This window comes from Rhododendron vialii, chromosome 2a (genome assembly GCF_030253575.1).
Source record: "Rhododendron vialii isolate Sample 1 chromosome 2a, ASM3025357v1".
Lineage (NCBI taxonomy): Eukaryota > Viridiplantae > Streptophyta > Magnoliopsida > Ericales > Ericaceae > Rhododendron > Rhododendron vialii.
The window spans coordinates 41322817-41394905 of NC_080558.1; the positions used below are offsets into that span (position 1 = coordinate 41322817).

The 72089-nt window shown below is 37.6% G+C and overlaps 1 protein-coding gene and 1 pseudogene across 8 annotated transcripts; one reads left to right on the forward strand and one right to left on the reverse strand.

Annotated features, from left to right (window-relative positions):
* Window positions 1–10530: 10530 nt before the first annotated feature.
* On the reverse strand, window positions 10531–30080 carry LOC131317782 (ABC transporter G family member 39-like). Of its 8 annotated transcripts, none has more exons than XM_058347411.1 (21): window positions 29929–30080; window positions 28810–29181; window positions 24988–25108; window positions 23462–23550; window positions 22819–22903; window positions 22433–22723; window positions 22223–22313; window positions 20225–21125; window positions 19801–19961; window positions 19498–19601; window positions 19219–19384; window positions 19041–19121; window positions 18553–18677; window positions 17563–17895; window positions 16953–17243; window positions 16380–16463; window positions 15837–15970; window positions 14550–14777; window positions 13825–13996; window positions 12501–12755; window positions 10531–11363 (listed from the first exon to the last, which is right to left on the reverse strand). In XM_058347411.1, exons 2-21 carry the CDS (start codon window positions 29172–29174, stop codon window positions 11094–11096), a joined length of 4347 nt encoding a protein of 1448 aa, XP_058203394.1. In that variant the 5' UTR covers window positions 29175–29181; window positions 29929–30080; the 3' UTR covers window positions 10531–11093. The 8 variants fall into 8 exon arrangements, with proteins under 8 accessions (XP_058203394.1, XP_058203395.1, XP_058203396.1 ...); XM_058347412.1 differs by lacking the exon at window positions 29929–30080 and adding an exon at window positions 29294–29348; XM_058347414.1 differs by lacking the exon at window positions 10531–11363 and adding an exon at window positions 11386–12253 and having other exon boundaries at window positions 12465–12755.
* Window positions 30081–57501: 27421 nt separating this feature from the next.
* The window catches only part of LOC131317542 (dammarenediol II synthase-like), an 18876-nt pseudogene continuing 4288 nt past the window's right edge, over window positions 57502–72089 (forward strand).

Genomic DNA, 72089 nt, shown 5'->3' on the forward strand with positions numbered 1-72089 from the left:
GTCTATAAAGCAAAGAATGCGCAGCTACCACAAAGATATAAGAAGGCGCAAATAGCTCCAAACGCTATCAAGTCAAGAAATAAACCATGGCACCTAGGTTTAGCATGCGTGTGTGACATGGTCCTCAACTAAAAGTGTGCAATGACTGACTGCTCTCTCCGGACCGAGTCTCGACTTCAATTCTTACAGTGTCATCCACTCACAATTAAAATCACTCGAAACAAGGTGCATAATATGCACTCTCAAGTGTGCGGTTAGAAGTTATATATATGAAATCAAAATACTCGCACACTATGACACGAAAAGAACGCTTTATATAGTGGTCACACAGTCTCAAGAACAAACAACAAAGCAGTGGAACTCTATCTCACATCCTTCAATCCACTTCCCATCACCCCAAGGATCAAATACGACTTTAATTTCGGTTGTAACGTTGGGTAATTGAAAGTGTGTAAAGGCCAGGATAAAACATCACGTGTCTGAGAATAGACAAACAACTTGGAGCTAATTTAACAATGTGTGCCCATTTTTTTCACTTTTTTCAACTCCACCTTATCTCTCATTCTAACCTTTTAACATTTTTCAACAATAAAGCACGATTTCTCATTTTCATCTATATCGGTGCCCCTTTTATTTTTCTCTTTCTTTTGTTTTTTTTTTCTATTTTGTTTTCTTTTTTTTAAAAGAGCACCACCAATACAAGCACAAAAATTCACAATCCATCCAAAAATTACACATTTATACTTTTGCCTTTCTCCAAAACAATATGGAAGGTGAAGCTAATCAAGAAAAGACTAAATATATAATGCTCAAAGTGGCTCGCAAGGGATAAATGGAAAAACAAAGGAACGAACTAGCTCAAACATCAAGAAAATGTCTATAATCCTCTCCAAGAGGTGTAACATCCATGTGACGAACCGAAATCCAAGGGATATTATTATGCATTCAAATTCCAACACTCAACAATCAAGAATAATGAGACCACAACAAATAGACTCTTTCCATGACAAACTAAGAGTTAAAGTGACACCACTCCAATAAAAGATAGGGCCCAAAAGCTCACTAGGGCATAAGTCTCTACTAATCTAGCCATCAAGATTGGTTAAGTCACAACTCACAAGTGGTCAAGGCCCAAATAAACATGACGTGCAATAGTGCTATACAAGAGTGTCATGATCAACTTCTTAAGAAAAGCTAGCAAGTAGAACTACCAAGCCAAAAACAGATATCACTATGGTAAGCAACACACCTCAACTCAATTATCCAACAAGTAATCACAACAAGTGCCAAATCGCATGCAAAAAGAGTCCCACTATTTTTAAAAAATTTCTTTTTTTTAGAATTTTAATTAATAGTCTAAGAAAAAAAATAAACTACCAAAGTAATTCCTCCCCCCAACTTGAACCATTCGATATCCTCATTGAATGCAAGAACAAAAATAGGACATAAAAGAAAAAGAATGGAAAGGTATCATCTCGCAACGGAAAACTATGAAAGAAATACTATTGTGGGAAGAAGACCCCCCAATTTTTTTTTTCTTTTTTTTTTTTTACTAGGGAAGACCCCCCAACTTAAACGAAGTATCCTGCAATGTTAGTACTCACAAAATAATAATAATAATAATAATAACTTATAAAATAAAAGTAGCTAAACTAAGAAAGATAAAAGGAAAAAAAACTATACAAAAAGTTAATAACATTCACCCCCATCACGTGAAATCTAACCATTCATCACACTACGAAGAACAATCAAAATCAACATCTCACCCTACTTCAAGCACTCCATTAAAAATTGTACGCAACCATACCACAAAACCAAATACTTAGAATATCTTAATTATCTTAGCCGCGTTTGAAATTTGAATTCTACCAATTGCATATTCCCAACCAAATTAACTTTCAAATTGTTGATGAGTTTTAAGAAAAATAGATAGTAAACCACATTGAAATTATCAACACCAAGAAAATCAATTTATTCTAACTTAACAATCTTTTACAATGGTGGATGCTCAATAGAAGTGATGACATCAACATCTATGGCTGGGGATATTTGATCATCAAGAACAAGTGGACTTTGAATAATTATTGGCAATGGCTCCTTAGGAGTCGCGTCATAAAAATCCATTTCAAGTGTACTAGAATGCTCTCGAGAAGACTGTTGCACTTTAGGTGAACTAACTATTTCGTTAGATACAAGTGACTTTGGTTGCGAGTTTAGTTTTGGTAGTGGATGGAGAGAGAAATATGGTAATGACTGAAGAGAATGGTAATGATTAAAGAGAGATGAGAAAGTAATAATTGGAGAAATAGGGTAATGATTGGAGAAAGAAATAGGGTAATGATTAAAATCTAAACTAAAACTAAAAACGAAATGGCAACTGGACACTGCCTCTATTGTTTCATCTTCCAATACACAAGAATTAATCACTTGAAAATTTTCAATTTAATTGCAAGAAAGAGAATCAGCTAATTGATCAAAATAAGGCGGCTATATTTCCTCTTTTTCCCTCCCATCAGAACTGGTATCCTCAGAACTTTTAGTCAACTCTCAAAATTGAAATTTTTGGGTTAATTCATCTAGGTAATCCCAAGTCTCTTCAGCGTTTTTATCCAGTAATTCATCAGTGGACGTAAAATTCACCTAGCATGTCTTAGGATTTAAACCATGGGTAAAAATAATCAGAAGACTGCCAAGCTCACAATTAAAATTCGACCAAGAGAATACGGAATTTTTAAATCGCTCTCAACACTGTGACAAAGACTCGTCATCTTGTTGATAGAAATCTAATAGTTCTTGTAAAAGCATATGAGTCTCATATGATGGATTGAAAGTTTTGAAAAATTGTATTATTATCTCACTCCATGTCAATTTTGGACTCAAAAAATTAAACCAATCTTGAGCACTATCACGCAAATATGCTGGGAATACACGTAAAAGAGCCACTTCATCACTAGCAAAAGCTTTCTCAAGGCCATGAACATGCGAAAAAGGATTTTCTAACGCCAAACCATAAAATATAGGAATTGACACTGAACAATCAAATTGGTTTGCATAACCTCCATAGCACATTGCAAAATAAGCCTTTTTTTTTTTCCTTTTCAACGATAAAAAAAATTAAGAAAATAAAGAACTAAAAAGAAAATAAATAAAAAATAAGTACCCGAATTCTTAACATACATTTCCTTTCCCGGTAACAGCGCCAAAAATGCTTGACGATTTCTTAGTCCTAAATTAATGGGTTGCCCCAAGCGTAGGGCAGTGACCGACTTAGCACAATATCCGATAAGTCCGGAGTCGAATCCACAGAAACAGTGATGTGTGTTGACTAAAAATTCTGGTTGTTACTGATTAAACTGGCTCTTAAGTAGCCACCCAATGACAATCGATTGGGATTAACTAAAATCTAGAAATTGATTGTACTTTCAAATAATTGAAAGAAAGGTACGGTCGTAGAGTTCAAAGTCTTCGCAACCAGTTCAAATTAACTTGCTCTATTCGATGTTCTTTAAAACATTTGATTTTAGGCTGAAAAATATCCCCGAAAGACGCGAACCCCTTATTTGCTCCATAACTGTGATTTTCTTTTTACCCATCGATTAGGTGACAGGTGGCAAGGGTAAGATTGGAAAGATGAAAGGTGATCTTGGTCTGCCTTAATAAAGTAGGCTTAAGTTAGTCAAACCTGCATTGATTTCAGAAATTTGAATACAGCATCACCTAAGGACTAAGGATGAGTATCATATGCCTATTGTAGACCATTTGGTTGATGCAACTGCAGGTCATAAATTTCTTTCTTTTATGGATGGATATTCTGGTTATAATCAGATATTCATTGCTGAAGAAAACACACACAAAACTACTTTCAGATGTCTAGGATATATTGGACTATTTGAATGGATTGTTGTGGGCAGCGTGTTCGAAAAAAGGGACGGATCGATGAGCGCAATTTTTTGGCAGATGAGCGCTCAATTCAGAGTCGCCACTTGGGTTTGAAGGTCTGACACCCAAGGAACCGAACTTGAAACGCTCGTTGCGCTATTTGATTTGAAAAAGGTGAAGACACCAGTCCGTCATAACCATATCTGGGTTCGGGAGCCATGTTACGAGAGGGGAAGGGTTTTCAGGCACCTCTCTCGCCCAATCCGGAGATCGGTCTCTACTTATGCATCTGTGAAAATATTTGCGATTTTGTTTAATTAATCAATTCCTTTAGCCATTTAGGGCGAGAGAACAGTTAACCGGAGTTAAAACTGTAACAATTTGCAAGGTGAGATAAAATGGCATGGATGAGTGATGTACTAGAAAGTAAATGAGATAAAACCTAACACTGTGACTGGATATCAAAACAGTGCGTTGATATGAATTTGAAACAAACAATGGCCAACTTACATGCATGGATTTGCCAACATGCAAGTCCACCATCACGTGTCAGACTCACTCCATCGCGCGAGGGTCAATATCCTCCCAGCAGGTTAAGTTTTGCCTCTCTCTGGGCTCTAGAAGGACCAGTGCACAACCAGGGCAAACCAAGCAGTTATGAGCAATTCATATACAATTTAAAGGCTGAAAAAGCCCTACAAATTAACAAAACACCCCATAAACAGTGTGGGGACAAAATAATGGCCTAAAGCCAAGTTACCCGTGTAAGGCCAGCCACTGGTCAGAGGCGCTCTGGCGCGCAAGTGTGGCGCTCCGGCGCGCGATGGAGTCAGTCTGGTGCGCGATGGTGCGCCCCGGGGTGAATTGGACTGAACTAGACCAGTGCTTGGTTTACATGTTTCTGGGTTCTGGAACAGGTCCAGAATAATTTCAGGGGTACTCCATAGCAGCAGATATGCATATTGAACTACAACTAACATTTCTAACAAAGGAAAGCAGTAAACTGGTTGTTATCATGCTTACAGTGATCTATATGTAAGTAAATACATAAAACAGTAGGAAACCAATCCCCACGCGGACCATCGCGCGCAGCCACAGAGTGTCGCGCGTGTAGATGGGTCCATCGCGCGCTGGTTCCTACCACAACGGTTTTCGAACCCTGTCAGCTTTAGGACCAGGACTGGTATTGATTACCAGCCTTGGTCCTGCCAGCCCCTCTCAGGGATCAGAACAGAAAACAGTAGGTATGCTATACCTAAATTGAGTTTGAACGGATGATTGAGGTTTAAGGTTTGAGGAGTGATTGAGGTGTTTGAAAAGATTGAGATGGAAGAACAAGCTTTGTTATTGAATGTTTGTTGCTTGGCTTTGGAACCCAAGGTGTATGGGTATTCTAACCCTTCAATTTTTGGAACCCTTTTAAAACCTTTGAATTTCGTTAACCTTTGAAAAACTTGAACCCTTTAAATGGATAAGCAAATGGGGTATTTATAAGGAGAGAGGAAGGTAGATCTAGTTGGTGTAAGAAGTTGAGTTCAGCCAGTCCACGAGGCTGGCTGAAGTTACTTGGTGATTAAGCTTACCAACCAATAAAGGTGATGGGGACAGGCTTGGTCCGTCGGGCGCGAGAGTCAGTCTGGCGCGTGATGGTTGCGCCTTGGCGCGCAATGGTCAACGGTCAAGCTTTGACCATTGACCACCACCTGGCAGTTTGACCGGCGCACGTGAGAGTAAGTCTGGCGCACGACGGTGCGCCCCGGCGCGCATCAGTACGGTTTTTAGCTTTTGAAGTGGTTTAAGCTAGGTTAAGTTCAAGGGTTTTGAAAACACTCAAAACTCAAACACTCGACATGCCTGGGGTGTTCTTGATCCAATTCATCATCGGGAAATCAAAAACCGAAAGTAACTAATCTGGAAGCCCAAATTGGGGTGTCTACAATTGTAATGGCATTTGGACTAAAGAATACAAATTAGGTAACACCCCTATGGTCGCCGTTTACCCATGCGTAGCGGAGAATGAGTTTTGGACCCCCATTCCTCTGTTCACATGGGCTTCGACAATACCCAGGTTCATCTACGGGAAGTATTTTACCAATCTAAAATTGTCTTTTTTCATTGTTTGAAAATAGGAGCAGTACCCAAACTGGTCACGGCGTACTAATCACCCCGCGACCCTACCTATACGACTATTCACTATGCATAGAATAAAAAACACGAGAAACCCTAATTTGAAACATATTTCTATTGCTCGATACAGAAAATAAATAAGAGATTCAAACCAAACAAAAACAAATGAACAACTTTTATTAAGAACAAAAATTAAAACGAAATACCGGAGTGCGAGTAATTGAACAAAGCATAAAAAAAACTTGGTGGAAAGAAAAACTCTGAACAAAAACAATATTCACGGCAGCAGCCTCCGTTCGTCACTTCCTTCACGGCCAAACTGTGTTTTCCAGCAAAAACCCTTCTGTCCACTTATAAGCATTGCCGTGCAAAAGTTTCCTAAATGAACAATGATTCTATGTGAACCAAAACTCTCCAATTCCTTACTATACTTGGCCCACTAATGAATGCTTGAAGGAATTAACTGCAATTGAGAACATCAGACCCAATTTTACCGTGCACAATTAGCCATTACCCCAATGCCAATTAACTTGGTCAATGTCTAGGCTTAATTGAGACGTACACGCACAGGTTGTAGACGATCAATTCCAATATTTGCGGCAACACTCGGTAAGACCATCGAAATTGCTTGTTTTTGCACCCATTAGTCTCTAAGGCCTACAAACACCACAATTGCTTGTTTTTGCACCCATCAGTCTCTAAGGCCTACAAACACCACAAAACGCTAAAATATACCAATTAACAATGTAAACGGACTGACAAAGCGTAGATTAAGTTGATTAAATGGGCGCTTTTCGGCACCTATCAAATATAGTCTAATGGGGGCACCTGTTAATTATAATAGAGAAAATTCATTTTTTAGTCAATTACAGTAAGATGTACAAAATTAAGTCATACATTACTAACTACAAAAGTTTATAACGCATGCATTAAGTTAAATTAGGTAGCGGATCAAAAAAAAATTAAATTAGGTAAAAATGAGCACAAAATCTCAGACAAAATTTTAAAGTATGATTTAAATGAACATTGACAAGTTTTAGAATGATTGAGCTAGTTTTGTTAATGACTTTATTTTGAAATATTTCTCCTAGATGGTTAAAAATAAAGAGAATTAAGAAAAAAATAGCTTCAAATAGACAAACAACACGTAAATGAACGTGAGAATGTAAGGGCGAAAGTTATGTTTTATGTTCATATTAAAAACTCACATACTAGATTTTAGGGAACAAAGATGGAGGGGAAATAAAAAAAGGACCTCCAGAATTTTATGTTTCTAAAAATAGTGAAAGTGATTACCAAAATTTAGAAGTGGAAGTAGTGCACCAAACAACTTTCAAAGTTACTTTTTGAAAATTCTGAAACATCTAGATTTCAAAGTTACTCAGTTCTCCCCTCCATCTTTATTCTCTCAAATCTAGTATGTGACTTTTTAATATGAACGTAAGAGTCTTGGGCAAAATGTAAGGGTGTTTTATTTGTGGAGCTTTGGGTTCTCCTACTTGTGCAGAGTAGGTCCGAACCAGATGATAAATTATCAGGCTGTTTTATCCTGGAGGGAACAAGTCAGGATTTTTCTACTGCACTGGTGTGTTACCGTAAAGGGCTTGAATCTCTTTAAAGCGAGCGAGATTTCCATGACTCCATCCTGTTAATTTGTCCATTGTATTTTTTTTTTTTTGATTGTAAATTATTCAGATATCACCAACATTTTTCAAGGTGTATTTGTTGTCAAAGCAATGTATCCAAGTTACCAGCAAGTTCTATGTAATCTCTCTCTCTCTCTCTCTCTCTCTCTCTCTCTCTCTCTCTCTCTCTCTCTCTCTCTCTCTCTCTCTCCAAGGACCTGCAGACACGGGGTATAGGGACCTGGAAAGCAACATTTTGAACATCATCCGGGCCAAAAAGACTGGTAAACGTAGGAAACAAATGATGAACTTAATGATTTCTAAACTAGTAGAAAAAAATTAGTTACCAAATGCATAAACAGAACAAGACATTAAGAATGTCAGTCACGGTTTGAGCAATAAAACTAACCAAAAAATCCTAAATACCTGAAAAATAGTACTCCATCTGTCTCTTTTTTAGAGTCCAGTTTCCATTTGGGTTGTCCTTTAATAAATGTCCATTTTGTAAAGTTAGTGGGTAAAAAATGATACATTTTTCATTTTGCTCCCAAAAGTAAATTCCATTTTGAAAAGTTACTGAGTAAAAGTGTAATGATAATGTCTCCATCGAGGGTAAGTAAGGAAAATGGAGGTAAAAGTTGATATAAAATGTGTAATAATGATGTTTCCTTAATAAGTTGGAGTTACGAAGCTGGACACTTAAAAAAGGACGGAGAGAGTATTTAAGAAGGGAAAATGACAGCCCAATACGTGTTTTGATAATTAATACACGGCAAGGACATGCTAAGAACATTTTTTTAATGCTGAAAATGTCCTTGGATGGTATTAATTATCAAACACGTCATTGGCCGTCATTTTCCCATTTAAGAATGTCCGGCCCTAAGGCCTAACTCTTTTTAGAGGCCTCTGAACCAAAAAAAAAAAAATTACTTGATACAATCCATGAAAGATAAATGGATGGTTCAGAGTCACTTCAGCGCCGCCTCTCACTGTGAATATGAGCGTGGAGGGTTTCATGGATCCAATTCATGGACCTTAACATTTTCCAAAAATAATAATAATACTGGGAGAACACATTGATCGAGTATAATAAATCTTTAGATGGTAAGAGCATCCACATTGGTATAATCAAAACTAGAAGGTTGCTAAGATTAGCAATATTTACTCAAAAAAAAGCTCACATTAGCATAATCAAACTTAGCAACATATTAACAACTCATCAAATTTTGACTCTTGGATAATCAAAATTAGCATTCTTTTGCCAATAACCAAATTTAGTTGTCCCCACATTTTCTTAATCAAGTACACCAGCATTATACAAAAACATTCACTCTCTTCCAATTTCAACATGTTTATAAGAAAAATAGTTTTAAAAACTGTTTTTATTTTTTTTGCAAGAACAATTTTTTTCGAAACTGTTTTTTTTTTTTTGGTTGTGAAAACTGTTTTTTTTTTTTTATTAAAAATATTTTTCCCTTTTTTTTTTTTTGCAAAAACAGTTTATTTCAAAACAGTTTTTTTATTAAAACTGTTTTTTTTTTAACTTTTTCCTGAAAACTGTTTTTTTTTTAAATCAAAGTTTTCAAAAAACAGTTTATTAGTTTGAAAATTATTTTTAAAAAAATATTTTCTAAGTCACAATTTTTAGATTTTTATAAGTTGAAAAGGTGATGTGGCAAGTTTTGACTATTCAATTTTGATTGTACCATTGTGGACCTCTACATTGCTAACCTTAGCAATCTCTTAAATGGATAACCAAAAGATGATGTGGCAACTTTTGATAACCTTTTGGTCTCGGGCCAACGCTTGGGTATCAGGTAGTCTTGGAATTTAAGTAATTTTAAGTTCCATTTGCATTTGTCCTTTTAATCTTTGTAATCTTGTGGAGATTAATAAAATTTTATTTTGCCGATCAAAAAAAACTTTTGATTATTGATTTTTGGGTATTCCACTATGGATGCTCTAATGTAACATCATTAATTATTTAATTTTTTTCCAAATATTTCTAGGAGTACCCATGTCTGATCGAAACACTTTCTAAGATAAGAAAGTAGAGCACCAGTATCGAAAGGACAGATCAAGTATACAACTTTATTTGCTTTCATGTATCTTTCAATATTTCCAGGAGTTCTGATGAAGTGTCCATCTTTGACATGGATACTGCTCCTACCTAAGGAGAGTTGGTAGGAAACATGAACATTTACCATAAAAGTGAACAAAAAACTGGGATCAACGGCTGAGATTCAACAAGAAATTGGAATGAACGGCTGAGATTCACACTTGAATCTCAGCCGTGTATCCAAGTTTCTTGTTCACTTTCATGGAAAATGTTAATGTATCTCAACCGTTCATCCCAATTTCTTGTTGAATCTCTACCGTTCATCCCAATTTCTTATTTACTTTCATGGAAAATGTTCATGTTTCCTATCATTTTCCCCTACCTAAGAGGTCATGCATATACAAGCATTACTTAGCTAGGACAGTCAAGTACACAGCGTGTGCATGGCAGTTTAGAACTTCAAATTTTGGGCTCTTGCGTGTAATAATTATTCCCTCCATCCTTTTTTTAGAGTCAAGTATTCAATTTGAAGTTGTCCCTTAATAAATGTCTATTTTGTAAATTTGGTAAGTAAAAGTTAATACATTTTTCATATTACCACTAAAATTAGATTCTATTTTAAAAAGTTTAGTCAGTTAAATTGTAATATTAATGTCTCCATAGAAGGTTAGTAAGAAAAGTGGATGTGAAAATTTTAATAATGATGTCTCATTGATAAGTTAGAACTATGCAACTAAACACTTAAAAAAGAACAGAGAGAAAAAATTCAACAAGTTGCATGAAAATAAATACCGAACGATTCCCATAGCTAAACTCCCAAATAAAATTAAGCCAAACACATAGCATAACTTAAGTGCCAGAATGTATTGCCAACATGGCAGGAAATTGTTTTGGTTCAAATAGAATTAGTAACCGGCAACCCACACAACATGAAAAAAAAAAAAGAAAAAAATAGTATCTTTTTTTTTTTGCATCCAGACATTGGTGCTCATCAATTTTCCATTTTGCTGCATTACAAAAGCAGCTGCATGGTATAAAAATGTAATCCACTGGGGTAATAATAATATATATTACTAAGAGATTAGGCAAATAAGGAACAAAAAAGAGAGGAGGATATTCTTTTGAGACCTCCATATCCCATAATCAACTTGAATCAATGCAATAAGTGTAGCTGCATGATTTCGTATATTGGTCTTCAGAATAACATTGGCCAACCATTTCTTGCTCACAAATGTGACAACCACGTGGCTACGGTAATTGCATCATTTCCAACTTTTTCCGTAGGTGATCGAAACACAATAGAAAACGACCAGCTTAATGATGAATACTAGTCTCAAGTAGTGGAACAAAATGAGCCGAACAATACTGTCCAGCTTGGAGAGAAGCTAGACTCACCTAAATTGTTATCTTTTTTGGAAGTTGAAACACTTGATGCCATAAGCAAAGACGAAGAAGAAGACTATGACCCAACAAACATGGGCCACTGCAACTGCAGGTAGGAAGTCATACTCAAAACCCCAATAATACTTGAGAAATAGCTTCAATTGCACATCACCCGCTCCAGGGACCTCAAGCAAAACGTCCTTATCACCCACCTGAGAAGTCACTAGTCCATAGAGTGTCCATGCCATCGGAGAAGCCCAGTAGTACCACCTCCACCAGATCGGGATTTGCTGCAACAGTCCGTTAAGGAAATATTGGATAACACATCAAAGGTATAGTACAAATTTACAATGATATTACAGATAAAGCTCTTCCAGAATCCACTTACAATGGTTTGTTTTTGTTTTGTGAAAATGGTCCACATCAGAATCTTTAAACAAGAACTTGCTCAAGAATGAAGAATGATTTAGTATTGTATTTGTAGAAAAAATACTGGCATAGGAAGAACACAATTTTGCATTTACTCACAGAATTTTTTTTGTACTTTCGGTTTTGTAGACCTTTTTCTCAAAATGAAACACCCTAAATTTGTCTTCAACGGTCTTTATGGAGGACAATATGCTCATCAAGAATGAAGTGACAACAACATTTCTTGAATTACGAGCCACCATAGTAGATGTTGTGTGATAAGCGGAAGACACAACGTATCTATCACGCAAAATCAATCTAGAACAAGAACAATAAGATGAACGAAAGGAAAGCAAGAAACCAAGCACACAAGAACACGAGAGATTTACGTGGTTTGATACATAGGCTGTGTATCTACTCCACGGAGGAAAGGGACGAATCAATCCACTATACTCAATAAGGATTACAAGTTACGATCTCCTCACAAGTGTATCTCTCCGTCTCTCTTGGTTTTTCTCATTAAAACAAGATTCTACCAACCTTTTTTCTCTTAACCCCTAGAGACTGCTGAGAACACATATTTATAGAGCAACTCACAGGCCCAACTGACCCAATGGGCCTCTTCATTAAATTGAAGCCACACACGACAGTAGATGCTTTGGTTTCCAACCTTTCAATTTCGAAATAAGTAACTGTAGTTCAATCACATCATTCTGAACAAATGTTTTGCAATATATTCTATGAAATAAATGACAGTTTCCACATTTAGGAACTTAGGCTCTGTTTGGAACCTAAGGAAAGGAATGGAAAAGAAAGGAAAATTAAAAGATTCTCCCTTCTATTGTTTGGTTGGAAGAGAAAAAGAAGAAAATAACAATTTCAAGTTTTGTGAATAGTAAATTTTTCCTCCCATTTTCTTCTCATTTCCCTCCTATTTTCTTTTCTTTTCCTTTCTCTCATTTTCTCCAAGTTCCAAACAGAGCCTAAAGCTTGAGGAGGTCTTAAGTCGACGTACATACCGGCCTGGGAATGAGGAAACCACAGAATAAGTTCCACAAGCTAAGGAAGAAGATCATAACAATGGCAGCAATTTGGACGTTAGGTGTCAGTGCGGCAACCATCATGCCATACATTGTGAAGTAGATGAAGCACATTAATAGGTAATAGGAGAACCACAAGACTTTTCCAACCTTCCACTCGAACCCAATCATGGAGTAGAGTATAAGAGAGTATACCAATGTTTGGATTGTAACATAAACTACCTCTATGGCTACCTGCATAATTTTATAACAAGAAAACGTAAGAAAAATTAAAGATCCATGTTTTATTAATATTTTCTGCTTTCAGTTCCAGAAAACGCAAAAAACCATTTGGTGAACTATTCCAAAAGTGTTCCAGGGAAGAGGAACACCACAATAACGTTTTTGAAAAAAAATGAATACAGTATTAAAGTTTCAGTTTCCGTTGCAAAAAACAAGGAAACACAAAAGGAGAGACAAAACCTTGATTCCAAAACAAGCGAGCTGCCCGAAGAAAGGTCAATGGTGCCAGAGTGGTGGGAGTTTGGGATGGAATTTTCTTTTACTTATTTCTCCATGAAAACTTGTTTGGAGAAACACTATTTTCTGTTTAGAAAGTAGGACTGCTCCCGGTCTGGATCGGATTGAATCCAATCCTAATCTGCGAGTCACGGTTTTTAGAAAATACAATCCCTGTACGAACCAAAAGTCTCACTGTCTGGTTCCAATTCAATCCGTGTACGAATATAGACTATATCACATCAAGGTAGATACTAAATAGTTAAAATATATTTATAATAGTGGTAAGATTATTCGTATAAGCCTATATGTATGTTTATATATACTAAATATCTCACGGTCCAGTTCGGTTAATCCATGGTTTCAAAATGAAAATCCATGTCTGGATTGCGAGTCACAGTTTTTTAATTTTTATTTTTTGTATCCGTGTCTGGACCATTAATTCACAGTTCCAATTCAAAACATATGGATCGGTTTGGGACCGGTTTCACGGTTCAGCAGATTTTTCGAGCAACCCTATTTAGAAGTATAACCAATATTTGGGAAATGAAAAAACAGTTTCCAAACACGTTTTTTTCTTAGGTTTCAAATACTCAGAATATACAAACAAAGAACATGGCAAAACAAAAAACCTTTAGCAAACTATATCTGCCTGTTTCAAAAGTATACAATGGTTGGTCTGGAAACACGTAAACAAGAACATACAAATTTTCCAGATGGAGATTTACAGTCCGCATACAGATTTTAAGACCTCATTTGAGGCAGGAACGAAGGTAACTGATTGAGGTGAGATGAGTTGTGCTACCTGAGAAAATGCGTAAGGCAACGCTGAATACATCCCGGCTGCTCTTTCACGGTAAAATACGGTTCTCTCAATATTAACAATAGCCTGGACTGAAGAAGCATTAGTGGCTCCAAGGAAGAGAAGAGCAGCATACATAGCTCCCATAAGATTTATCAGATCCTGTGCCTTTGTCCTGTTAACGAAGTTCATGTTTTGTAATCTACATGTTCCATATTAAAATCAAAAAACAAATTGCAGTCTAAAATTTTCAATTTTTCATCAAACAGGAACACCAAACACCCAAAAAAATACGAGGAATAAGGCACTATGCAAACTATGTAATGCTCGCTATTTCCTTCACCCTGGTACAATACCCAGTTACGAAAGGGCATTGCGGTATTGTTTTTTAACGTCTTTTACTTTCCCTTCACAAAAATGCATTTGTCAATGTTTCTAGTAATGTTTTCGAAAAGACATGATTTTTTTTAAGAAGCAGTTCAAAGTAGTTTCAGACCTTTTCGCTGAAACAACCAACATGAAAGGTATAGGTGCTTTGAACTCCTCATTATTTTTCTTTTCAAAAGCACAGAACAATGAAAGCCAAAGAAATGAAAACAATAACTTTGATCTCCCAAAGTGTTCTTGACTATAGTACATCTTCTTTCATGTTTTCAGGAAAGAAGGTAATTCCAATAGTTACTGCAGCCATTGAATGCAAATGAAATTTGAAGACTTCGAAGACTTACATCTGCTGCCCTTTTTTCCATAAAATAAACCCGAATATTGCACCAATAACAATGGTGATGAAGAACCGGATGGCATTATACTGGGGGTTCCTCCAGTAAGACCAGTGTTGTTTCCAGAAACAAGCTTTGCACTGTGTAACAAATGATTGAGAGTACTTGGTCGAAAAGTATAGATCCTCCGATCCCGGAGCCGGAGTACCGAGTTCTTTAATGAGCTCCTGATTTCTCCTGAACCAAGAAAAGAAAAGGACAGTTGAAATAAATATGCAACTATATAACTGTTGCATGGATGCATGTGTGAAATCATTTGCAGGTGTATTTCAAGACTGTTGAACTGAAGAATGGTTCCTACATCAATACATATCACAAGCCCAAGACTGGTTTTCCTTGGAAAATGTACTCTCTCCCTGTCGGTATTAATGTTAATCTATGAGATGCATTTTACCTTTCAGTTGTTTTCCAAAGTGGGAAAAAAACATATGTAATCCTATGTTACATGGATCCTGAAAAAAAACATATGCAATCCTATGTTACATGGATCCTTCATTTTGGCTCAAGTACCCGTGTAGATGTCCCGTATTCTTTTGGACACTCGGATCCTCTAATTGTTAAGATACTAACAAAAAGGGAATATCAAATTAGCTAGAAAAGCGATATTTACCGTTGGTATTAATGTTAATATATGAGATGTATTTTACCTTTCAGTTGTTTTTCAAAGTGGAATTATGTAATATTGTAATCCACTTTGGTCCTTTTTTTTAGTGCAATATGGAAATGTACTTCTTGAAATTAATTTTGTTACTTTTTAGCTTGCATATCTCTGTTATTATCTATTAAAGTATAAGGTTGAGAATTTGTTACCATGTTGTTGAGTGAGGGGGGGAAGGGGAAGTGTTTAGGATGTTAATCTAACCCTAACACACATGTACATATAAGTAATATATAGTGAAGAGCAATATGATACAAAGACCTCACTACCCCTCACTTTATTCTAACGATACCAAACATTATTTTTACCAAAGAAAGAGGAAACAGAAAACATAAAGATGTTAAGATCATGAAGATGCAAATCCACAATAACTAAATGAGTATCATGAAGTAAGCATCCATGCCAATATAGGCTCGTCCCCAACATTTCCAACTAGATGAAGTATAATAAAAGAGTCACACACATATTTATATGGATTTGCCACAAGTACAAGAAGGAAATTAAAGACTCCATCTAATGCCGTGCAAGTACATGAAAGCTACATATTCATTATAACTCAAAAATCAAATTCTGCTTACTGATAAAGGGAGGAGTTGGCATATATCTCAGCAAAATCAACATTCAGTTGAGTCTCAACCGTAGGAGCACTAATCTCTAACATCCATGTAGCAGGATTGTAACCATCCTTAATCTTGGGCACACCTGGGACAGCCTGTGACAGTTTACAATGTCAATCTATCCTAAGTTGTTAAGTAGTAGAAAATTTGCTATTCTGGTAGTTTTAATTTGCAAGCTTTGACTATCTCTATATAAATTTATTTCTCCTTTTGTTGGGCACAACCGCACAAGCTTCGACGTCAAAAGAGGAGAAAGAGGAAATAATTTGCAAAGGTTCACTTCATGATAGTTTAGCAATAAAAGGTAATTATGGTATACAGAATGTAGTTTAGCAATATAAGGTAAAACTATAAAACCATACATTTTGTGTACAGAACTATGTGGGCTTTTGTTGTTCAACACCACAGCCACTTTCATGTCGGATGACTTTTACGCATGAAATTTCTGTGTTATCCTTTCTCATAACAAAGGCAAACACTAGCATTAGGAAAAGATTTACTCACTTCAAAATATTCTATAAGCTCTTGGGATTGGCGACCTAGAGGTCCAGCATAAATGACTTGGCCTCCTCTCCTCATCAAAAGTAACTGCAAGCAAGCACTATCATTAGTTGCAATTTAAGCTGCACAGATATGACAAAGATGCTGGCACGGAGATGGATACAACCATGGGACACAATGCCGCCCTAAAGGTGTGGACACAAACACAACGGGGAACACAACAAAATAGTTAAGGGAAAATTTTTACATATCTATAATTGCTATTCATATGAAGATTGTCTAGAAACAACCAAACGACATATCATAATTTGCTATTCGTACCTACTTTTATTATTCCATAATTGTACTCGGGAAATTAATTCTTAAAATTATGACAACTCTGCCATGTTCCCATCTGTGCCTTAACTTGGGAGTTGGGACACATAAACACGTGGCATGTCCTCAACATGTCCGATGCATACGGCAACCCCTTCTGCGTTTTGGTACTTCATAGGCTGTTATTTTGCTCCATAAATGGCCAAAAATCATGATCTAAACTAGTTTCACGAATATTATTTAGTAGGAAATTTTGTAAACCTCATCAAAAGCTTCAAAAATGTCTATGCTTGGTTGGTGAATTGTGCACACTACAGTTCTTCCCGTGTCCACCGTATTTCTCACAGTTCGCATAACAATGGCTGCAGCTCTAGCATCAAGGCCCGATGTAGGTTCATCCATGAAGATGATAGATGGGTTAGCAACCAGTTCTACAGCTATCGTCAACCTCTTTCTTTGTTCTGTCAAAAGACCGTCTACTCCCGGAAGCCCAACTAAGAAATTCCTTATCAGGTCAAGCTCAACCAACTCCATCACTTCTTCAACAAACATCTGTCACAAAAAAAGGGGGGAAAAGTCATTTAAATAGATGAACAAACTTCTGCTTAGCAACATTCACGTTTCTTTTTTTTGTAAAACAGAAATATTTGTATGGTGAACCGTTTTTGAAAATGGTTTCGGAGGGATTCCTTTTATTTTTTGAAAACAACTCTGTTTCCATCCAAAAACCACCAAAAAGGGAAATGAGTGTTTTCAATCTTTTATTGTTTTTGGTTTCCATTTACACAAAAAAGGGTAATGGAAACAAAAGACTATGTTAATGAAGGCAATTCCATATACAAATTCTAGGGATGTTTATCAAGTGGCATACCTTCCGTGTTTTTGTGTTCACATCTGAGGAAAGACGGAGCCAAGCAGAGTATAGAAGAGACTCATAAACAGTAACATAAGGTGAGTGAATGTCATTCTGTTCACAGTACCCGCTAACCCTAGCAAATGTTGCTTGGTTCTTCGCGTAACCTGAAATGCTGATAGTTCCTTCAATATACCTACCAGTCTTCCTTCCGGCCAACACATCCATCAATGTGGTCTTTCCAGCACCACTAACACCCACAAGTGCAGTCAATATCCCTGGTCTGAAAGCACCACTAACATCTCGCAACAGTTGAAGACGATCCTCCTCAATCCCTTGCTTTTTCATTTCCTTGTTTAAGAGAAGTAAAATTTTCAACTCAATTAAAGAATCAAGTAAAACTTATCATCAAAGTGAGAAAACATCCAACATAAAACCAACTGACAATGACTTTAGAGGCTGTTCATACTCATATACTAGTATTCGGGGAGATAATTTACTGAGGTGTGACAGCTCTAACATTCTTCTGCATGAGCAGTCCCGCGACTCGCACGTGAAGAGGTAACTAAAGGAACCATAACATAGGATCGCAACAAAACAAAATTCACTTTGGCAACAAAAAGGATGGGTACTCAATATAAAGATTCTTGCCCACACACAAAGCCTTTGAAAGCCTAGCGCAGCAGCGCTGACACTAATTTTTTAGCACATAACACAAACTCAACAAGCAATGGGTGGAAAGGCCACAAAAGTTCATATATAAGTTCTAGAGGTGATTATAAATTTATGTGGGACAAGCTATACATAAAATCATATGTCAATGAGATTGATAACGAAGGCAAAATTCCATTTCTAGACTAGCTAAGCTATGTGCTAGATAAACATGATAAAACAGATAGATGAGAAAATCCTCAAAAAACAGAATAAAAATAAAAAAACCCAAACGATAAACCAAAAAGATGTGAATTTAAGCACATCATGACAAGCCGGATTGAACGAGCGACTTACAACGGGCATATCCACATAGTAGTTGACATGATTGAATGCTAGTGAAAGGGGTCGAAAGGGCAAAACCATTCCTTTTCTAGGTGCATGATTACTCTGTAAAGTATTTCTTACTGCCATATCAACACCTGTAACCATTCAAAAGGTTTCAGAATTTAGACCATTAGAACATTGTTTACTATAACAAGGAAATAGCCATACCATAGCCTAGGACATTTGGCATCCTAAATTTATTTCTCATTACACATGCAACGCAACTGAAATCAGCATGAGCTTCAAAATGAAAAGGAAAATGGACACAAAGTCTTTCAAAAACATACAAGTTGAACTTCTAGTCTATGTTATTTTGTTTGGATCATCTGAGTGACATAACTAAGAACTCCGGTGGTACAACCAGTAACTAGTGATCTACATCTTAACTTGAAAAGTATTATGAGGAATAACTAGGTTATAAAGTAAAGATATTAAGGGGCAAACGCAAAGGCTCAAACCTTCAGATGCCATTTGTCCATATAGTGACTTCTTTTTTTCATCATCTTCCTCCAACACTGCAGCTCTTGAATCACCCAGAGCTGAAGTAGAGTATACAAAAACAGGGCCGTCAAGAATGCAGTTCTTTCACAATGAAATGATAACTTCAAACAAAAAAAGAGAACCAAAACAACTTACGATTCAAGTAAGTCAATGCTGCAATAAACAAAACGTTGAAGAGAATAGAAAACGCAACCAGTGCTCCAATGCAAACCCAAAACATGTAATCATCCGTGAAGAAGCCTCTCGACATGAGGAGGACTTTCCCAACCGTAGGTGCATTAATTCGGGGGTCCGTGTTATTCTGCATTCAAAAATATGTTCCAACATTTTGTTGAGGCGACTACATAAAATTACGCAACATTTCAAATATAAATGAAAACGCAGACTTCAAGACAAACATAAAAGAGAACTTACGGCACTCCATCTCTTGTCAAGAAATTCATTCATGACTAATGCATTCTGTCCATACATCATTGGAGAAATATAATAGCCCCATATCATAAATGGCTCAATGTCGTCTGCAAGCACGAAAGGAAATGAATGGTTGTAATGCTTTAATCATCTATGTAGAAACACTCACATGCAAGAATACAAAACTTTTTAGCCAAATGCCAAGAATTAATCAGAAAAGTAATGTACCACATTGGACTATTACTAAACTAACCAAAAGCTTGGTGTGGTTTTAGGAAACAGTTGAAAAGGAAATCAGCAGCTTACTTTTGGCAACAATAAATCCTCCAAGAACAACAATCAGTACCAAGGTGAAGGTGCCTAAAGTGCTAGCAACAACCTGTGTTCTTCCCACCGCCGCAATAAAGCGAAAGAGAGACAGACCCATCTGATGTATACTGAAGAATGCCAAGAACTGACGGAAAAATCTGAATGAGATTGGAGAGTATTTGTAAGTGAAACAAACTCTAATAACATGAAATCATTATAAGGTTCCCTTTCTCAATAAAGGTAGTATAGAAAATTCTAGGTACACAAATTGGAACACAGAGAAGGGCAAACCAATTTCCCTTTGGATGAACCTCAGGCACAAAGTGAACTTCTCATTGCTTAATCTCTGAATTTAGACATTCTGATGCCGAATGTGAAGTGTACATTTCTAATGCAGAATTGAAGTTGGTAGCACTCTTACCTACTCGCAGCAGGAGCAAACCCAATTGTGTAATACGTAAGACCAACCAATATTGCTGATTCCAGGAGGGAGATGGGTATCCGAAGGACCCAAATCGGCAAGGCAAAAGCCCACGGAGGATAGAACAAGGCATCCCTCTGTTTATAGAAGACAGGAAGCTTCAACATAGTCATTGCGAGCTCCGCCATCCCATTAAACATCACAGAGATCAAACTGAAGAATAGAGCTCCAAAAAACTTCCCTCCATCTAGCAAAGTGCCATACGGCATTGTTGTCCTCAAGAAAACAGTCAAGGCTATCAATGCCATGATTGTTATTTGGGTGATTTTGAATATGTGAACAAAAATGTCCCGCTTCATTAAGAGCCACTCTCTATCAAAGCACGCCCTAAAGAGTTCCCGGTTGGAGATCCCATACTTTTCTGTCACCAAAGCAGCCGGGTGGGTTTTTGTTGTATCGTAAGGAACACTGAGATCTGCCGCTAGTTGTTGGCCTATAGGGAATGAGTAGAAGGCCTGTGAGAATTCGGCAACTGAGACATATCTATAAAGTTCGTTCTTTTTGAACCAGTATTGTTCTTGATCTTTCTTCGAAGTTACTTCTTGAAGAAAGTCAGCAACTCCTTTCCTCTCAGGGCATTTGAAACCCATGAACTCAAAGAACTCGAGGATATTATCACGCGGACCTTGATAGACAATTTGACCTTCTGAAAGTAAGATGATGTCGTCAAATAAATCATAAGTTTCTGGGGCTGGCTGAAGAAGAGAGACGATCATCGTCACGTCCATTATATGGACCATTTGCTTCATGCAATTGACAATCTGAAAAGTTGTGGAACTGTCCAACCCGTTCGATATCTCATCCATGAAAAGAGCTTTTGCTGGTCCCACCAACATCTCTCCTGCAACCAGTTAAGAAAAAGTTTATCGGAGGACTTATCACTGACAACTCATTTTGAAACCAAACTAATGAGGAATCAACGATCGAAACTCTTTGGTGTGTTGTTTTGGAAAGCATAGGAAGGGAAACTTTTTGTAAATGTATCGCAAACGAATTCGGAAATTTCAAGAGAGACAAAAGAAAATTGAAACAAAAGAAGTTGTTGAGAAGCATCGTCTGCAAGATATCTAAGTACATGAAAGCCTACTAATTGGTTAATAAGACAAATTGAAATTTATAGCTTGATTCAGTATTTTGTGAAAAGGAACAAGTACAAAACAAAATGCAACTGTGCGATAATTGCCAAGTATTGTCAAAACTTGAACTTCGTACTGACACACTTCTTTTTGACGTAGTTTGTTATTCAACCTTTTTTTTCCCATTCCCACATGCGAATAAGGAAACAAAAAAAGTTCGGCCATTCAATGGAAACAAATGGAAATTTTGTTCCTTGTAGGGAACAAAAACTATATAAATCAAATGGGCATAACAGATACGCGGGAAAGATTTAGGCCTCAAAAAATGTTCAATTAAAATAGCATGGTTCTAAGAATAGCAGCATCTACATCCCAAGTCTCCATATTCAGCGGCATGTAGAAAAACTGAAGTGGTCAAGAGACACTTTATGCAGAAAAGTATTGATAATTACTGCAGCTAAAAACTATTAGGCCTCCAGGAATTAAATAGGACATCAATTAATTTGTCAATATTTAATCGGCTATGTATACCATCCAATGTTAATGCCACCAAAATCATTGACAAATGCTTTGAACCCCTTAGATGATTAATATGTCCGTAATGTTTCAACCACTTTAGCATTTATATGGATCAGAAGCATAGTAAAGGTAAAAGGACAACAACAACGAAGACTGACAGCAGAATATCAACACAAAAACAAATTTGAAGTGTCATGGGTAAAGATTCTTAACAGATGCAATGGGAATCTTCACAATTCACTGGCATGGAAAGGAGAACATATGCAACTGGAAGAAACAAGGAGAAAAAGCTGTGACCAACAAGAACAATATGTGTTTCTTTTTCACAGTGATGGAATCATACCAGTGGTCGCGCGCTTCTTTTCTCCACCAGAAATACCCCTTATCATCTCATCACCAACCAAAATATCCGCACAAATATCCAATCCAAGTATCTGTGATAATTTGTATAATCATAAGTTATGAAATCATTTACTCTAGGGGATTATAAAAGGAGTTCTGCAACAGCAAACTGGATGTAAAAAGACAAATGCTTCAATATTAGAACTGTGACCTTGATAATATAGTCTGTAACCAAACTGGTCTCTTGGCCCGACACTGCTGTGGCCTTCATAAATGCATCAATCTCAGGATCTGGTTTAATTCCTGCATCTTTCTCTCGTCTTGAGAGCTCCACAAGCATTTCATATCTTGTGCCAACCCCAAAACAGCGCCCTGAGAAATCCAATGTCTCTCTCACTGACATTCCCCCATAATGAAGATCCAATTGACTAATGTAAGCACAGGTTCTTTGAGGAACAAACTCATTCAATTCATGACCACAATAAGTGACTTTTCCTGATAACTGCCACATAGAAATGAGTAAAGAGGGGAAATCCTTACACAACAAAAGATACTAACAAACAAACAAAAACATTTAATAGAGAACCATAAACACACCCTTAGGTCCCGATCAAGCTTCCCTGCTAGTGCTAGCAACAATGTTGTTTTGCCTGCGTTTGGTGGACCCAAAAGCAATGTCATCCTGAAATCCTGAAATTAGTACTTTTAAACAACGAGGCAGTACAGTACAGATCAAGTTGCAACCTTCCCAAGATTCCAAAAAAAGAAAGAGAGGTAAAGGAGAATAGTATAAAAACCCAGGATATGCAAAAACAGAACACTATATCCATAAATATTTTCTTTCCAAATACACCACAAAATGAAGCATAAAAAACAAAACATAGATTACTTTTGCATTACTAACCAAAATACAAAACAGAAATAGAACTCACAAAAGAAATTTTCTCGTTATACATAGATTACTTTTGCATTACTAACCAAAATACAAAACGGAAATAGAACTCACAAAAGAAATTTTCTCGTTATACATAGATTACTTTTGCATTACTAACCAAAATACAAAACGGAAATAGAACTCACAATAGAAATTTTCTCGTTATACAAACGACACAAACAACAAAGAATTTTTTTTCCAGGTGGCCACTGGCAATCTCTACATTACCCCCTTTTTTGAGAAACCATTTTTTTCATTACTTCCTTGTCTATCATGAAGAGAAAGTTTCCAACTTGATTTCATTACCGTGATGGTTTCACAATGCCGCTAACATCTTTAAGTATCTGAATTTTTCTCTTCTTAGAAGGGGCAAGCCGAAATAGTCCAAGAACGCTCTTTTGTCCACAACAGCCAAAAATAATAATAATTTGTGTTAGTAATCAGCAAAAAAAGCACAAAAGTTAAGAGATATGCAAGATGTTATATTTATAGTCAATAACATGTTTCACGGAATGCTAAGCAGCACGAAACTGAAATATATAAAAAGAACTTATATTTTTCTCCACAATTAATGAACACCACAATGACTTTTGGGGAGTGATTTTCCCAAAATACAATGCATGTTTTTTCCTTTATTCGGCAGACATATAAGACTTTTGTATATTGCACAGAAGTTTATCGAGAATGAATAAAAATGTAAGGGCAGACTTGTTCTCTTACATAATAAGAGCAAAAAATGAGCACTTGAAAATCATTTGTATAGTTCTTTAATTATTTACTCCTCAATCACAATGAAAATCCATGATTCGTTTTCCAATTAACTCCCATTGTACCCATCCAGAAAATTTAAGAGAAAGAACAAAAATTCTATCATTTTACGAGAGCAGGGAAGCTGCCAAACCACAAGCAAGAATTTTTTCAGTGTCCCTTTCTAACTTATGATGACAAAAAGACTCTCTTCAACTGTTACTATAAGGACTAATCCATTGGTATTTGTTTTTGCAATCAGAAAGAAATTATTTGCAGTTTTGCACATAGTAGAAATTACAAGAAACGGAACAAACGTCAAGAGTGAACGATAGGTTCACAACAACCATTAGGGGTTATAAACAAACTGAATTATTCAAGCCCAAGCCCACGTTTCTTCACTAAAAGCTTATTCAAGAGTGTTTCATTAAAAGCTAATTCAAGAACGGTTCATTATATTAACAAACAAAAAGTGAACATTTTGTTACAGCTCATTAACTTTCAAACAAAGCTCAAATAAGCTACTCCTCGGCACGTTATGCGTAAAAAATACAAGCTACTCAAGATCAGCTGGTGTTCGGCACGATTAGAACTTGTTTGAGATCAATTTGCATCATAAACAAGCAAAAGGTTGCACATTTTCTTTAAGCGTGTTAAATTTTCAAACCAAGCTTGTTTGGCTCATCCATTAGCCCTAACCGCAATAACTAAAGCAAGCCCAAGCTGCTCAACAATGATAAACCAACTCAAGCAAAATTCAAATGGAAAATAAACCTAACAAATAAAGAGTGACTTCAAATTGGGACAAATAATCGATCAATCTTTTTATTAAGAGTGTACAAAACCACTTTGGTTAGCTCATATTCACAGACATCTAACCATCTGTCCAAATTTATCTTTGATATGGATGTGTTATTTGTCTCACTCGTGTACAAGTACAATAGGTCTTTTCCCACTTGTATTAGATGCACACACGGTGGGTTGTAATATAATATTAATATATCTCATGCTATTCCACCTAAAAGTTATGGAAAACGAAGACAAATTAAGTAAAAGTTCATAGAAACATAGAGAAAAGAAAGTACCTCAAGTGCGTTCAAGGTGGCATTAAACAGAGTAGGAAGTGCTCTGCCCCCAACATGTATATCTCCATCAACTGATAAATGCTCAAACCGGACTTCAATCTTCGGAATCTCAATTCCCACCCTGTGTATGTAGGTATCAAACACAACCCCCAAGTGCCCCAACTACTTTAAACTAAAATTTACCCCAAAAATAGTTGACAACTTCTCTCCAAAGTTCCTAACGTATAGGGATGGATAACTCCCAAAAAAATAGTTGACAACTTCCTAACGGATAGGGATGGACTCTCTCCAAAGTTCGACCAACTGTTTTTTCTAGGGTTTCCTGGGGAGGGGGGTGTTCCTCTCCTCCTCCCCCGGGGCGTTTCTGATCTAGTTTAAGGCATTTTCCCCTCTCTCTCTCTCTCTCTCTCTCTCTCTCTCTCTCTCTCTCTCTCTAATAAGTTTGAACCTATACCCTAGACACTCCTTTATTTTGGCCCTGGTTGGTGGTGTTTTTTGAAGGAGGTGGTGGGCTTCCTGCAGATTTTGAACGCGGTAGGGGCGCGGCGGCGGAGTTTGTCGTCGGAAGTGGTAAAGTGAAAGCCCACGGCTTTCCATATGGTGGCGAGCGGCGGTGTTTTGGTTGAAAGGAATCCGCTGGGTAGCGGTTGGAGATGGAGAACCAGTGGAGGCGAAGTGGCAGCGGCGAAGTAGCGAAGGAGTAGCAGCGATGTTGATGCGGAGGAGCAGCGGCAGCTCGTAGCGGAGGAGTGCTGGTGGTCACTGATGGCAAACGGAGAAGCAGAGTTTGGAGACGAGGTGGGGTTCCGATGGGTGGCGTTTGGAGGCGTAGGAGCAGTGGAGACGAAAGGGCAGCGGTGACATAGCGGAGGAGCAGCAGCGGGGTTTGATCCGGTGGAGCAGTGGCGGCATGTCGCGGAGAGGATGCGGAGGAGTTTTGCAGCGGTGATGATGTGGTGCGGTAGCGCCGGCAAGCAGCGGAGGGGTACCAGATGCAGTGCAGAGGCGGAAGAGTTGGGTTTAGGCGTTAGGGTTTCTGGTTGGGTAGGTGGCCGGCCCATTTTAATTAGGGTTCTTGACGGCGGCTTGGTGGATGCTTAGAGGCGGCGGTCGCAAGGTGTGGCGGAAGCACAGAGGAGCAGCAGTAGTTTTGGAGGTAGCGGTCGCAATGTGTGGCGGAAGGACAGAGGAGCAGCAGTAGTTTTGGAGGTAGAGAGGCAGCGGAGCAGTAGCGGTGTTGGAGGCGGAGGGCAGCCGAGCAGATACGGTTTGGAGGCAATGGAGCAGCGGTGTGCAGCGGAGGTTTGGCGGCGTGCAGTGGAGCTATTAGGTCTAGGTTTGGTGTGGGCTGTGTGTTTAGGTGTCGGCAGCCCATTTGAATATGGGCTTGGCCTTTTTGGTTGCATTTGGGTGATTTCTGTGGTTTGGGGTTTTTTTTGGTATTGGGTTCAAACATTAGGTTTAGGTTGGGCCTGGCCCACTGGGGTCTTGCTAGCATCTTGCTAACAGGAATTTTACAAAATTGAGAGGTGAAAAAGTAGGTTTAGATCTCGCGAGATGAAGGTGTTTGACCCGCTTAGGCAAACTTTCACTAATATCTTTTTCGGTCTAGTTAAAGACAGTCATCTATGCCGGAGCTAAGAAATTCACAAAAGATTATTTTTTTGACGCTTGGTCGATTATGAGAGAGCAAAACCACCAACCAACCGAACAACCCGCTTTTTACTCCTGGTCGATTGGCGCATAACTAGCCAAACTTTGCCGGTAACCTTGAGCTTCAAAAGCTTCACAGATCCGGCGCCTCTCTCCTTCCACTGGTTGTTGTCCTTGTTGAATCAGTAAAGTTTGGCTTTCCTCCAAAACAAATATCCACGGCGACAGATCAGTTTAAAAGAGATCACGGGAACCCCAGGTATTCACGAGAGAGAGGGAGGGAGAGAGTTACAGATCGAGGATGGCGTCCCCGTCTTCTTTGCCGGTGGTGGCGTCGACCTCTTCGAGCTTGACGATCGGTGCAACTTGTGCTCTGGTGTCTTCATCTTCACCGGGAGCGGGTTCTTCCGCGTCTGTGCTCTGGATCGGCCATTCGATTAACTGAGACCGGTCACGATATTTGTATTTGTTCAAAGCCAGTTTGAAATTACTACTCCTACTAATGTTTTGTACAGTAAGTTTTTGAATTTGAGTTTTCATTCTCATAAATCCCTTTTGTTTCTTTTTCAAAGCCAGTTTGTTTTTTAATTTGAGTGTGTTTTTTTTTTGCTTGAATTACAAATTTTGTAAGCTGATAAAGTAGGTGTGAATTCTTTATTGGAGATGTGAATTCTGTCTTTTTCAAAAATTTAAATTCTACATTTAGGTGTGAATTGCATTTTTTTTTGAATGTATAAATTCTTAATTTGGAGATGTGAATTGCGCAAATGGGATGTGAATTAGGTAATTTGAGGGTGTGAAAAGTGCAAATGATGTGTAAATTCTACATTTTAGGAGTGTAAAGTGTGTAATTTGGAGTGTGAATTCACACCCTCACAAATTTCGCAAGAGGCAAAATAGTAAAAGTATTTTTAAAGAAACGGTTGCACGGGCCAGCACTTCAAAAAAGGGTTCCCATAGAGTCCTAAACAAAAGATGGAACCGGCTTGAAATTTCCTGTTTGGATTCTTACTAACCGCCCTATTTTGTCACTGTCTACTTGTCCAAGTCCAGGCGCCGGTGATTCCTCTGTTAACTTCCTGCATTTTCTTCTATTGCAAATCGAAATTCAATGAGGTCAGTTCCTCTGTTTCGACTGTGATTCCCAATCAATGAGGTGGATAAAATTTGATTTGGTTGGTTTTAAATAGGGGTGGTTAGGTGGTAGGTGAATTTGAACACGTTTGTGTTGTAAAGGAGATGGATTCTGCATTTAGAGGTGTGATTTGTATAATTTGAAGATGCGAAATGTGCATATAGGTGTGAGTTTTGCATTTAGGGTTGTGAATTGAGTGATTTAAGGTGTAAATTGTGTGAATTCTGCGAAGAAATTTAATGGGGCCGAATTTACACCTCCAAGAATTCACATCCCCGATAATTCACATCTCAAGAATTCCGCAAAATAGCAAAATACTTCTAATAAAAGCATCTTTAAAAGGGAGGTTGCATGGGATAGTGCAGGAATAAGCCCTGAAAAACACCCCCCACCCTTCTCTCTCTCTCCGGACGGGAACTAGCCCCCCAGAGAATAGCCTGAAGGCAGCCCACCCACCCAACCCCCCCCCCCCCACACTCACACACTCTCTCTCTCTCTCTCTCTCTCTCAAGTAGTACTGCGCTTCTCTCCTTGCATCATTTTGTACAAAAACTAAATATTAATAATTTTTACAAAATTTGTGCACAATTTGTTTGTCAGGATCAGTCGACAACATTAATGGTAGCAAATACAAACAAATTATACAATTTAGCAAACTAAGGCCCCGTTTCGGAACGCGAAATAAATACTTATTTTTAAAAAAAACAATTTCAAGCTAAAAAACGAATGACTTATTGAAATATAAAAATATGCAATATAGATCTTGTTTGAAAGATCTCATTGAGATCTTTAATACGGTGCAAAAAAAAATTAAAAGTTATTTTTCATTTACATTATTTTTAAATTTAAAAATATAAAATAAATATTTATTTTTTAAAAATGTGTTCTGGAACGGGCTTTAATACTTCTGTCATGCAGTAGCGTAATTTACATTTTTCAATCCCAACCCCGTAAACGTGTCTTGATTTTAGGTTCCAGCATGCATGGTAGTAGAGAGAGAGAGAGAGAGAGAGAGAGAGAGAGTGTGTGTTTACCTATCAGTCCGGTCCCTCAATCGCTGAAGAAACCTCTCGTTACCTTCTTCCGCAGTCTTGAGTACACTATCCATCAACAGCTTCTTCTCCTGATTTCCTAGCTTAGTTACATCCACCTCACCTTGCACGATTTCCCCGTTGTCCAGCACTCTATTTAGCATCCCCTTCCTCAACCTGTCATACGTCGGGAGCCGCTCGATCGCCGCCCACCGGAGCTTCTCCTCGTCGTCTTCTCGCATGCTTTGGCTCGTCGTGCGGCCGAACACGTCTGGCTGCCCTCGCCATGCTTCCGGGAAACTCGCTGACGCAAAACTCCGGCGACTGCTCGAGGATCGCGTCAGATCATCTTGGGGCAACGCCGCCATAATGATACTGTTTTACAAGAAGTTGTAACCGGACTCAGACACTTCAGTTACTATTAAAATGAAAAATAATCTCAATTCTAACATTCTAAGATTTATAGGATCCTGACATGGGTACATACTTAGCAATATATTCTTCGTACAGAAAAGATCTTGAGCTACATAACCTTGGGTTTCGCTAAAAGGGAATAAGTACGATAAAACAAATAAGTGTTTGTTGTAGGTCTTATATATGTTCAAATTTTATGGAAGCCAAATATTTCAAAACATTAATGGTGTCACTGGAGGGTTTATCCGATCATTAATTTCAGAGAGTCTTGTAATTAGTCGATGTACGCGCAAGCTGACCCAAACCGCTTACAAATAAAAATAAATAAATTAAAGAAAGATCTTTAGCTACATAAATCGTTTACCAAGATGCAGTAGCCAGTAGGTATGCTTCTAACACAATGTTTGGTAGACGTTAAAAGGGAGGGGATATAAGAAGATGCCGGATATGATTTGCAGAAATGATTAGGCCACCGCATGCCATGTGGGGCCCACTTCGGGCTCTGCACAGATGATCCGAGCCGTTTCATAATTTTAAAAACAAAACTCAGTGGACTTTGAGAAAAATTAGCTCAATCCGATATATGTAGACGCTCATCCAATCTTTCCATTTTTTGAAAAAACAGAAAAAATTTAGAGAGAATTCTGGGTTGAGAGAGAGAGAGAGAGAGAGAGAGAGAGAGAGAGAGAGATGGGAATAAAGTGGAACCTGCTGTGTAGTGTAGAAATCTGGACGAGTGAGAGCTGAAATTTAGGAAGTAATTAAATAGAAACCCAAGACCAAGAGATTGCTATTTATAGACTTTGTTTTCCTTACCGGATGGTGGATGACCAATGGGCTCACATGAGCTTTGATTTCTCTCCTTTTTTTTTGTTCAAACGGAAAAGTGAACTTTGACATTTGATAGTTTGTAGTCTCTTTTTTTTCACGGAAAAAACATACTTATTCAATTCATTCAAATAAGTAATACGACATCTACAAATAACCACCCAATTTCTCACACAGACAATTGATAGTTTGTAGTCTTTTTTTTCCCACAGAAAAAGCATATCCATTCAATTCATTCAAACAAACTGTACGGCATCTACAAATAACTATCCAAATACAGATCAAGTCATATAGCAGCTACTAATAACCACCCAAAAATAGAGATACAAAAAAATAGCCAGACCCTAAAAGAGATAAACCTAATGTTGAACTCCTAAGCAGGAGACATTACCCATCCACACCGTAATCTTGAATGGCAAATGTGGAGCTAGTTTCCAAGCACTGGGCCCCTCAAAATGGCGGATGGTACTAGTTATAAAGCAAACTTAGATTTATCAGTATATATGTACCTTATAATTAACTTGTTAATATAGATATATTTTAGATTAATAGCTAGATAGAAAAAATATTTTTGATCCACTAGCCGAAATTCCTGTTGGTAAATAATGGTGGGGTCAGTCCACAGGAGGTTGAAAACTCGTTTGTTTTAACTGATGAGATTAGGTCCTATCTATTTTTGATATATTAGATGCAGTATCATCATCACTTCATGATTACCACATTTCAAAACGCCCTTCTTAAAAGAATATGTGTTTATTTTACATTTTCAAATTTAAAAATAATATAAATAAAAAATAATTTTTTGAACCGTGTAAAAAATCTTACCGAAATTTTTCAAATAAGATCCATATTACATATTTTTATATTTCAATAAACCTATTTTTTTAACTTGAAATTGATTTCTTAAAAAATAAGAACTTATTTTTCATTCTGAAACGGAGCCTAATGCACCATTTTCGAATTTTTTATATGAATAGTGGTATCAGGTCTATTTTAGTAAATAGGTTATTGGAGTGGGTGTAATGAGTGGTTCCACGCTTTTCAATCATTTATTCTGGGTGCTTGAAGAGTACTCTGTTTTTAAATTTACGAGGGTAGGAGGAAGAGGCAGAAGAGTACTCTGTTTTTAAATTTATGTGTGTGCATAGGGCTGTAAATGAGAAGCCGAGCTTTCTCGAGCTCGGACTAAGCTCTTTTACTAAATAAGCTAAAAATTTAAGCTTAAATTTGGCTCGAGTCTTAATGAACCAAGCTCTTAATAATCTGAGCTTAGTCATATAAAATGAGTCTCTTTAATCGAGTTAAGTCTCCCTTAATTAGTTGAGCTTTTGTCGAACAAATCGAGACTCGGCTCGTTTACTAAATAAGCCAAAAACTCAAGCTCAGCTAGTAAACGAGCTCAGCTAAGCCAAGCGTTAACAAGCCGAGCTCGCGAGCTACTCGGTTCATTTGGAATCCTATGTTTGTATATATAGCACAAATTGGAGGGAACCCATTTGGTTTGGCGCCAGATGGCTCGTGAGTGGTGTAATTCCGATTTTGCCCTCACATTGGTGGGGGAAGATGTCATGTGATCACTTTGCCGTCCAAATTGGTGGATGGCAAAAAGAATTGGACAATATAGATTGCAGTGTGATAGTCTGAGGACGAAATATGTAGAATTGATAGTTTCAGGACTAAGGCTCCATTCTTCTAAAGATTTTATTTTTTAAATATTTATTTTATGTCTTACGGGACTGGTCATTCTCTCATAATACATAATTTTTAATTCAAAAAATAAGTATTTATTTGAAAAACTAGAAAATTCTTAATCAAAAAATTTGGTCTGTTTTCCACAATATTGGCCCGTTTATCAAAAAACTAGAAAATATGATCAAATTAAATTAAAAACTACTCATTCAACCCTGTGGGCAAAATAAATATATGTAAAAAACCCTCACCCAACTATCTAGAAGAGCTTCGAGTCTAGATAAAACGATGCTTATGAATTCACGTAGTAATCAAATTAGTACACAATAATCCCAAGCGGTTAGCCAAGTGGTCTTGGTCTGGACTTAGTTGTTTGCTCTATTCTGAGGTCTCAGGTTCGATTCTTATTGCCAACAACTCGATTTTGGGCCACCTCTCCGCACGCTTAAGCGTGTGAAATGGCTGTAGGAAGGGCTATAGGGATTTGTCCGAGGTGCACACAAACTGGCCCGAGACACCCTATATTACCCAAAAGAAAAATTTTATTTGTGCGCAATAAAATTAAATATCATGCTCAACCTTCTCATTAATTGCCTACTTGATACTTTAATCCCTGAGAATTTACATAATTAATGTACCATATATACATGGAAAAACATACTTACATAATGAGAGTGTATAATTATCGATAATAAATTCTATTTGTCTGTTCGCCTTTAAAATAAAGATCCTAGCTCTGCTAGTATTTGATGGTTGGTCGAGAACTTAAATATTTGATTCCTCAGTGAAGATGGACTTAAAAATGGGACGACAATTAATCTAGAAAAAAAATCTCCAAGTAATGTATTCCTTTTTAAGCGATTCATCATTTGTTCAAGTTCAAATTCTCTATGCCCAATTTGTTTTGCGCATCTGTTCTGGTGCATTTTTCTACTGTTAGACGAGTGAAAATTCTTTTAATTTTTTTTAAAATCCACACATGATTCGAGTGTACAAAGACGGATCGAGCGACGGATTGTTATAGAGGGGCAATTTGTTGTTACTTTTGGAGAATCTTTTGTTTAGATCAAAAATAATTGTGGTGGTTGTGATGTAAGCCAAGTGATTTAACCTAAGTTAAAATTGTAGTGGTTGGTAGGCAAGTAGTTTTTTACCACACGTTTTCGTTTACTATTTGAATATTATTTTTGGTACAAACCACACGTTTTCATGTAATACGATAGGGAAGCAAAGCAGACGTACATATATATACTTTTTCCTGGGGTGGAAATATTCTAGATTTCCGACTCAGTTAGGGGGTGTTTTCGGTAGTAAGAAATTTGTAGATTTTTATTTGTAGTTGAGAAGTTGTTAGGTGCGTCCAGTAATGAATAAATTGTTGAGAAATGTTAAGTTATTTTCAGTAGTGAATAAGTTGTTGATGGTTTGTGAGTAGAGTTACTGTAGCAAAATTAGTTTTTGTTGACAAATTTTTTGTTAGTTGAAACAAAATGTGAAAATGCTGAAAGTTTTTTGTTAGTAGAAATGAAATAGAAAAATGCATTAAATTTTTTGTGACTTTTGTCAGTGGAAACATTCCCTTCAACAAAAATAATAATATTTGAACGGTAAAAGAAAGTTTATTTAATCTTTGAATATATAGACTAAAGAAAACAAGTATTATACGGCATTATATCCCTAGACAAGCTAAGAAAAAAGGGTACGAGACCCAATCTGAGATTGGCAAGATATTAACTAAGAAAACACCCAATGAAACTCGATCAGTTAAGCAAAATTGGTCCACTTATTCAACAGAATATAAAATATCATATTTTTTAAAATATTGGTCCACTTATTCAACAGAATATAAAATATCATATTTTTTAAAATATGAAACTGAAGTACAAATAGGCTGCTCCATATATTAGTCGAGAAGAACGAGAGCGCACTGTGGAAAATTAAAATGAAAGGAGCGCATGACATTTTAAAAGATTAGATATTGAGTAATAGGGTCACCACCCTTACCCTTTTCTTTTCTTTTCTTTTGTAAAAATCAGGTATCAAGTTCATCCTTTTTTTTGCGGAATGGGATTGGTCTAACTTATATATTCTAGAATCATTTTTCATTAGTTTTTCGTTTTTTAATTGGTTTAAGTTATTTATTTGTCTCGTTAAGAGAATAAAAGAAAAATATGGATCAAAATCAGTTAGTATCAACAATGCCTAAGCTGATCGACATCAAACATCACCTTTAGTTTACACTACACAAATTGGAAAAAGAAAATTACAATATTGGGCATATATAAAAAAAAAAGGTATATACCGTTAGTCTGTAAATGGTAATTAAGAAGTCCTAGAACATTATTCAGTTCGGTTCGATTAGATTCGGGTAATTCTGCGCTCCAAATCCTAATTGAAATTGCCCTGGTATTTAAATTTTAAACCCAAAATAGACCGGCGAATAGGAAGAACTTAAAAATAATCATCCTTGCAAGGGTGGTCAAATCACGAAGTACAAGTCGGTTTCGAGTGAAATTGTCATTCCCTTTATGCGTCCTAAAAGTGATCTACTTGGAAAGTCAAACTTATGAAATCCAAGAAAAGTTGTAAAGAGATCAGTCGAAGGCGTGCCGACATTTGCAATTTGATGTTCATGATTCATGACAACCACAATAGGGTTCTTGTTTACTGGTTAGGTTTCAATTCGATCTTCAATGGAGTCCCTAATAAGATTTCTTCAAAATGGTTATTTTATTCATGTTCAATGGATTCATTTTTGTCCTAATATATGGAGTGAGACTTTGTTTACAACTCAAAGTTAATGGTCAAACGTCATCGTCAAAAAACGAAAAATTAATAAAAATAGTTTTCCTTGATATTTTAAAAAATACTTGTGTAAAAGTCATAATTTTAAAAAAAAATTCATAATTTTTGTATTTTTTTCGATTTTTCACATCGAGACGAACCAATAATACATAATCATCAATTTTTATCGACCCTAACCACGTGCAACTGCTTTCTCCCCTCCCCTCCCAGGGTTTCTAACCCAGTGGGGCGGGGGAGGGGGGCGGGCCGATTTCCCTCTCTTATTTGATCTGTCTCTCTAACTCTCCTTCTCCTCCCTTCTTTTTTCCTCCCCTTTCTCTTTCTTTGTAGCGTTGTCTTGCTCTTCTTCTCCGTCGTCTCCTTCTCCACGTTGTGCCTCCTTCCTGCCTCTGTTTTGCCGTCGGTTACTATCTTGACAGCCTTCGGTAGTTCTAATGGCTTGGTGGGGCGGAGGCAGGGGAGGTTGGCTGCGAGGATCTCCGGTCGATCTGCTACCGGGCGTGATCGTTATAGGCCTAACGGCATGTTGCAGGTGTATCGTTTTGCTTGTCGTGACCTTGGGCGTTTGCAATTCGGTGGTGTTGGGGTGTTATAGTGTCTTGGGTGGCTATTGGGTGTCGTCAAGGTAGCAGTCAACGATATGGCAAATGGATATGCTCAGGTGCTGCCGCAGGACCGGCTCTGGGCTAAGGCCCAAGAGGCTGCCTTAGGCCCTCCAAAAATGTGTAAAAACTAAGGCCTCCTATTATTTTGGGTACCCATTATATATGTCCAATTTTTTTGGGTATAGCAACACTAGAGGCCCATTTTAATACCCAAACCACCTATTTTACACTTAAGAGACACAGGCTCAATGGTTGGGCCCAACCTGACTTGCTCAATCAAAGGAAACAAAAAAGGAAAAAGAAAATGCAGATCACAGGGGCTGTCTTCATGTAGAGCCCCTTGGAAAATGATCCCATGTGGTGGATTCCTATATAAGTTTTATGCACATTCTACCCTTAACAACTCTAATCTCCTGAACACACAATAAAATGGAAGAAGATGAATTAGAGATCAAAAAAGAGAAAACAGGATCAGAAATTAGTATTTGTATGAGTTTTTTCCTTGTCGAATACATGCATTTGGCTTTAAAAAAATCATTTAATTACTTGTTATTTTATTTGTCATAAATTTTATTAAGGGCCTCATTGTCTATGTCTGTCTTAGGTCCCCAAAATCTCAGAGTCGGCCCTAGGTGCTGGATCTCAATCGTTAGTGAGGGCCGATTTGGCGGTTTCTCGATGGGCTTGACCTGGGGTCCGTCCAACTCCCGAAAATCGCGATAGCACAACCCGCTAATGTCGTCGTCTTGTGGGGCCTGTACACGGTCACAACGAATGTCTTGGGCAGTGGCTGGTTGCCACTGGTGGTTGAGGTGACGGTGGTTGGGCTTTAGGTGTGCGGCAGTGACTGGTTTGCTGTTTTGTTTAGGGTTAGGTTTTGGCTCTTTGGGTTGAGCTTTGCCCTTTGGGTGTCTTTGTGCTTGAATAGCTTATGATTGTCATTGGGTAGGGTGCTAACATAATTGAGAGATTACTCTTATGTTGTGATGCTATCTTTTCTTGCCCTCGATATGTTGTACTCCATTATCTCTATCAATAATATTCCTTTTTTTGCCGTTCAAAGTAAAAAAAGGTGTCTTTGTGCTTTGCCGTTTGGGTGTATTGACCTTGGTTCCATAGGTTGTTTTTTTTTTTTTCTTTTTTCGTCTAACCTTTGATTGGATTCCCCTCATTCTCTCCCAACTTCATGTATCCTTATCAAGTTTTCTTAATAATTTTTTTTTTGCCTATAAAAAAATTTATACTCAAACCCGCAAGAGATCTCAATTTTCAATGGGCACAACATTAGAGTTATGTCAAACCTGCAAGAAATTTCAATTTTTAGTACTTAATTAATAGAGTTATGTCAAAACCCGCAAGAAATCTCAATTTTTAGTACTTTTTATGTCAAAACCCGCAAGAGATCTCAATTTTTAGTACTTAATTAATTGAGTTATGGCAAACACCCAAGAGACCTCAATTTTTATCCGAATCGTACCATACGCCCGACATTAGCAGTTCATTCTTTTTTGATAACCTGACGTTCAGGCCAGCTTGTGCTCACCCCGACCAATTCTGAAGTTCTGAAGTTAACGATCAAAAAAATTCCTCATTGAAGAAATTAACTTTCTCGTGCACACTTAACCAAACCCCATGGGGTTGATATTAATTAGGAGTTCGGTTGATGAACATTTTCAAGAAAAACAATCTTCGTCTGGTATTACCATTTACCGTTCAACATAGTTAAGAAAAAACTCTATGGACCAGCCGGTTATGTAACTTTCAAGACGAAAAAGTAATAAATAAAAACCACCGGAAGAGACGGTGGTGAATCCAAAAATTTGTAGCAGTGTGCTAAAAATTGTCTAAGCTCTACCGGTTTATTTACAAACAATCACTACAAGAAAACGTGTAATCGGTGACGAAAAATTTCGAAGGTTGGTCGCGAAAGAGCCCAGCGGCGAAAAAATAAATTCGTCGCCGATTATTCATTTTGGCGATGAAAAAATTCATCACCAAAAGTTGACCTGGTGACCAAAAGTAGTAATTTGGCAACGAAATTTTTTGTCGCCAATTGCTTTTCGTCGCTAATTCCGTTTCGTATGGTAAAAATTTCCACTTCTTGCGCGTCCTGGGTTTCGAACCTGGGCCTTTCAACTAATCAAACCCTAGCGCACGAGCATTGGCCCATTTGCACTAAACATACTTTTCAAACTATATTAATGGGATAGTCCGGATCCCCTAAGGGATCTTGGACAGTTTTATGGTGCGGACCTCACCTTCCCAATCGAATTTCAATTATCCGAGCCGCTCAAAGTGATCAGAACGTGATTTTATAGGTACCAACGAGAAATCAGCAAAAACAAAAGACCGAGAAAGGCTTGATCGCAGCAATTTTCATTGAACAGTTCAATAAAAAATTGCTCAAATCAAGTCCTTCCCAATCAATTTTTTTGCTAATTTCTTGAGGGTACCCTTAAAATTACATTCTGCACATTTTGAGTGGCTCGAATTATCGAAATTTGCTTGGAAAATGGGAAATCCGCACGGTAGACTAGTAAGGGATCCCTCACTGGATAATTTGTGTATATTGGGAATATCTAATATATAACATATATGTTCAATATTTATTTTTAGTATTTTTTGATTTCATTACTATCATATGTGATTAACTAAGAGGATCGAGCTCTATTATTCTTTTATTTGTTATATTTTTTAACATATATGTTCACGAAGTATCATTATATCACTATGAATAGCGCAACAAAAATTATAAAACTGCATAATACTTACAATTCTCCTCATTTCTCGTTGGGAGAGGGGACAGGGCTCGATATATATACTCATACCTTAAATTAATTAGATCCTCCTCCTCCTTTGGTTTAGAATAATAAACCTCTTAGGTGGTATATATCAACACTTTCGGTATTAGTTCTTTTAAATGAGGTCCCAATAAATATTGACGATTGGATAGGTTTTCCAAGATTAATTAGTCAAGGTGCGTGAAAATTGGTTCGGACATCTATAATTATCAGAAAAAATGTTGACAATGTAGCAGATTGGGTGTACATGTGTTTGTTTCCGAAAAGTAACAATTGGCCTAGGAACAGTGAGTAGTGCAATTCTAGGCCTGATGCGGGCGTACCAGGGCAGGATTGCTGCCCAAATTCGTATCAAGGCCTGGAAGCCTTAATCTGACTTCTAATTGGATGAAAGTGCACGGCCTAAGGGTGGAGACCGTGAGGAGGTTTGTGGTTTGCCTTTGCAGGCTAAGGACTTAAAATTTCCTAATCATGTGAAAAATGGACAGAAAGGTAGAGCAAGGCCTAAAATAGAAATAAATGGACTTTATTAACGGTTTAACAAAGTCTGATTACAAGGAAATGAAATAAAATCTAGGCTTGGCTAGATTGAGTACAAACTATTCTAGAAAGTAAAGGTAATTGAACGATAAGCCGTGGGCTTGTTTGGTCGGGGACCGAAAGATAAAAATAGTTAAAAGATAAATGAAATGAAATTTGGATAAGCCATGGGCTTTGATGGTCGTGGACCTTGGCCAAGGCCTTTAGAATTGTGATTTATAGGAGCTACAGGCCTTGAGCTGCTTCAAAATGCTCCAATGCATGGCTGCCACATGGCCTTCTATCAGAGGCTTGAGCTTGAGCAACTTCGAAATGCTCCAATGAGGGGCTACTCTCTGAACAAAACGTGCCTTTTACTCCAAGAAAAGGGCAAAGGCCTGAAAAAACCTTCTTTTCTGCATATAACTTTGAAAAAGGGCAAAGAAAATTTCAGTTTCTGCAGTATCCAGGCCATTCCGGGCTCACCACAGCTGCAGACCAATACTTCACCAGGCCTTTCTTATCATTTTATTGGACCTTGCATACTTGTGGGCCCTCTAAATCCTCTGAGGTTCATCTTTCACGGAAGAAGGATCCAGAAACAAAGGATTAACCAGACCTGGATGAGCTGCTTGTGAGCAGCTTGCTTAGGTCTGCATGAATCATTCACCAACAGCTCCAAGGGCTGCATGTGCGCCACCTGTCTCTAGCCTTGCTTCATGCTGAAGAATGGGGTCCCACCAGTTCAGACCCTGAGCTGCTTGTGAGCAGCTTACCTAGACCTGCCTATCAGGAATATTCTAGGCCTTTGAGTTGCTTGTGAGCAGCTTAAGGCCTTTGAGCTGCTTGTGAGCAGCGTAAGGCCTTTGAGCTGCTTGTGAGCAGCTTAAGGCCTTTGAGCAGCTTAAGGCCTTTGAGCTACTTGTGAGCTGCTTGTGAGCAGCTTAAGGCCTTTGAGCTGCTTGTGAGCAGCTTAAGGCCCCCTAATTGCTCATTAAAGGCTTTAACGATGCTCTTAAAGCAGTGGGCCTTTCATCAATTGGGCCTGAACTTGTTGGTAAATCATGGGCCTTTGCCCAATGTAAGCCTTCTGAGTCCAAGCCTGGTGAGAAAACGAAGGCTTCTACCAATTTGGGCCCATTTCTTAGGCCTTTGTTACTTCTAGGAATTTGGGTTAGGCCTGGACGAAATACTCAGGCCTGGTGGACTGATTCAAGCCTTAGGCCTTTGACTAATTTAGGCCTATATGGAAGGCCCATCATTTCTTAAGAACCGGCCCTAATTCGTGGGCAACTGGTCGTAAGGTCTTTCAAGGCTAGGGCCTCGACCCTCGAGGCCACCTTTTAACCCGTAAATCCATTTCCTGATTTTTGGCCAAAAATGGGTGTAAACAACATGCAAATGAAATCTCAAATAAAACTACTACTACTTGAAATTCTTGTTTTGCTACCAAGCCAATCATCAAGCAGTAATAGGAACGAAGAATAAAAGATGAACACCGGTTCCAAAAAACGGATAAAAATCACGAGAATGAATCAAATACTATAATTAACTTGTGCGGTTATAAGTAATTTTATCCTGCGATTCTAAATCCCCACAAATCGCCCTAAGAACTCCTTGCTGACTCATCGTTCGCCACACCTAGCATTTAATTACCGCTACCTTGACTCCTCAAGCTTTCCACGAACCTTCGCAAATGAAATAAAGTGGGGTAAAAACTTGTTGAAGTTTGGTTGATGCTTCCACGTTCCACCAATTGCAATAATTAGCAAGTCCAAGATCCAAAGAGCACGTCACATTCTCACAGTCAATTAGCAAACCCAAGATTCAAAGGAGAACGCGTTTAACGATTGTTTTTCTGACACCCACGCAATATCCCTTGACTGCTGGATAACTCGTACCCTAGCAGCTAGAAAAAGACGCCAATTTATATGGGGTCCACCTTAGGTCTCGCGAAAAATTCAGAAAAAACAATTATAAATTTTAAAATATTATTTTACTGAGCCCTGTAAAAAAATCAGCTTAACATGCAAACATTCATAAGTATCATTTCTCAATCCGTAGTGCCGAAACTGCTCAATTGCACAATTTCATTTTATGGAGTCTCGTAAAAAAATCAGCTCAACAATTAATAATTAGCAAGTCCAAGATTCAAAGAGCACATCACATTCTCACACTCGATTAGCAAACCCAAGATTCAAGGAGAATGTGTTTAACAATTGTTTTTTCGACGCCCACGCAAAATCCCTTGACTGACTGCTGGATATAACTCGTAGGGTTAATTACTTGTTGCCTCCTTTATCTATACACATTTTTTATTTTACCTCCTCCTACTATAGAACGCTACAATTTATTCCCTTTATCTTTTAATTCCTAACACATAAGGCCTACCGTTAGTCTGGAATCCAAAAAATCGTCAAAGGGGCATGTGCATGTCACATGATCTGTAAAAAAGAAAAAATTAAGTACTCTAATTTTCAATCCGTTTAAATCGGTGTGAATATTTTATTTTTCTGATCATTTTATCCTAAAGGATCATAATTAAATTAGAGCACTTAATTTTTTTCTTTTTTACAGATCATGTGATATGCACATGCCCCTTTGATGTTTTTTTGGATCCCAGACTAACGACAAGCCTTATGTGTTAGGAATTGGAAGATAAAGGGGGTAAATTGTAGCGTTCTATAGTAGGAGAAGTAAAGTGAAAAATGTGTATAGATAAATGGGGCAACAAGTAATTAACCCTAACTCCGTACCCTAGCAACTAGAAAAAAAAATGCCTATTTATGTGGGGCCCACTCCGGATCTTGCAAAAATAAAAACACCAATAAATTTTAAAATATTATTTCATGAAGTCCTGTAAAAAAAAATCGGCTAAACATGCAAATATCCGTAAGTATCATTTCGCAGTCCATAGTAGCGAAGTTGCTTAACTACACAATTTCGCCTTTACGAATCCAGAAACAATACTTTGTTGGAATTGATTTTTTATGGAACCTATAAAATGATATTTTAAATCTATGAGCATTTTTATAATTTTTATATGTCCCGAAATGGGCCTCATATGAAATGTAGTGTAAGTGAGGGGATTCAACCATGCATAGTCATCTTTCAAAAAAAATACCATGCATAGTCAATTCAACTACATCGTCAATTCAACCGTGCATAGTCAATTCAACTATCACCTGGAATATAAAAAATTAAATCATACAGTACATCTTAAATAGTACGTGCAAGAAGGTGCCACGTGGTAAATGCATGAGCGGCTCAAGAACGCAATAATATTTGGGAAATGATTTTGCCACTTTTTTTTTTGTTAACACCACTCTCTTGCAAATATATTTGCTTATTTTGTCACTTTTTTTGTTAACTTCATTCCCATGTAAATATATTTTTGTGCTAAAAATATATTTACAGGGAAATGACGTTAACAAAAAAAAAGTGACAAAATAAGCAGTCTAATATTTTATACAGTAAAGAGTTTCTTTCTTATATGAACAAAGTTCACAACTCTAGCTAGCCGCCCCTATATCTCTCTCTCTCTCCTCTTCCAATCCTAGCCACTTAACTCCTCTTCTCCCTTCTCTTCCTCCCATGGGTTCCATATCTGTGTGCGGTGATAGGAGGGAAAGACATGTATTATTCCGACTCCCTTTCTTTATTTTTTACCTTTTTTCTGTGCTTGAAGAGAATCTCACTGGAAAACTAAAATTTCTTCATTTTTGTAAGAGCTATATTGCAGAAAAATGTTTCCTAGTAAGAAAATTTGAAGCTCTGGATCTTACAACTTTTTTGATAACTGAACACACATAAAATTATAAAAAAATTGATTTTTCCATTCTTTCCGTGCAACTGAGCGAAATTTTTTAGCACCAGCATTCTCCCTTAAAGACGTGGGACAAACATTCTTTAAATTTTTGAAAAAATATGTCTAAATTTTTGGTAATTATATGGTTTCATACAGCCATGCCTTAGCTTTCTCCCCAATATATTACTATTATTTCTAAATTTTTGGTAATTATACGATACTTTTTGTTTTTCGCGAGCTCGGCTAGCCACTATCATGATTCCCGTGAAAATGTTTGGTAAGGAGAATTTTTGATAGGTCCATTATAGCATATATGTTTTTATCCCCATCCAGTTTACTTCTAAAGTTCCTAACCCGTCTAGTCCACTAATAATTTCAATGATAAAAATACCTATGTAAAAGAAACAAGGGCCTTATTTGGCTAACACAAAATGTATTTTTTAATTTTTTCGATCTTGTTGCAACCACGTAACCACCACCACCACTCCACCTCCATCACCACCACACCAACATATATGGTTATCTGTTACAATCTGTATTATGTATTATGTATTATTTGAATCGCACCACCACCACCACCACCACTTCACCTCCATCACCACCATGCCAACATATATGGTTATCTGTCACAATCAGTACTATGTATTATTCGAATCGATTGGATCTTTTTATAGCGCAAAGACGACCAACATATATGGTTATCTGTCCGAATCAGTACTATGTATTATTCAAATTAATTGAATCTTTTTAGAGCGCAAAGAAAATCAACGTATCTGGTTATCTATCCCAATTTGTACTATGTATTATTCGAATCGATTGGATCTTTTTAGAGCGCAAAGAAGACCAACATATATGGTTATTTGTCCTAATGTGTACTATGTATTATTTAAATCGATTAGATCTTTTTAGAGCGCAAAGAAGACCAACATATATGGTTATATGTCTCAATTTGCGTTCTTATCTTATATTTGGTATTACATCCACAAAAGTACACATATAATCTTATATGTTCCAATCTATTCTCTGTACGTTGTAAAAAACAAAGATAAATATGACGTTATAAAAAATGAAGATAAATCTGAGACATATAAGATTATCTATGGATATCTGAAACGTATTTTGGCCAACAAAATCACAAAGACCAGTTTCTTTAATATAGTTTTAACTAGTATAGTTACTGAAAAGAAAAGCAAGGTTAAGTGTGCGCATGCTGGTGGAACCTAAATCAAATCTCACGGTAGAGCCTCCCCTAAAACCAGCCATGATAATCGGCGATTGAGTCTCAACGGTTTTAATTGCAGATGACCAAAACAAGAGAGACTACAATGGCGGTTCCGTCCACGGCCTCACCGCTGCCATTCGCGAAGCGCAAGCCCTCCTTGGGGGCGGGAGCACGGGCCCGTTGTCGACGAAGATCCCGTCGCCTTCCGCCTTGCCGTTGCCCGGCATACGGGCCGAGGCTCGAATCCGAAGGCATCGGGGCTGTTAACGGAGTGTTTCACGGCGAACTCCTCGTACTCACACTACAACACGAAAGGGCTATAGCGAAGATTTAGTTTCCTCACAAAAGCACCTGATTTCCTCGCAAAATGTATTAGCGAGGAAAAATTTTGTCACCAGTTTTCCTCGCTAAAACACTGTCGCATAAAGTATTAGCGAGGAAAATAAATTCCTCGCCTAATTTGACGTGTTGCGAGGAATTTTTTCCTCGCTAAATGCTTAAATTCCTCGCTAAATGTTTTTCTCGCAAATACCATTTGTCGTCAAATAGGCTACGAATTTATCAATAGGCGAGGAAATTTTTTCCTCGCTAAACAAAAAGAATCCCAAAACTGAAGTTCTCTCCGCGCTTTTTGCAGCTGCTGGTACTCGAACCTTGGACCTCTCCCATAAGACGCGAAGCAACTACCAACCACGCTACACTGTACTTTCTGTGAAATAGGTGAAACTTTATTTATATATTATCTCTTTCACCACTCCAAATTAATTTTTTCAACATTAATTTTGGCCTTTCTACTTTTTGTAGTTTTATAGTGTCTGAACTTTATTTGAACAAGTTAATTTTTTGCTAGCACAACAATTTTATCTAACAACTTTTGAAGAACTAATAATATGTGTTATTATTCTCATTTTTTTATGGGATAATACTAACTTTTATGGAATGAGATTAATTTTGTCGTCATAAGCTTGAGATATATTTCAACGAAAAGTTAGGGACAAAGAAAATTTATCTCAGAGTGCCCCAAAAAGAGCAACTAGTGGTTGAGATTCAGTTTGATATGTGGGACCCTATATATCAAAGTGAATCTCAACCACTAATTGTTATTTTCAGGGTAATTTTTTTTTGTACTTAGTACTAATATTTTAATATCAAATTATGAATAACAAAAAGCATCACCCTCATTTTCTAATTTTAAAAGTGAGTTTGACCTTCTTTTTTGCCAAATACAAAAGGTATTATAGACTTGTAATTTTTTTCATCATCGCTGTAATAATATGAACAAAATTTATAAATATTCATATAAGATCATCCTAAAAGCACTAAAGAACATACTTTTTTAATTTTTTAATCTTTAATAAATTTTTTAAAATTTTAAATTGCCCCTCTCTCTCTCTCTCTCTCTCTCTCTCTCTCTCTCTCACACACACACACACACACACAATATGTATATGTATAAATAAAATTATCCATGATACTTACAAAATTGCATTTGAAATTAATACTTAACATATTTATCTGGTTATAAAGGAATGCCATTACAATCACCTAAGTTGGTTTAAATAAAAATCAACAAACTATTTACAGGGGAAAAAAAAATTACAGCATGAATGCACAATACATATGAAATAGTGTATTTTTTGTGAAATAGTGCATTTTTATGTAGATGTTCTGAAAATAGAATTGTGATGATCCAATTTTGAGATATTTTAAATACAACATCAGTAACTTAAGATATTTTTAACTTTATTTTCTGTTGAGTTTTTCACTATTATGAAAAAAATCATCGATACCTACACTTCAAGATATCTTTCATTGCTAATTAGAATAAGAAAAGTGACAAATACGAGGTTTCTTCACCAATTCAATGCGATTGGTGATGAAAACTATTTGTTCCCCTTTAACACTTTTTTATTTTAATAAATTTCATAATTGTATAGTTTATTATGTCATACCGTCGTGATATTACAAAATACATAGGAATATAATTAATAATAACTTATATATATAAAAAATGAATCCTAAAAAAGGTGACTAAATATTTTCTCATCGAAAAGTTACATTTGGTGAGGAAAAATATTTTCTCGCAAAAAGGTTACATTTGGCGAGGAAAACAGATTTTCCTCGCTAAAAAAGGCTTTTTGGCGAGGAAATTTGTTTCCTCGCTAGAAAGGCGACGAAATTGAATTTCTTCGCAAATAATATACTTTTAGCAAGGAAAATCCATTTTCCTCGCCATATTTCCTCGCTACAGCCCATTCGTGTTGTAGTGTCAGGGAAAAACTCGGCACCATTGAAGGGGGTGGTGGATCCACGGCGGGGGCGTAGAAGGAGTAGGTCTCGTCAGAGCGGGTTGGGCGGCTTGGTTCTGCAAATTGAGAGAGAGAGAGAGGCGTGCTCCAGATCTGTTTGTAACCCCTCTAGAGTTTCTCTCTTATGCCATCCACAGTAGTATAATAAAAAATGGATAATCAAAAATTGACACATCAGCTTTTGATTATTCATTTAAGAGGTTGCTAAGCTTACTAATGTTGAGGTTCACAATGGTTGCTTCTAGTCCATAACCAAAATAAGGGGTCCACAACAATTTCACTCTTTTCTCTCGCCCTCTGTTTTCCGCCATTCACTTATCTTCATTTACGTTTTTTTGGGCAAAAATATATCGATTCCCTCCCTTAATGTTGGGGAAAAATCGGTGACTTCCTTCCCTCCTATTATGAATTTTTTTTTTTTGAAAAATAGAAATAGAAAAGAAGAATGAAATACCTTAATCCGGCGATAATGGGTTGAATGGTAGATGATTGAGAAATATGAACTTCACTTTTAGAGGGAAAGAAAGAGAAATAGTTTGTGGGTAAAGTGGAGAAGATATGGAGTTGGCGAAGAAAATATTGAGTGAAACATGCGTGTATATAAATTTTAAAACTAGTTAACTTATGTGTCGACAAATTTTGATTATTGAAAAATGTTGCTAGTTTTGATTATCCAAAGCCTAAAATTTGATTATTTCTAAGGATGTTGCTAAGTTTGATTATATCATTGTGAGCCATCTTTTGCACAAACATTGTTAACTTTAAAAACAATTGACTTTTGATTATACTACTGTGAATGGCCTAAGACTTGTTATATAGGAGGGTATTTTTGTCTTTATATAATTTTTTTTTTTTAAAAAAAAAGTGAACTTAAGACCTTACTAAACTTTATTAGTGGACTAAAGGGGTTACAAACATTAGAAGTGGACTAATTGGGTTACAAATTCTCTATAGTGGACCTAAGACCAATTTTTATATAAACAATTACGTAGAGCATGCACGCAATTGGTTTCGGCAATGTAGTTGCATGATTAGTGACGGAGCCATGATTTTAGTTCTGGAGAATCGGCTGAATAGACATATATATTTTTATTCGAACGTCTATTTATTATATCATAAAGGTTTTGCTTTTCAATACATTACATTTGTACATTTAAATGACTTTAGCCTCATGTAGTTAAAGTATATCAATCTTTTTGTTTTTTACTTTAAGCTACTTCAATTGTCACGTGCTTATTTTTTACTTGTGGAAGAAATTGAGAAATGAGAATATAAAATAACTGATTTTTATCAAATCAAACCCCAATTATTATGATTATAAGTGGCTATACATGAATAATTTTCAATAATATTCAAAATTGGGTATATACGACAAAATAAAAATTTTAAAATTTGGAAGGTCAGGGAGTTGGGCCGGGGGGCCGTATCCCAACATAACTGTGCCCCTGTGCATGATGTCTAACCATGCATGCAATTTTCTCAACTGGGGGTTTTAGTCAATTGGTTTGTATCAGTTTGTTTCTAAAAGGAAGTTTAGTCAATAGTGGGACTATTGTGATAGCTGCTCATTGACAATCTGTATGCGGTTCTCTGACGTCTAACCACCGGATCAATTTATCACTAAATGCATCCTTCATTTGATTTGGCTATGTTATTTGTCTTCAATAGTGTGCAAATTATCTTGTTTCAGTTATATTAGTTGCAAACACTGTAGTTTATAATATTCTCTTATCAATGAATTTTTTACTCTTCATAAAAAAAAATTAACGTAGCATATAGTCTCTTGGCAGTGGCTGCAGCTGCCCGTTAAGAGATGGGTATGTTTTGGCAGTTCATTTTTTTAATATATTTAGTAGTAGTAATTTTATTGGGGATCGATAGGAAACATGAAAAGTTTCCATGAAATTGAAATGCATGGCTAGCGAATCTCAGTCATCCATTTTAGTTTCATGCATGTTAAGTTTCATGGAAGCTTTTCATGGTTCCTAACAATTTCCGAATTTTATTTGAGATTTCATTTGTACACCCAATCTGCTACATTGTGAACATTTTTTCGATAATTATAGGTGTCCGGACCAACTTTCACACACCTCGACTAATTTTGAAAAACCAATTGAATTGTCAATATTTATTGTTTTTTTTTTTTGGCCACTCGGTATGAGAGATCATTGTTGGGAATGCCTTGTTGATATGCGCGTAAATGTTTATATACGCGCCTCTAATCTATCATTGCTAAGTCTATTTATATAATATTACTTGAAGATCAATGCTTAATTTTTGTGTTGTAGGTATTCGGAGGTTTTTAACATTTTAATGTGCATTATTTAGTTGCTGATCGAAATAAAAGAAACATGAATTGCGTATTATAATTTTTCCTCCTCCTACTACTGTGCTGATGTGTACGTAGTATTGAAAGTAAAATGGGTTAGTAAAATATTACAAGTCATAAATTTGGTAGGCCCCGAATCTATACTGATTAGATTTGCAATTTTTTAAGTGGGCCTAATGTTTAATACTCCTTAGTTTGACCAAGGCTGGGCCCAAGTAATTGACATCTCACGAGGGTTTGTAATTTACAAGGAAAGTCTGCCACAGGAAGGTATAAAAGCAGAGTCATGGACGTAACAGCAAAAAAACGGACGACGGACACGGACGAAATAGGAAAAAAAGGGGCTGCCGAGATCTCTTTCTAGGAGCACGCACAACGAAGAACGGCAGCCACTTTGGAAGAGTTTTCTTTCGAGAGCAACTTTATCAGTGGAACTAAAATGACCATTTGAGCTATTTTATCTAAGGAGAACAAAAAAAACGGGGTGCAGCAGAGGAGGTAAAAAGAGTTAAAATAGTTTTGAAGAATTGGTTCTCTATTAATACCTCACAACTGTTCATCCTGAATATCATTTATTTGATTATTTAATTCTCTCTCTCTCTCTCTCTCTCCCTCTCCCTTTCCTCCCTCTCTCTCATATTATAATAATAGGATAAAGGAAAAGATTGAAAGAATGTGTATTTTGATAGAGAGTAGGTTAAATAGATAGTGTTGATGTAGTGTTAAAAGATATATGAATAGGTAAAATGAAAAATGTGCACTGATCACAAGTGTTTTTAACTAAGTATTAATAAACTTGCTCTGAGTTTCTTTTCCTTTCAAGTTATTTAAATCTTTGTTTAATTACTCGCATCGAGGTAATTCTTTTAAATTTTTGTTCTTAATAAAAGTTGTTCGTTTGTTTTTGTTTGGTTTAAATCTCTTGTTTATTTTTCGTATCGAGTAATAGAAGTATGATTCAAATTAGGGTAAGTAGTTGTATAGGTTGGGTCGCGAGGTGATTAACACGTCGTGACCAGTTCGGGCATTGCTCTTATTTTCAAACAATAAAAAAATAATTTTAGATTTGAAAAATACTTCCCGTAGACGAACCCGGACATTGTCGCAGCCCATGTGAGCGGGAGAATGGGGGTAACTCATTCTCTGCTGCACATGGGTAAACGGCGAACCTAAGGTTTCGCATCTTGCAGAGTATCTTTTTCAATCTAAAATTGAACGTTTTTAAGAATACCAAATGGAGCAGGTTAATCCGGACTGATTACGAGAGTTATGAACCTTATGACAGTACATCCTTTTTATTATTTGAAAAGAACAGTTGTTTCCTTAAGTTTTAGTTAATCTCAATCAAATCGATAAGGGGTGGCTACCTAAGAGCCAGTTTAATCAGTAACAACCCGAGTTTTTAGTCAGCACGCATCACTGTCTCTGTGGATTCGACTCCGGACTTACCGGATATTGTGCTGCATTGGTTTCCGCCCTATGCTTGGGACAACCCATTAATTTAGGATTAGGAAATCGTCAAGCATTTTCGGCGCCGTTGTCGAGGACGGTAAAATGTGTTAAGAATTTGGGTAGTTATTTTTATTTTGTTTCATTTTTAGTTTCTTTAATTGTTTCGAGTCAACATAGGTAGAGGTAAACAATCCTAATCACCTTTAAAGCCTAAAAACTACCAAGACAAAACTAGGCGTCTCGTAGCCATTGAGAGAAAGCCGAGAGTAACCGTGGAGAAAAAGTCTTTTAGTGGTGAGTCATTTGATATCGGTGGTCTGTTCGTTGATTTAATAATCGAACCACTGATGGCAGAGCCGCAAAAGTCAATGCGTGAGCACATACATCCTAAGAGGACCACTCCTCTCTGACCAATTGTTCTGCCAACCGAGACGGTGGAGGCATGCAATGCCTTTACCATAAAGCCTGGTACGCATAATACCCTTCCCCTCTTCTTTTAGAATGAGAATGAGGATCCGTATGACCATATCTGCTATTTCGAGCGGTTGGTGTGCACCCTTACCACTACTACTCAGTGGGAGAATGTTTGTCTTAAGCTTTTCTCATCCCCACTTAAGGATAGTGCAGATAGGTGGTTGCAGATACAGAAAGCTCAAACTCTTACAACGTGGGCTGCTGTCCGAGATTTATTTTACAAGAAATATTTCTCAGAGAGTAAATCGAAACACCTGACTCGCCAAATCCAATCGTATAAGCAGAAAGAGGGCGAGTCATTTTTTAGGTGTTGGAAGCGGTTTAAGGATTTGCTGTTATCCTTGCCTCATCATGGATTTGCGAAACACCAATTGGTGTCATTTTCTATTTGGGTTTGAATATTGCAACGGCCCAGCAGATTGAGTGCCTCTGCAAGGAGGATGATTTTCTAGACAAGTTCCCGGACGAAACTTGAGACTTTCTAGATGAGTTGGCCAAGAAACACCAAAGTTGGGAACCTTCCGAACTCGGTGATAGGGCCGTAGCTGCTCAGGGACCCGTTTGGTCTGACATTTTTCCTTCGAGTGTGCGAGAGCAAAATGTCCAGTCTCAGCCGGATAAGATGGCTAAACAGTTACAGGACTTGAAATTTAAGCAAGTCCATCAGGTGAATGAGGTGAGAGTTGAGGAGCTGTGTGCGTTATGTAAGTGTCCGGGGCATCCAGTCACTACCTACCTTGCATTTCCTATAGTTAAGAAAACCTACCATAGCAATCAGGCTGAGATAAATGCGATTAACCAACATTGGGACCCATTTTTAAATACCTACAATTCAGGGTGGGCCCATAACCCACTTTTGGGTTGGAAGGATCAAAAAGTCCCAGTGCAACCCCAAGCACCACCTTAGCAGCAAATTCAACAGTTCTGGCCTCCTCAAGGCCAAATGACCCAATTTTGCTACCCAACTCAAAATCAGTAGAGGTTTGGTCCTTCATCTTTTGGACCATCCGCAAGCATAAACCATCCCTCACGAGATAAGTAGACTGATGAGATGATGAAAGCTCTCATGCAGTCTTAGTTAAGCTTCACTAAACAAACCAAACAGACAATTGGTGACATTAAGACTCAATTGACCCAGTTAACAGCGGCAGTTGGACAAGTCTAGCAGGAGAAGGGAATGTTTTCTATTCAACCTCAAGTCAATACCACTGTTACTCATTTTGTGGGCGATTCTTCTGGCCTAAGTAATTTGAATCCCAGCCTGAAAGAGGCTAAGGCGATCACCACTCTCAAAAGTGGGAAGGTGATCGACAAGGATATTCCTTCAAAGCAAAAGCAAAAATCGGTTCCACCATCGGAGTTAGTGGCTGCACCAACATCTGTTTTAGACTTGGAGAGTATTCCTGAGGAAGATAGAGAGTCGGAGTTTCCTGAAGTGGCGGTGCATGTGTCTGCAGCCCCAACGACTCCGTCCCTACTCATTGCTCCATATCCTCATCGCTTGGCGGCGAAACCTAAGGCCAATGTGAACTTCTAGATTCTTGTGTTATTCAAGAAAGATAAGTTTCCTATCTCGTTGATGAAAGCCATTAATGTGGATAAGTAGACTGATGAGAGGACAAGTCCAGCAGGAGAATGGAAGGTTTCCTTCTCAACCTCAAGTCAATGCCACCGTTACTTATTTTGTGGGCGATTCTTATAACCTGAGTAATTTAAATCTCAGTCTAGAAGAGGCTAAGGCGATCACCACTCTCAAAAGTGGAAATGTGATCGACAAGGATATTCCTTCAAAGCAAAAGCAAAAATCAGTTCCACCATCAGAGCTAGTGGCCGCGCCAACAGCTGTTCCAGACTTGGAGAGTGTTCCTAAGGAAGATAAAGAGTCAGAGTTTCCTGAAGTGGCAGTGCATGTGCCTGCAGCCCCCACGACTCCGTCCCTACCAGTTGCTCCATATCCTCATCGCTTGGTGGCGAAACCTGGGGCCAATGTGAACTTCTAGATTCTTGAGTTATTCAAGAAAGATCAGTTTCCTATCTCGTTGATGAAAGCCATAGATTCCATTCCTCAGTTTGCGAAGGTTTTGAAGGATCTATACACTTCAAAATGGAGGACTAAAAGTCAGGATAAAGTGCTTCTGACGGAGCAGGTGAGCTCCATCCTCCAGGGCGATATCCTAACCAAGTGCAAAGACCCTGGTTGCCCTACCATCCCTATAGCTATCGCAGACCAGAAATTTGATAAGGCATTACTGGATTTATGAGTAAGTGTCAACCTGGTCCCATATTTGGTATAGTTGAGGCTTGGTCTCGACGATCTGAGAGTCACACTGGTCACGCTACAGTTGGCTGATCGGAGTGTGAGAGTTCCAAAAGAGGTGGTGGAAGATATTTTAAAGTCCAAATGTCATTTGAAGATTTGAAAATGGAAGTGAATGCATTTAATGTGGATAGTTGAGTTGAGGATAATGAGAAAGTGTATGAGATGAGTTCGATTGACACGCTGGTTCAGGAACATGTCGATAGTTTATTTTCTAAGGATCCTCGGAGATAACCGCCGAGGAGGCGCCATTTTTAGGTTCTCCAAAAGTAGGGAGTTTGATGGAAATACTTGCAGTCAATGATGTGTGTGGCGCCGTTTGGGACCTAGTTCTTGAGCCTCTGGGCACCCCATTGTCTTAAGTTCTGGCGAGTAGCTTTTGCGTACCACTCTCGTTACTGAGAAGTAGACCCGGCTCCTAGCTATAGGGGTACCCACCATTGACTTGGGTTTTATAGCTTCGCACCCCTCTATTAAAATAAAGGTTGTGTGCCTAGCTCCAGTTAGTAAAGGTAATTTTGTGTCAGTGACATTAGACTTTACTAAGTTCTTTTACTTTTGGCACAATTTATGTATAGTTTTTCTGTTATTTCTCATAAAAAAATCAAAAATTCCAAAAAAATAGAAAATTGAAAAAGGGAAAAATTAACATAATGGTTTGGTATTACCACCCATTCCTTACCCCACCGGCGAGGGATGGAGAGAAAAGTATGACACGTTGATCGCGTGAAGATTTGGTGGCGTATTTATTTATTTATATTTTTTTAAGGGGTCTTTAGTTGTGTCTTTTCTTTTCCCTTTTTTTATTCTATTTATTTTGTTGTTTTGGAGGCTAACTTTTGCAGGTTGTTTTATCCAAGCTGAGTGGTCTCACTCTTGCTTTATTAGTCTGTTATATTCCTCATTTTAGAGGTGATATCTCTCATCTCTTTTATGTTTCTATTCTATATTGATTTTTCTGCTTTCAATGCTGTCATTAAATAGTTCAAGTTGGGGGGAGAAATCAGATGCCGTTCCACTTTAAGAAAAGGAAGGGTTTTGAAAAAAGAAGGTAATTTCAAGATAAAGAATCACGTGTTTATGCAAATAATTTTTCTACCAATATGCATATTGTTTGATAGATTAAAATCTTTTAAACGGTGCAAAAAAAAATTGAAAAATCATTTTTCATTTTCGTTATATTTGAGTTTGAAATAACATTCTTTTTGAAAAAGAAGATTTTGGTAGAAAGCGGAACGAGGCTTGACACTTTGTTCACTTTTCTTATTGACAAAAAAAAATAGTGGGATTCTTTTTACATGAGACTTAAAGCTGTTGAGATTGGCTCTTCATTGATTGAGTTGGAGGTGTGATAGTCATTATTTGATTATATTGTGGTGACATTGTAGTTCTTTTTGCTAGCTTGTCGCGATAAATTTGTCATGGTATTTATTATTAGCACATTTGCACTTCACGTTTATTTGGGCTTTGGTTACTTGTGAGTGAGTTATGACTTGATTATTCTCGATGGCTAGTTTAATGGAGACTTATGCCCATGTGAGTTTAGAGCCTTATTTTTTCTTAGAGTGGTGTCAAATAAACTCTTGTTATCACAAAAAAGTAAATTTATTGTGGATCTCTTTATTTTTGTTGTCAAGTACTGGGAATATTTTGAATTGCCTACTTATCTCTTGGATTTGGAAACTGCATGGTTGTATTGTCTCTTGGCTAGGATTATAGGTTATCTTTGCTATTTTCAGCCGGTTCGTTTCTTCCTTTCATACATTTATCCATTGTGAGCTTATTTGAGCCTGTTGCATAATAACCATTTTCTTGTTGAGTTCCACCATTTTATATTGTGTTTTGAGAATGACTAGTTAATAATGTGAATGTGAATTATTGAGAAAAAAAGGAGATGAGTGGAGTTGAAAATTGCTTGACTGGTGGTGATCTTTCCCATTCAAAAATAGAAAAAAAGAGAGAAAAGAATGTGCTTGTAAGGAAAAAAAAAAGTGAAAAGGGAAGACACCAAATCATTGTGAAAAGGAGAAATATTTGTTCTTATATTAGATTTAATTAAAGAGTTAGGAAGAGAGATGTGACGAAGTTGAAAAGGGAAAAAACAAAAAAGGAAGCGCACACATTATTTTATGGGCGCTGCTATTCGCAGCCTTTTATTTTCTCCCATAACCCACTACATTTTAGTAAATGGTTGTTGAAAATCATACATAACATTTCGGTAAATAGCTGTTGAAAACAAAACTATATTTCGGTAACTACATCTCGAAAATATGTTCAACTTTCGATAAACAACTGCCGAACATACATTTTCGGTAAATAGCTGTTGAAAAAAATGTTATATTTCGGTAATTGGATGCTGAAAATATATCTCAATTTCGGTAACTAACTGTCGAGTATAATTGAAATTTTTTAACGGGCTATGGGAGAAAATAAAGGGTTGCGAATAGCAGCGGCCTATTTTATTTGCCATATTATTGTAAGTCATTCTCAGACACTTGAATTTTTACCTAACGTTGAAATATTTTCCTTACCTGACGTTATAACCAGAATTGAAGCCCTATTTGATCCTATGGGCAATGGGCTATAAATTGGTGGATAAAGAGAGTTTTCAACACTTGGTATTCCTTTCATGAGATCGTGTGTCCACTTTATAGAGTGTTCTTTTTGTATCATTGTGTGCGGAAGTATTTTGCTTTCATTTACACAACGTTTGCCCACATATATTGAGAGTAATATGCACATTATTTTGAGTGATTTCATTTATTGAGTGCATAACACGGTGAGATTTGAAGTCGAGACCCGGTCTGAAGAGAACTTTCAGTTATTTTTCACTTGTGACCGAAATCCTTATTCACACACGCTGAGTATAGGTGCCATGACTCGTTTTTTTGACTTGATAGTATCTAGAACTATTTATACCTCTCTTTGCGATGACTTAATATTTTTTGCTTGAGATATTATTGAGCTGTCTTATAGGTTTCGGGTTTTATGTGGAAATGATTCATGGTATTTTGTGGGTGATCACTGCTAAGAACCTTCACGAGTTTTCACCCGTCCTATCGGGACCACCTGGGGTTTAAAGGAACTATCAAATTTAATTTATTTTCTTTCGTTGCATTTTGGTTTCTTTGCTCGGAGCTAACAAAGTGTAAGTTGGGAGGTGTGATAGATGCATAAATGTTCACATACGCGCCCCCTAATCTATCATTGCTAAATCTATTTATATAATATTACTTGGAGATTATTAATGCTTGATTTTTGTGTTGTAAGTATTCGAAGGTTTTTAACATTTTAATGTGCATTCTTTAGTTGCTGATTGAAGTAAAAGAAACATGGACTGCATCTTATAATTTTTCCTCCTCCCACTATATTGCTGTGTACGTGGCATCGGAAGTAAAATGGGTTAGCAAAATATTACAAGTCATAAAATTGATGGGCCCCGAAGGTATACTGATTAGACTTGCAATTGGTCTTTTAAGTGGGCCTAATGTTTAATACTCCTTAGTTTGACCAAGGCTGGGCCCAAGTGAGTAGGGTTTGTAATTTACTACAAGGAAAGGTGTAAAAGCAGAGTCATGGACGTAACAGCAAAAACGGATGACGGACACGGACGAAATAGGAAAAAAAAGGGCTGCCGAGATCTCTTTCTTGGAGCACGCACAACGAAGAACGGCAGCCACTTTTGGAGAGTTTTCTTTTGAATTTCTTTTCCTTTCAAGTTATTTGAAGCTTTGTTTAATTACTCACATTGAGGTAGCTCGTTTATATTTTTATTCTTTATAAAAGTTATTCGTTTGTTTTTGTTTGGTTTGAATCTTTTGTTTATTTTTCGCATCGGATAATGGAAACATGATTCAAATTAGGATTTTTTTTTTATATAATGATTCGAAAGTAGTTGTATAGGTAGAGTCGCGGGGTGATTAGCACACCGTAGCCAGTTTGGGCACTGCTCCTATTTTCAAATAATAATAAAAACGATTTTAGATTGGAAAAATATTTCTCGTAGACGAATTCGGTCATTGTTGGAGCCCATGTGAACAGGAGAATGATGATCCAAAACTCATTCTCTGCTGTGCATGGATAAACGGCAAACCTAAAGTTTTGCATCTTGCGGGGTATCTTTTTCAATCTAAAATTAAACGTTTTTAAGAACACCGAATGGAGCAGGTTAATCCGTACTGATTACGAGAGTTATGAACCCTACGACCGTACCTTTGGAGGGCTTTGTTTATTTGTCACCATTGTAGCTCTTCGGAGCATCATTCTTTTCACATAGTGGAATCGTCTCTCGTTTGCTTGCTCGTGGAGTAGGTTTACAACCGTAAGTCTAACCATGTATGTATAGTTAGGTCTCTCTTATTCGGTAATTTTTTTTTTTTTTAGTTTGGTTTGGTTTCTCCATTAGTTTTTCAGATATGTTTGATTTATTATTTTTCCAATATCACGACCATCAATGATTGTCGGATTGTTGTTGGGTCCTTTGGGACCCGCCACACATCAGCGAGATGATGTTGATGGCCAATAAGAATAAGTCATGTGATCTTCTTGTCCATCTAGGATTCTTTTGTCCATCTAGGATTCTTTTTTTGGAACTCAACATTTTGGAGTGTACAATGTTCCTACATTTCCTTTTCTCCCACTTCAATGTTCCGAGAAAAGAGGGCCAAAATGTGTTAAAAAAGGTTAGCAAATCCCTTTAATTTGGGGAGAGTGTATCTATAATTAAGGAATAAGTACCATTCAAATATAGATATGATTAATAACAAAGGACAAAATGAGTCATTCAACTAATCTAAGGATGTGAACATAAGTATTCAAATCGACTGAGATGGGCACCTAAATAAGTTCTCTGAAAAGGATGCCTATTTAATTTGAATGGCAGCCCACATACATAAAACAGTTTTCGACGCATTTACGTACTTTACCGACAGACGAAAGCACACATGTCTTGACATATGCATTTGGAACCATTGAATGCTAAGCATAATTCCCACTGTATGTGTGGAGCTCACACACAAGCAGGGAAGTAGGTGTTGTTAAAATCAACGGCATTGGTTCTTCCTGTTTATGCTATGTCGTGTTTCAAGTTGCCAGAAGGGTTGTGTCATCAAATTAAAGTGGCTATGGCAAGATTCTGGTGGGGGCAGAAAAATGATGAGAGGAAGATCCATTGGCTGAAGTGGAGTCGCCTCTGTAAATCTAAGTTTAAGGGGGGATTAGGGTTTAGAGATCTTACTTCTTATAACCTGGCTCTCCTTGCTAAGCAAAGGTGGAGGCTCATGATGTCTCCAGGATGTTTAATGGCCCGGGTTCTTAAGAGTAAATATTTCAAGGACAAATCTTTTATGGAAGCGGACTTGGGATCTAATACTTCTTGGGTGTGGAGAAGCATTTGGGAGAGTAAAAAAGTTTTAGCCATGGGGGTTTGTTGGTCAATCAGGAATGGTGAACAGGTTTGCATTGATGAGGATCCATGGATGCCATTGAATGGGGTCTTTTCACCGCGAAGGGTTGCGGAGGATGAGGAGATTAGGATGGTCAGCCAACTCATCAATCCGGAGGCAGCTTCTTGGAAGGAAGATGTGATTACTAGTATTTTTTAGTCGGAAGGCAGCTTCATGCAAGGTGTATCCTCAACATTCCTTTGTCTTGGACAAACAGAGTTGACAAGCTTGTTTGGCATCATTCACTCTCGGGTCTTTACAATGTCAGATCCAGCTATTTGTTAGCTTTTGAATTGAAAAACCGAAGGGTGATGAGAGGTAGAGATGAGGATGGATCTAGATCATTGGAAGTAAAGGAGGAGCATTGGAAAAGCATTTGGCGTTTCAACATTCCTAAGAAAGTTCAGCACTTTTTGTGGAAATGTTTTCATGGAATTTTACCAACTAGGATAGCTTTGCAACGGAGAAAGGTGGTGGAGGATTCTAGCTGCCCGGTTTGTGGATCTGCCAAGAAACCATTGGTCATCTTTTTTGTACATGCCCTTTAGCCGTTCAGGTGTGGCGTTTGCCACCTTTGCAAGTTGATATGAGGGTTGTACAACTCAATTCTTTTAATGGTTTTTGGGATGTTATGGAGCTTTGGTGGCATAATCACGCTAATAAGGATTGGTGTATGTCGATGGCTGCAGTTATGATGTGGTTTATATGGAAGTGTAGAATGGGGCTATTTTTGAACAAAAGCTTTCTCTCCCTGGGACGGTATGTCAGTGGGCTGTGGAGTATTTGCAAGAGTTCTTATCTGCAAACTCCTTGGGTCTTGCACCAGTAATATCGTGTGGGGAAGGAAGACTTAGTTCGTGGCAAAGGCCTCCAATTGGTACTTTTAAGATTAATGTGGATGGGTCTTGGAAGAAAGGGTTGATGAGAGGGGGTTTTGGGGCTGTGATCAGGGATTTTCGAGGCTATTTTATTGCTGCTTCTATGGGATTTTTTCAGTGGTGCGCGAGTTCATTGGTTGTAGAAGCCTTGGCAATTCAGCAGGGTATTTTGTTGGGATCTCAACTCGGTTTGGGGTCTGTTATTTTGGAGAATGATGCTCAATTGCTCGTGAATATGCTCAATGGCCAGGCTGCGGTTAGTCAAGAGGTGGAAGTTGTTACTCATGATGTTCAGGTTTTGAGTAATAATTTCCATTGTTGCAGTTTTTCCTTTGTTCGTAGGACCGTTAATAATGTTGCTCATGTTGTTTTAGCTGGTGAAGGTTTTTGTGGTTTGGGGTATTGTTGTTAGACTGAGTCCCCTCCGTTGTGGTTGCTTGGTCCTCTTTCTAGGGACGAGTCTTCCATTTGATGTTTTGTTTGGACTTTTAATAATATCATCTGTTATCGTTGTGGCAAAAAAAAGATGTGTGCACATTCATTATGTCCATAGCATTTTTCATTTTGAAAATCCATGTTTGTGATATGTTGTCTGAATTCATGAATTAATGTCTTTAACTCTTATTAACCAATCAAATTTGTTGATGCAGAATGATGATGGAGGATGGGAATTCTACATAGGAGGTCATAGTACTATGATTGGCTCGGCACTTAGCTACGTTGCGTTGCGTTTTTTAGGAAAAGGGCCTAATGATGGAGAAAACACGGAAATGGATACTTGATCATGGTGGCGCAACTGCGACACGATCGTGGGGCAAAACCTTTCTTTCGGTAAACCTTGCTAAACCTGGTTCTCTTAACAATTTGTGGCAAAATTTTACCCTGTAAGATCTGTCAATTTATTTATTTATTTTTTATTGTTGATCCAAGAGGAAAAGTAACCACCGCACCAAAAAGGTGCATGTGGATACCCGTTACGACATGTCTTGCTTGATTGGAAGAGCTCATTTCGGCTCACTTCTCACTCAGAGAGGGAATGTGTTTGACACCCCCTCTCTGCCCAACCAAAAGGTTGGTCTCTAAGTGTTTGACATAAAGTTTTTTAGTTTATTCCATTGATTTTGCAAGTACATTTTAGTTTCTGGCGATCGACACAAAAACAATAAACTGACTGAGCTTGGACTGGTCCTCCCTGTCTTTGACTTTCCGTTGATTGAAAAATGTAAAAACAAACGAACAGAATAACATGGCTTGTGCACAAGGTATAACAACTGGAAATCAAAACCAAGAGGCAGGCAGATTAGTGCCTGGATCAATAGCTGCCCTTGCCATCAAATTGATTTCTTAGAATAGAGTTTAAACCAAAGAGGATAAAACGTGAAAGTGGGTTGCGATTGATTAGGATGTGTAGTTTTTAATTCTTCAGTTACGGTTTCTCCCTTTGTATATTAGGAGAGATACCGATAAACATCTCTCTCTTATGTTTGTAATCTTATTTTGTTGCTTTAAAATCTTAGAATCTAGCAGTTTAGAACTGCACATCAAACAACAATTGAGCGAATCGGACGGCTGAGCATTGGCACCATTATCTGTTTGTCTTTGTGACAATATTGTTTGAAAGGACATGAATTATTTAAGCAAAAAAAATGATCCGAACCGTTCAATGTGTGCAGAATGTGATTTTAAGGGTACCCGCTAGAAATTAGCAAAAAAAATGACCGGGAAAGGTTTGATTTGAACAGTTTTTATTTGAACCGTTCAATAAAAAACTGTTCGGATCAAGCCCTTCCCGGTTATTCTTTTTGCTAATTTCTCACGGGTACCCTTAAAATCATGTTCTGATCACATTGAGCGGCTTGGATCATAAAAATTTGATCGGAAACTATGAGGTGTTTTTTTAGGTGTCCCCGGAACCGCCCCGTTAAAGTATTGGAACGGTTCAAGGGATACCCTAAAAAAACACCTAAAAAAACACCCATAATCTCATTCTCATAGTTTCCGATCAAATTTTTATGATCCGAACCGTTCAATGTGTGCAGAATGTGATTTTAAGGGTACCCGCTAGAAATTAGCAAAAAAAATGACCAGAAATGGTTTGATTTGAACAGTTTTTATTTGAACCGTTCAATAAAAAACTGTTCAAAACTGTTTGGATCAAGCCCTTCCCGGTCATTTTTTTTGCTAATTTCTCACGGGTACCCTTAAAATTATGTTCTGATCACATTGAGCGGCTTGGATCATAAAAATTTGATCGGGAACTATGAGGTATTTTTTTAGGTGTCCCCGGAACCGCCCCGTTAAAGTATGTATAAGTTCTGTTGTGTAGGTTCTTGGAGTGTACGAATGATCAAGATGCAACCCATTTACCCTTGAGTTTTGGCTTCTCACTTCGTTTTTCCCCTACCATCCAGGCGAACTGAATATTGATTTATACTAGTAGTAACTTTAAAGGCATTTTTGACTCGAGCCATTATGTGGTTTGGCCTGACTTACATGTCAATGTCGTATTTATATGGGCAAAAGTCCGTGGGGCCGATCACGGAACTTGTCAAATCATTGAGACAAAAAATTCACACATAGCCATATGAGGAGATAAACTGGAATAAAGCACGCCATAGTTGTTGTAAGGTTGGTGCATGAATTCTCATGGTATTTCAAGCAACATTTAGGTACAGCAACTTGGAAATCAATTTGGTGCAAAATTTCAATGCAGGAGGATGTGTATTATCCTCACACATTCATCCAAGATCTGCTTTGGGATGGTCTTCATTATGTGAGCGAGCCAATCATAAACCGGTGGTTATTTTCAAAGATTAGAGATAAAGCTCTTCGAAAAGCAATCAAGCACATGAGGTATGGAGCAGAAAGTAGCATAAATCACTCTTCTCCAAGTTAATGAAGTGAACATAAAAAGTGAATGAAGGAATGAAGGCGTTCTTCCCGTAACTCACATACACTCTTTACACGGGTGTACTTTCGGGCCACCTTCTTATCCAAGTTGATATGAACTCAAAAAGAAAAAGAAGGCCTTCATCTTTTTAATTTCAGTGAGCAAAAATGCCAAGTCTATTTGTAGTTGTCTCTAGTCTCTAGGCCTGGATGATATACAACCGTCTAGATAGACTAAATGAATCTTTAAAAAATGAAAATGAGAAAAGGTACTTCTCAGTGCATTTTTTGTGGGAAGTCGAATTTTCATAATGGAACCACCTTTCTAGTACTGCTAAAATCGATAACATTTGTAAGGACTCCACTTTACCATCTCATGTGTCAAAGCATTATGACTTTTATTTAAATGGGTGTTTATTGCAACACAGAGTTTACAAATGATGTCTTGGTGGGCAGAGGACCCTAATGGTGATGAGTTCAAGTATCACCTTGCCAGAGTTCTTGATTACTTGTGGCTTGGAGAAGATGGAATGAAAATGCAGGTCCACACTACAAAATTATAGTGTTGGATGTGCTTGTTTGATTGTCAATTGTATTTGTCACAAACATCGTACTGGGTAGTACGTACTCATTTGCTCACTTGTGATTTTGATTGCAGAGTTTTGGTAGTCAGTTATGGGATTGTGCACTTATGACTCAAGCCATTATGGCAAGTAATCATACCGATGAATCTGGACATGCTCTTCAAAGGGCACATTTTTTCATAAAAGAATCACAGGTATCTCTCAATTCACTAGAAGAAAATTAAAAATTTGTACAACTTCTTCAACTTATGCATTTTCCGTTACTAAATATGAAGATCAAAGAAAACCCTGCTAGGGATTTCAAGAAAATGTACCGTCACTTTAGTAAAGAGGTATGGACTTTCTTTGATCAAGATCAAGGTTGGGCTGTCTCAGACTGCACATCTGAAGCAATGAAGGTAATTTTAGTCTTATTAGCTCCACGACACTATAACAAGAAAAATTACTTGAAATTCAAAAGTGTGATTTTCTAATCAACTGACAATTCTACAGTGTCTATTAGTACTTTCGCAAATGCCATCGGATGTTGCAGGAGAAAAAGTGAATGTTGAGCGACTATATGAGGTGGTGGACATCCTCTTGTACTTACATGTATGAAAAATATTGTATCTCAGTAGTTTTTAGATGTTTTGACTAGAATCATAACTCTTTATATGTCATTTAATTTAGAGTCCTGAAAGTGGTGGTTTTGCTCTTTGGGAACCAGCAATTCCACATCCATATTTTGAAGTAAGTTGTTCTATTGTTCTAAATTCCTAGAGCAGTGTATATACATGTAAAACAATAAGAAGTTATACAATACTTTGTTTTCTTTTCTCTCGGTTACTCCAAATTACAATAGGTTACTCAAACAAGACCTTGTTTGGAGTCTAATGGAATGTTACGCTTTTGTTAATCTATTTACGATACAATTTGAAACCTAATTGCTTATTTGGTCTCTCACCTTTCCCTTTTTGTTCAGATGTTGAATCCTTTCGAAAATTTCACAGACATTGTGCTAGATCGAGAGTATGCTCTTGTGCTACTTCTTTCATTGTATTAGGCTATTAGCCCTGAAAAAATTCCCATAGCTTAAACATTTATATTGGAATCTAGGCACGTCGAGAACACTGCATCCATAATTGAAGGTTTACTATTGTTCAAACGCAAATACTCAATGTATCGAGCGAAGGAAATAGATACTTCTGTGGAAAGAGCAGTGTGTTTCCTCGAAAAGAGACAACAACTTGACGGTTCTTGGTGGGTCATTTTCTTTTGAACTGACTTGAGCATATCATAAATGGATACATCATTTGGGTGTTTTTTTTCAGAGACATGATAAAATGCATAAGAGTTGTGACTTAACCGAAAGCATTAAAAACACCCACAGGTATGGCTTCTTGGGAGTTCGCTTCATCTATGGTACATGAAATAGGAGGGTTGACTACTACTGGGAGTACATACAAAAATAGTCAATCAGTTCGTAGAGGTGTTCAGTTTTTGCTTTCCATACAAAATGATGAATGGGAGAGAGCCATGAATCATGCCCATCTTTGGTAACAAACCTTCTCTAACATCTTTTTCTCCATAATGTTGGCTCTAATGGATAATTTAGGGATGACAATTTCCCCGCCTCGTCCCTGTCTTCTGTCCCCGATCCGAGCAAGTATTTCCTGATTCGACAAGCAAACGAGATGGAGATAGTATTTGCTTCTCCCGACCCATTATACCTTTCGTATCCTCGATTATAATAGTAAAATACCAAAAAAGTAAATCAAATTCATTTCTTTTGTTTTCTTATTTTCCTATATTTTTTCAGTCTCATCACTCATTGACAAAATCCTCGCTCGGAAGAAAACAAAATTAGTGCACATTGCGATGGTGATTGGGGACCCGATTTTCCCGGCCTTGCGACCACCTCGATTGTCTCCGGTCCCACTCCACCTCGTTTAGACAGGGCAAGGACGGGTACCATCCAAGTCCGGCCCGTCCCATTACCTTCCCTGGCATAATGTGATGTTAAAATGGTATTCCACCCAAGCTTGTAAAGCAATAAACTTAATTACTATCGATCACAGCACAGAATTTCACAGATACAATATCTAACGACTTGGTTTCTATTTAATTGTGTAATTGTTAAAAACAGAAATACATACAGCTGGAAGGAAATCGAACGCATTTTGTACAGACATCAAGGGCTATGTTAGGTCTCATTTATGCTGGACAGGTGAGTTACTTATTTTTTTATTTTTTATTTTTTCAATGAATTATAACTTTTTCTTTCCCAATTTTATTTATTTATTGGGATCTATAGTGCAAAAATAGCCATCTCAAGAATTAAAAATTTTGTTTTGTGGTAAATGGGATTGCTTTTGTAAAGTGTTTTCAACATCCAGCCTATATCATTAATTTTGTGGAAAACCGAAAATTTGCCCCTAAATTTTTTTCGTTTAGAAAGGCAATTGATACAAACAATTGGGCAAAACTTACCCTTGAAAATCGGCTTTGAAAAGGAAGGACATATATATCCAGGAGCTTAGAGCATCTCCAACACGTACTTGACTTCAAATTGGAGATGCCAAAGGAAGGATATATATATCCAGGAGCTTAGAGCATCTCCAACACGTACTTGACTTCAAATTGGAGATGCCAAATTTTTTTTGAAGGCTTATGTGGCATTTTGGCATCTCTAATTTGACATCAAAGCCTACTCTCCAACTCTTGTGCCAAAAAAATAGAGCTCATAAACTTAAAAGATATTTTTTCTTCAAACATGGACACTGTTTGAACTCAAACAGCTGTAAGTTTATGAACTTCCCAACGATGAAATTTTGAAAATTGGCGTACGAGGTAGGGGCTGTCAAAATTGGCATGCGGGTAGGTCATGCCAAAGCTGACGCATACGTCAGCTTTGACATGAGTGAAGGCAGATGAGTTGAGGCCAAAAGTGACCGTTAACTTGTCCACCTCAACTTTGGTATCTTCCGTTGAAGATGCTCACATACACAAGGTCAATTCAGCTGATGTGGAACATTAATTAATTAGGATCATCACACTCTACAATTGACGTCTAAATCGGTCCACTCTATTGACAGTGACACTATGATAGTCCTTTCTCTTTTGGCAGCACCACTCATCTATCAGTATATTGTAGACACTCCAATTTGGACTTCTTAATAATCTTTAAGTTCTCCGATGATAAAATAAAGAAAAATATACCTTCAAGGCTTGGATTGTTGCTCCTTTGTTACTACTTCTCTAAACCTAAAGAAAACCCCTTTCCAAACATGTAGGGTGGCCTCCAGTTCAATTGCAAAAGAGAAAGATGCGTTTGCTTTGTCAAAAATAACTTTTTCTATGATACATTGAGGGTAAAATGGGCACACATTTCAATATATAAAATGTCTTTGAGTGAAACAAATTGAGTTAGAAAGAGGACTCGACAAGCTTTCCAACACTTCGAACCGCGCTCAAATCCGAGTTCGGGAGTGTCTGAGGCGCCTCCGCAAAGTTCAGTGTGCTGTGCTGTCTTTAAATACCGCGTGGCATTTCAAAAAATTACTCCGCTGCACAAGATTTCAATATACAGCACGACATTTCTAATTATATTGCGTGGTGTTTCGGAAAAAGTTCTGACAGTTGCAGAAAGTTGTCGGCCACGCCTGCAAGTGCAGAGAATAAATTTATTTGGCCTAGAAGCCACCTCCCCTCTTTGTAGTGATCATCCTTGGCCCTCTTGCCTATAAATACACCCCCCTCTACTTGAGAAGTACCCCTGGAATCCTTAGAAAAGTTATTCTGAAATTCTCTGGGATCCCTCTTCTCTCTTTCTCTCTCTACACTCATTTGCTCACAAGTCACTTAAAACCCAGTCCAAATCAACATCCACTCCTCCACTTTCAAACACATCCAAGCCTCGATCAAGAAGGTATAAATCGATTTCCTTGAGCTAAACCATGTTTTGGCCTTGAGGGGAGCTCACTGAGGCCTTTCCTAGTCTCTCTATACTGGGTTTTGGCCTCGAACGAGCTTTATATTCAAAAAGCACAAAAAATAGTTTTTGCACTAGATACGCTACATCGTGTGGTGTTTTACAACATCGCACGGTGTAGTGTATTACACCGTGCATTATTTTGGTGTTCACTTTTAGCTTTTATTCATCTTTTTGAGATCACAGGCCTGTTGTTCGTCTGAAATCATTTTTATAAAAAAAACCGTGGGGCGAAAAGATTCCTCTTCAGACTTGGAAAAGCTTTAAGAAAAGCTAGTTTCAAGTCGTAAATCATCCTACACGGCTGCATATCAAGGATTAACCAAATAAAGGGGGTTCTAAATCAATTTTTTTATTTTATTTTTATCTAACTTGTTTTATGCAAACCCTGAGGTTGGTCTTTAATAGGCTTTTTTGCCTTTTTGGTCCTCAAAATATTAGCGAGTTATCAATTTAGTCCCCAACGTTTAAAATGTGTGCCAATATGGTCCTCTTCCCCAACGGCGTTTGCCTCTTCCGTCAAAAGGGGGACATGAATGGTATTTCACCCATGCACACGTTTCCTTCTCATGGAGAGCTTTTTTTCGCCAAATGTCATCCCCCACCTCTTATATAGATTGTAACATTCAAAAGAAAATAGAGAGAGAGAGAGAGAGAGAGAGAGAGAGAGAGAGAGAGAGAGAGAGAGAGAGAGAGAGAGAGATTTTGTTTACCCAGGATTTTTTTGTCGACTTATTTATTTTGTCTTTGTTCAAAAAAATCACATTTGTTAGTTTTTCGTCAAATTTTTGAGGATTATTGCTTCTTCATGACAAGAGGAATTTGAAAAGTAAAAAAAATTACAATCAAACCCAATCTTTTTTTAATAAAGACAATAAAAAGCCGATAAGCCAATTTTTTCTTCTTTATTAAAAAAAATAGATTTCGCTCGTAATTTTTTATTTTTTAGATTATTCTCGTCACGAAGAAGCAATATTCTCAAAAAATAGACGAAAAACTAACAAATGCAATTCTTTTGTCCAAAAAAATAAGCCGTTCGGCTTATAATGCCAAACTAGGCATAAGTTACGTGTAAATGGGGTGAAATACCATTCATGCCCCCCCTTTTGACGGAAGAGGCAAACGCCGTTGGGGAGGAGGACCATTTTGGCACACATTTTAAATGTTGGGGACTAATTTGGCTAAATTCATACATTGAGGACCAAATTGACAACTTGCTAATACTTTGAGAACCAAAAAGGCAAAAAAGCCGTCTTTAATATGTAGTTAAAATAGTTGAAAAGGGTAAAAATGAATAGCCGTGTGGTGTTATGACAATGTCGTGGAGTATTTTATTTTATTCCACCGTGCGTGATGTTAAAAGTTCTAGAGAGCATTAGGAGTGCCGCACGGCTTTCGGTGTTGTGGTGCACGGTATTTTAGTTTACATTGTTATGTTCATGTTTCATTCCCAGTCTTCACTCCACTGTACATTTACACACATATCATTCGTTTGTACGTACTCGCCGCATTTATAAATCATTTTCATGCTACATGTTTTATTTCCGTCTTGTTTTTCAACAAAGTTAAGTTTTTCAAATGATTTTAAATTCCTCATTAAAAATGTTTAGTAGAGACCGATTTTTACCGGGCGAGCAGGGTGCTTTTCAACAAAATCTTTCCCGTTTGTAATGTGGCTTCAGAATCAACATTTTCGCTAGATCAAAAGCCTTTTCTCTCAAACAAACTCTCGATTTCTCGGATCATTCATCTCAAAAATCCAGGTGGCGACTCTTCGAGCGCACCGATCGGGAAGCCCACATATATATGTATATATATAAAATTCAAGTACCTTACAGCTGAAAGGTTGCCTCATTTTGCAACTCATATAGCAATGTGGGAGTTAAATCTAATATCAATTGATACCCTTGTCTAGAATTCATCCCTGAAAATTACTCCCTCAGTTCCATTTTGTTGTCCCTAATTCTCTTTTGTGATGTCCAAAAATAATGTGCTTGTTTCAAAACTTTTCAATTTTGGATGTCCATATTACCATTTTACCCCTCGTTTCTCCCTCCCAAATTCAAATTTTGAACTTGATTTGAAAGAAAAGTGGAGTAAATTAATGACGAAAAGAAAGTTGACAAAAAGTCATAAATTACAAAGGGGTAAAATGGTGAGATTGACACAAAGTCAATATAATTATGATCTCTCCTTAAATTATGTGAAAGTCAAAAGACGCAATAAATTGGGATGGAGCGAGTATCTTGCATGGGAAGAGTGCGCATGATCTTATACACATGAGGCTAAGGCCATACTTAGCTGATGTGAGACATTTGGATCGTAACAATGCACATAATTAGATCTTGTTCGACAGATATAATTCAAAAATTTACCTTTTTTCTTGACTTCTATTTTAACTTGGTTTCTATTTAATTATGTAATTGTTAAAAACAGAAATACACACTGCTGGAAGGAGATCGAACGCATTTTGTGCAGACATCATGGGCTATGTTGGGTCTCATTTATGCTGGACAGGTGAGTTACTTATTTTTTTATTTTTTATTTTTTTGATGAATTATAACTTCTTCTTTTGCAATTTTATTTATTTATTGATCTATAGTGCAAAAATAGCCTTCTGAAGAATTAAATTTTGTGTTGTGGTAAATGTCCAGCATAAATAAGACCCAACATAGCCCATGACATCTGTATATCTTTGAAATTCTGTGTTGTGATAGTAATTAAGTTTATTGCTTTAATTACAAGCTTGGGTGGACAAACATTTCGATATATATACCATTTTAACATCACATTATGCCAGGGATGGTAATGGGACGGCCGGACTCGGATGTTACCAGTCCTTGCCCCGTCTTAAAGAGGTGGACTGGGACTGGAGACAATCGGGGTGGTCGCAAGGCCTGGAAAATCGGATCCCCAGTCACCATTGCATGGTGCACTAATTTTATTTTCTTCCGAGTGAGGATTTTGTCAATGAGTGATGAGCGTGAAAAAATATAGGAAAATAAGAAAACAAAAGAAATGAATTTGATTTACTTTCTTGGTATTTTACTCTTACAATCGAGGATACAACAGGTATAATGGGTCGGAAGATGCAAATATTGTCTCCATCTCGTTTGCTTATCGGATTAGGAAATACTTGCTTGGATTGGGGACAGAAGACGGGGACGAGGCGGGGAAATTGTCATCCCTAAATTATCCATTTGAGCCAACATTATGGAGAAAAAGATGCTAGAGGAGGTTTGTTACCATAGATGGGCACGATTCATGGCTCTCTCCCCAGCCACCTTCCTCATTTTGTATGGAAAGCAAAAACTGAACACCTCTACAAACTGATTGACTATTTTTGTATGTACTCTCAGCAGTAGTCAACCCTCCTAATGCAAAAAAATGTACCATAGATAAAGCAAACTCCCCAGAAGCCATACCTGTGGGTGTTTTTAATGCTTTTGGTTATAAGTCACAACTCTTATGCATTTTATCATGTCTCAGAAAAAAACACCCAATGTGGGCACATGTCTCTAAATTTTTTTATAAAATCGGGTGCACCCTTTTTGGAAAAGTGCGGCGAAACGCTCAATTCAGAGTCGCCACTTGGGTTTGTTTGTGGTATGCCACCCAAGGAACCAAATTTGAAACGCTTGCTACGTTGTTTGATTTTGAAAAGGCGTAGACTGGTCCGTTGTCATCTTGATATCTGAGGTTCGGGAGCCAGGTTACGAGAGGGGAAGGATTTTAAGGCACCCCTCTCGCTTAATCCGGAAATCGGTCTCTACTCGGACATTTGTAAAACATTTGATTCTCTCTCATTAATTGATTTTTAGCTAGTTAGGACGAGGGAACAGTTTAAGGAGATTAAAACTGTAACATGTTGGCAAAATGTGATAAAGTGGCATGCTCGCTTATTGAAACAATTAGTATAGGAAGAAAACAGATTCTTGTGGGAGTTTTAAACAGACTGGAAGCCACTGTTTGGGAGTGACGTGGGCAAGAGGAAACAACATGCATTGATCAAGTCACTGCATGCACTGATCAAGTCACTGCATGCTGATTCAACCTGCGTACGCCACTTTAGAACTCACGTATGCCAGTAAGCCCAAGCTCACAGTTCTTATTTTCATCCCTCTGGGCTCTGAAAATGACCAGTGCACACCCAAGACAAACCAATGAGTCTTATACACTATTTATATACAATTATTGGTAGTTTAAAAGGGCTATAGAGCCACAAAAATGAACAGAAAACCCCATAAACAGTGTGGGGATAAAAACAGAGGTCAAGGCCTAGTTACCATGCAATGGCCAACCACTAGCCAGATAAGGACCTGCGTGCGCGGGTAAACCACTACAGCACGCAGGTTGTAACCATCTGGTCAATACTTGGCTTTGCACTTTCTGGGTTCTGAGACATAATCAGAAAGATCCCATAGGTATTCCATAACAGCAAGCAAGGATATTGAAATTAAAAATAGCAGTTTTAACCTAAGAAAGCATTAAATTGGTTTTAACATGCTTCACAGTGATGAATATGGAAAGAAAGACATTAAACAACTAGACACCAATCTCCATGCCAGTTCTGTATGTACTGCCATGAACTAGCGTATGCGTGCTTGTGACTGGTGAGCACTTGTTCTAGTTAGAACGATTTTGAAACCTTGCCAGTTTTAGGGGCAGGACTGGTATTGATTACCAGTTTTGACCCTGCCAGCCCCCCTCATGGATCAGAACATAATACAGAACAAAGGTGTTATACCTTTGATTTTTGAGTTTGGAAAGTGTTTGAGCTTTTAGTAGTGCTTGGATGATAAAAGGTGTTTATGGCTGGATGTGAATGAGTGGTGTTTTGCTTGCTAGTGTTTTCCTTTGGACCAATGTTATGAATACCGTACCGGCCAAGGTATCGATTTTTCTACTGGTACGGTACGTATCGGTACTGGTCAAATACCGGGTACCGTTGTAGATTTACCGCAACTACAATATATATAATAATTATATATAATTATAATTCAAAAAAATCCTCCAAACCGTGCAATTCATCATAAAATACCTATGTGTTTGCCTCTTGCCCCACATTACCTAGTTACAAAACTCTTTTCCATCTTAAATGACTGTGCACACTAGTGGACTTGTGAATGAGGACCCAAGGAGAGGTCTTGCGCGCTCGGAAAAATGGGCCTTGGCCAAAGGCAATTTGAAAAAACTGATTCGGAAACCAGTTAACCGGGTGTGCGTCACGGATTATTCGCGCGCAGGCGGGATGAAAAATTCGGGATTTGAGCCTCGGGCACGTACTATGGTTAAGCCCACGTTTTTGCTAAAATTCTGAAACGTACAATGTTGTTGTTTTTTTTTTTTTTTGGGTTAAACGTGTATATCAACCCCACTAGAAAAAAGGAAAAAAAAAACAATATTTTTATATCTCGGACGAGTTTACCGGTACTTGAGTCTCAGCCGGATTGTCCAAGATGGCCGGTAAGGTCCGGTAAGGGCCGGTATTAGGGGCGGAACAAAATTAGGGGGTCAGAGTACCGTTTTCTTGATAATCTGATACCGGCGGGTACTGGACAAGGAAGAGATGGACAAGAGGTTAGGGCTTGTTTGGTGGTTTCTTTTGCACTTGGCAACTTGTAACTTAGCAACCAAACTTGTAACTTGGTGAACCATTTGCTTGAACAATGGAGGGGGTATTTATAGGAGGAGAGGGGGAAGTAACTAGCCAAGTAAGGGCTGGTTTGGCTTGGCAAACAAGCCCTCTCCTTCAAGAAAGGTTGATGGGAGGTGTGTGAGAGAGGGGGGACATCCCCATGTCCGAGGATCACTCCTCAAACGAATAAACAGGGTCAAGGGTGGCTCAAAAGTCCTGTGATCATGGCTGAATAAAGGTGATGGGACTAGGTTTGACTGGCGTACGTAGGTAGTTGACCTGCGTGCGCGGGTCAGGCTGCTTGTGTG

Coding starts and splice junctions, on each gene's coding strand:
- LOC131317782 (XM_058347411.1), bottom strand. CDS start 29,174: ATGGCGGCGTTGCCCCAAGATGATCTGACGCGATCCTCGAGCAGTCGC. Junction 17,244..17,562: donor TGAACACAAAAACACGGAAG/GTATGCCACTTG, acceptor TTTTTGTGACAG/ATGTTTGTTGAAGAAGTGAT. Junction 11,364..12,500: donor GTTTCCTCATTCCCAGGCCG/GTATGTACGTCG, acceptor GGACTGTTGCAG/CAAATCCCGATCTGGTGGAG.